Source organism: Erigeron canadensis, chromosome 9, assembly GCF_010389155.1.
Source record: "Erigeron canadensis isolate Cc75 chromosome 9, C_canadensis_v1, whole genome shotgun sequence".
Taxonomy (NCBI): Eukaryota; Viridiplantae; Streptophyta; class Magnoliopsida; order Asterales; family Asteraceae; genus Erigeron; species Erigeron canadensis.
The window spans coordinates 12,371,436-12,443,524 of NC_057769.1; the positions used below are offsets into that span (position 1 = coordinate 12,371,436).

At 31.5% G+C, this 72,089-nt stretch overlaps 2 protein-coding genes and 2 long non-coding RNA genes across 5 annotated transcripts; 3 read left to right on the forward strand and 1 right to left on the reverse strand.

Annotated features, from left to right (window-relative positions):
- Window positions 1–17,884: 17,884 nt before the first annotated feature.
- LOC122580983 lies at window positions 17,885–20,363 on the forward strand. Its single transcript, XR_006320936.1, has 2 exons — window positions 17,885–18,055; window positions 20,153–20,363. It is a non-coding gene; the product is annotated as an uncharacterized LOC122580983 (long non-coding RNA).
- A 7,062-nt stretch (window positions 20,364–27,425) lies between these two features.
- LOC122580975 (dammarenediol II synthase-like) lies at window positions 27,426–36,000 on the forward strand. The gene is made up of 16 exons (XM_043753120.1): window positions 27,426–27,699; window positions 31,570–31,758; window positions 31,858–31,947; window positions 32,123–32,317; window positions 32,572–32,656; window positions 32,793–32,959; window positions 33,169–33,357; window positions 33,470–33,703; window positions 33,776–33,898; window positions 33,975–34,073; window positions 34,224–34,330; window positions 34,424–34,567; window positions 35,160–35,337; window positions 35,484–35,564; window positions 35,647–35,730; window positions 35,896–36,000. The coding sequence occupies exons 1-16, from the start codon at window positions 27,496–27,498 to the stop codon at window positions 35,998–36,000; spliced, it is 2,274 nt and encodes a 757-aa protein (XP_043609055.1). The 5' UTR covers window positions 27,426–27,495.
- On the reverse strand, window positions 33,164–36,456 carry LOC122580984. Of its 2 annotated transcripts, none has more exons than XR_006320937.1 (3): window positions 36,309–36,456; window positions 36,175–36,235; window positions 33,164–33,684 (listed from the first exon to the last, which is right to left on the reverse strand). It is a non-coding gene; the product is annotated as an uncharacterized LOC122580984 (long non-coding RNA). The 2 variants fall into 2 exon arrangements; XR_006320938.1 differs by having other exon boundaries at window positions 36,151–36,235.
- Window positions 36,457–43,993: 7,537 nt separating this feature from the next.
- Window positions 43,994–53,161, forward strand: LOC122583232 (putative disease resistance protein At4g19050). The gene is made up of 4 exons (XM_043755657.1): window positions 43,994–44,014; window positions 44,762–44,809; window positions 47,522–51,734; window positions 52,414–53,161. The coding sequence occupies exons 2-3, from the start codon at window positions 44,783–44,785 to the stop codon at window positions 51,692–51,694; spliced, it is 4,200 nt and encodes a 1,399-aa protein (XP_043611592.1). The 5' UTR covers window positions 43,994–44,014; window positions 44,762–44,782; the 3' UTR covers window positions 51,695–51,734; window positions 52,414–53,161.
- The last annotated feature ends 18,928 nt before the right edge of the window (window positions 53,162–72,089 follow it).

The following is a 72,089-nucleotide window of genomic DNA, read 5'->3' on the forward strand; positions in this document are numbered from 1 at the left end:
ATTACACACACATACGTTCATCCGATTTCTGATTTTCTCTCCCTCCCCCCTTCTCTGATTTTCTCCCCCCATAAACACCAACCACCACCGCCCCAAATACCACCATCCACCGCCGCAATCCACCTTCTATATACGCTATCCCCCCATAAACACCATCCACCACCGTCCCAAAAACCACCATCAAACCACCATCCACTGCCGCCGGCTTATTTTTTTTCTTTTTCATCGTCGCCGCCCCACAAACCACCATCAAACCACCAGCTTTTTTTCTTATTCCCCGCTGCATCGCGTGGGTACAACGCTAGTATAACACAAACAAAAATATTTATGTTCGAAGTTGAAAGAAAAAGACTGCAAAAATCAAGCTAAGACACTTATTAGGGACGGATGGAGTACTAGACAATGGAGTGATTCCAACTTTATCACAGTCACATAGCGTTTACGATTCGGATTATGTCATGTCGTATCTTGTTTTGGTTTTCGTTACCATTGTCACCTCGTGTAGTTCCAACTTTGTCACGTCATGACTCGTTCTAGCATTCCGATTTTGCTATGTCATATATAGTTTTGGTTTTTCGTTTTTAGTTTCTTAGTTCATTTTTTTCCTTTATCAATGTCTTTTGGCTTTAATTATTTCTTTTTTTTTGCGCAATATATATATATATATAGTGATCAAATGAGAAGGTACCTTAATTTTTTTTAGCTTGTTTATTTGAACTTTTTTTCTTTTTTCACATTTTTCATTTTCTCTTTAATTAACTAATTCCATATAAAAATTTTTAAAAAATTTAAAACTATATTTTTTTCAAAGGGCGTAGCCCGTAAGCTATAGGCAAAGCCTCTCAGTTTATGGCGGGAGCCATGATGGCTAAGGCGAAGCCCGTTAGATAAATCAACCATCACAGATCACCCCCTATAACCTATCACCCACTATGACCTATCACTCTCACTAGCTACCCCTTATTAATATCCTTAAGGGCGAAACCCGCATCGTACCCTTACATGTATAACTTACTAAGTCGGGTTAAAAATTTTAAATTTTTTTTTTTTTATGGATTGAGTTAATTAAAAAAAGAATGAAAAAAGTGAAAAAATCAAAAAAAGAAACTAAAGAAAATAAAAAAACGAATTTTCTTTCCCTTCTCTCCTTAAGAACCTTCTCTCTGGATCTATACCATATATATATATAGTAAAAAGATAAAATGAGAACCAACAAATTGTCGAGAACCGCGAGAACTGATATCTAATTAATAAATGTAGGGATACTATGGTAATTTTATAAATACAATTAGATTAGTTATTAAATGAATGATAAAACCCCTTGAATTTCTCCTCCTGATACGCATGTACAAAAAGTTATCCTTTTGAATTTCATGGATTCGAGTAGTCAGTAGTCGACCATATTAACAACATGATTTACGTTTAAAATTAATTAACATATTAAATCTAAAATTAATTTTATTCGTATTACTTCTAACATGGCTAATAGATTATTATTATTTCTACAACAATTAAATATTTCTAAATATACTTGCGAATTTTGTTAAAAGAATAAATATCTATGCACATTATAAATTTATACGTACTTCACATATGTGTTATTTATATATGCACTTGTGAACTATGTTAAAAAAATATACATATTTAATAGTTAGTAGGGTCATTTACATGTGTACAACTCAAAACAGTTTTATTTACCGTTGTAAACCCTGCTAAAAGAAATACATATGTATACATACATGTGTACAAGAGCAATCACATGTTTACGACTCAAAATAATTTTATATACGCTTGTGAATTCTTTTAAAATAAATATGTACACATGTAAATAGAGTCATTTATATGTGTACCAGTAAAAAAAATTTGTATTTTATGTGTGAACATAATTTATTTTTTAAATATATATCTATATATGAATAAAACAAATGATAACAATTATCCGCACAAATTTTTTTCAGCTAAAATTTAGTTATAATGGCTAAAATTATACTTTTAATCAATTTACTCAAATAATTTATTGATTGAAAACGGTTGACAATTTCTAAATGTGAAGATCCATTATTCTCGTGCATGCCGTTTTTTTCATATCCATATTCCTATAATGCTCTTTCTTAGTTTTAATTTATTTGGAAAACAGTTTTTGTTCAAATTAATTACAAAATTCCACCAAATTATCTTAACCTTTGATCTTGTTAATCCAATGAACAAGAATAGTTCTCGACAAAATTTTAGTTCTCGTAATAGCCCAACTCTATATATATATATATATATATATATAAAAGAGAGGAAGGTTTATTTGAGAACTCACAAATAAAAAAGAACGCGAGAACAATTATGAACCACTCATTTTTTTATATTTTCTCTCTCTTTCATTAAATAAGAAAATTCACCCAAATCATTTAAAATGTTTTATCTCACAAACCGTAAATCGTTAGACGAAACAAAAAACATGGGTAATCTTAAAATTTCGTCCTCTTTCATTAGAGATCCAATTCAATATAATTCTAACGACTTTTTTAATTTTCGTTTGTTTTCCCATCGCGTTCATCCTACACATGTGTAGGTTCATTTTACACATGTGTAAGATCATTGTTTTCACATGTAAATTAGTAAATGAACATATGTACACAACAATGAAGGTTAAGGGCGGAGCCCATCAATCCATGGCAGAGCCATGGTAGCCAAGGACGGAGCCCGTCAGTCCATGGCGGAAGAATAGCAGCTAAGGGCGGAGCCCGTTAGGTAGATCACCCATCACTGGTCACCCCCTATGACCTATCACCCTCTATGACCTATCACCCTATGACCTATCACCCTCTATGACCTATCACCCCCAATAGCTTTGGTTTATGAATATCCTTAAGGGCGAAGCCCGTTCCGAATCATAATTTTTGTTCAAACTACACATGTGTAAGTTCAACCTACACATGTGTAAGTTCAACCTACACATGTGTAAGTTATGTGTAACTACCAAAAAGAAAATGAAAATTAAAAAGTCGTCAAAAGTATATCGAATTAGATCTCTAATGAAAGAGGACGAAATTTTAAGACTACCCATGCTTTTTGTTTTGTCTAACGATTTACGGTTTGTGAGTTAGAACATTTTGAATGATTTGGGTGAATTTTATTATTTAATTGAAGAGAGATAAAAAGGAAAAGAATGTGTGGTCCAAAATGGTTCTTGAGTTCTTTTTTTTTAGGAGTTCTCAAAATAACTCACCCCATATAAAAGATATCGCAAACTTTTAAACATGGTTCTGATCAACCTTTAAATAAATAGTGGCATTTGACGTGACACTGTATTGACTACGGCATGTCGCACACTCGCACTCTGTCATATCGTTCGGCTTTTGCCACGCACGTTGCATCATTTTTTAGTTTCTTTTAATCTTTGTTTTTTGCAAAAATGTGTAGCTACACAACATCAATAACAAAACCTAATCGCTATAATTAAAACAGAGCAACGCGCACACATAATCTAATCGCAACCTTTTGAGTTACACTATCTATGATAAAGTGGTTTTTAACTATGCAGTTCTAAAATCCACGCGAATAAACTAACCGTGATAACCACACTAAGAATCTTCTTTTGAATTTTGTAATTGTAAATATCATCTATACAAAATTTCAATGACCTACAAACAAATGGCTTTAAGAAAAGTGATATTTTTTTTTTCTAAAATAATGTTTTGTTAGGATGATATCATACCAATATTTTAAATTCTATTTTACGTGATAATTCGATTAGATTAGATCATTAGAATAACAATGAAACTAAACGTATCTTTCAATCTGGATATTGTTTATTGCCACATAATATTATAATGCGTATTGAACTAAACTAGGGAGCCGGCAGTCGCATTAAGACTCAAGTTGACATGTATTTGACCATTGTCTTTAAAGTTACGAAAAACTGTCGGAAACACGTTTTTTTTTTATCTTTGACCAAAAAATACGAATGCATTCTAAGACTACCTATAGCGGCAATGTCGCCGGCGTATGAATTAAGAGCTTTTGGCTTAGTATTGGAAGAAAGTTAACAAGTTTCTTCGTAAGTAAATTAAAAAGATTATAATTTAGAATACGAGATGGGTACCCGCGCAATATAGCGGCAGTAGCGGCAACAGGTGGTGTTAGTGGCGGAGCTACCTGGTTGCCACGGTTGGTCATGGCAACCCCATAATATCCGTACAACTCTATATTTCTAGTACTATTTTCATATATTTATTTAGTTTAAAGGTAATTGGCAAGCTCAGGCTGGTGTAATTTAATTTTGTAGTATAATTTTACGTTTGTTAATATCATAAAAACTAGTTGGCGACCCCAGACTGAAAATCCTGGCTCTCCCACTGACTGGTGCTAGTGGCGGCGGTGGTAATGATGTGGTTATTAATGATGTAAGTGGTAGTGTATTTATTTTATTGTTAAGAGATATATTTTTTGTAAATAACTTTATTAAGAATATTATAAAGATATTAGGTAAAAATATTTAAATTAATTAATAAAGAAGATAGATAGTTTGGATAAATATGAGTGTAAAATATTTTAGGAATATATTTGGTAGATTTAATGTGTGAGTTAGGAATATGTTGAAAAATAAAGATATTTTGAGTATTTTAAAGATAGAGAGTTAAAAAGAGGGGATGATAGTTTATTTATTAATATAGTATAGATATAGATATTTAGAAAATAAAAATAGTAAGTAAATTAGTTGTTGATACATTTAGACGTACAATAAATGTGAACAATTGCTAAATTTTCTTTTTTGGAACGTTCCAATTAATAAGGGTAAAATTACAAAAATCATACCTGAGGTTTGTTTAAATCTACATTGGTCATACCTACAATTTAAAAATTACGCGAGCCATACCCATCATTGTCAAAAATTTACACTGACGATATCTATCACTAACGACCGTCAATTTGGCCCTTAAGTCAAGTCACGTGTTGTGCATGTGAGGTATCAAAACTGTAATTTCGTGTATACTTCATGTATCATTTGTGTAATTCACCCTAATAAAAATTATTAAGATACTTATATTTCATTTATTAAAGTGGGTAGATATTCTATATTAAAATTCACACACACACACACACACACACACACACATATATATATATATATTAAAAAAAATCTATTTCAAAATAAAATTTAAAAAAATTATAAAAGGATATCATCATACGATACAAGTTTAGGCTTAGAAAATATAAAATTAGACTAACGATTAACCCTGAAACTTTAAATACAAAATACTACAAATTGCTAACTTTGAGATATATTCTAAAACCGTAACGAGTATTCGATATTGCTTTACCCCTCTAATCTGGGAGATATCAACAAACAATACAAAAAAATTATATTGCTTTTTAAAACTATATTTTTTTAAATAGGTTTTTATTAAAAAGAATAAATCATAAATTAATAATAATAATAATAATAATAATAATAATAATAATAATATAAAAGTGAAAATTTTAGTGGTTTTGATGGTTCTCATCCTTGTTATATTCACTATACATATATAACAAAATAATAATGACATGTTTAATAATAAATACATTCTTGTATCAACTATTTTTCTCGATACACTCTTCATTATAAAAATTATTGTTTCATAATAAATGTGATCATATCTACCCAACTTAATAAATGAATTATAAATAAAACTCTAAAATTCTTAATAATTATTTTTATAATAAATTACAAGGATAGCAACTGAAGTATGCATGAAATTACAGTTTTGATATCTCACATGCATGACACGTGACTTGACTTAACGGTCAAATAGACGACCGTCAGTGATAGGTATGGTTAGTGTAAATTTTTGACAACAGTGGGTATGACTCGTGTAATTTTTAAATTGTAGGTATGACCAATGTGGTTTCGAATAAACCTCAGGTATGATTTTTGTAATTTACCCAATAAATAATTATGTAACTAATATATTCATTTAATACATACTAAGTTACTATTCTAGACCCGTGTCTCATATACTGGGTTTAATGGCATTATCAATATTAGATGTTAATTTATGATAGTTTAAAATTAAATATACTATTTTGATTAATAAAAACTTGATCTATATATCAGTATTTTCTGTTTTTTTATTGAAACATTTTTAAAAATATGTCATCGAAGTTATTTGTTGTGTTATGCTTAGTGATATTTGAACATTAAAAAACCATAAGTGGTTAATATCATTTTATTATATGATAGAATATATATTAGATATATATTAGTTATTATTCTATTAGATATACATCAGTTATTATTTTATATTAACTATTATTCTATTAGATATATGTTAGCTATTATTTTATATTTATTATATTAAAGTTAAGGGGTTTAAAGTGTAAATTTTTGATGGAAAACAAAAAATATATTGTAAATTAAAGTCAAAATTGAAATAAAAGCCAATTTTAAAAAATCGAGAGTTATAATTGGTCGATAAGTTATTAGAGCTATTGTGTTTTAGTATAATAAAAAATGGAACCCGGCCTATTAACACACTAGATCATAAACAATCACTATGAAAAGAGAACAGTTCTTATTGTAAGCAGAAATTACCCTTTACAAGTATTTTACGTCAAACTTCTATGGAACATATTTCATCAAACATGTGGTATACACTATATATACATCGTACCTATATTCTTATATAAGTTCAAAAAAGTCCAACACCACATGAAAGCGAAAAGCAACCAAAATGTTGACATAATGTTCGTAAAACTATTTCAGTTAGACAATGCTACACCCAGCGAAAAGCAACCAAAATGTTGACATAATGTTCGTAAAACTATTTCAGTTAGACAATGCTACACCCAACTAATTTTCTAAGATCTAGCTTCAAAACAAACAACTTACTCTAATATTCAATTTCACTGCTTCACAAGCTACGTAAATAAATACATCATTGTTTTAGGAACTACCCTTGTATTAAGACATCTATAAATAAACAGCGTCAACTCCGTTATATCTTGAGACGTGGTCATTTGAACAACAAGTTTTGAATAAATTATTTAACTACATACTATTACTAATTACCAATATACAACATATTAACATAATGAACCAAATTGTGTTATTGGATCTGGACGGTTGTTTTTACCATGCTTTTGAAATAATGGGTCATGGGTTATAATCTTACGAAAGATAGTGTCTGCGCGTTGCGGCGGTAAGATGGTGGGGTAATAGGTCATAGGAGATGATAAGTCATAGAGTGTGATAGGCAAATGTTTTATCCGTATGGGCTCTGCCATCGGATTTAAAAATTTGTCAAAAGTATATTGAATGATATTTAATGAAAGAGAATGAAATTTTAAGACCACCCATATAATTTTTATAATTTATCGATATACGGTTTTTGAGATAAAAGATTTTGAATGAATTAGAGGAATAAAATGATTTATGTGGTAGAGAGAAAATAAATGAGTGGTTTTTTTGGTTAAAAAGGGTACAATTATACCCGGGTTAGTATATATAATTACCCAAAAACATTGAGGTTCAGGCGATATGTCTAGATATCATATCGACTATATACATGAACATGCAATAATAAGCAACAACCAAAAACCTAATGTGAGAAAGTGACATACCACCTTCACAACCAATCTAGACAGAAAACAAACATGTAAATCTATCTAGATATACACAAAACAAACTCAACTATGGAGGATCAGTAAGCAGAGGAGAAAGCTTCCATCGAACCAAAACTTCTTCAACTCTTGAGTTCTTCTTGAATCGAAACGTCATAAGCTTAAGCCGAATAGTAGACAAGAGCAATCCAACCAATTGAGCCTCCACTCGTTTTTTTTGTTGAAAGAGTCTAGAGTTCCTTTCTTGCCAAATGAAATAAACCGAAATAGCCAAGACCAGCTTAGAAATCACACTTTGGCAAGAGCTTTTCCTTGCAATAGGAACGAGATCTCTAAGTATATCATCCCAATCAATGAGTGGTTGAAATTTGAGGAGAGAAAAAAAAATAAGTGATTGAGATTCAAGGTTATTATAGGTATATTAGGTAGAGATGTTTAAATTAGTGAATAAGAAATAAGAGTATTTTGAGTAGTTCAAATCATCTTTTTTTAAAAGAACAAAAAAAGAGCAAAATACTTTATAAGATAGTATTAGATATTACATATATTTCTTTTGTATCATACTTCAAAGTCCAAACAACACTTCTGAGACCTGAGTGACTCCTAACTCTTGAAAATGAAATGAGGCAATAATAGGCTGTTTGGCCCAAATATTTTGGTTCCTTATGGACTTTTTTTAGTCCAACTTTTATTTTTCTGGGTTCCGGGTGTTTTGTCCTACTTGGTCCATGTTTTGATGTTGACACTATTTCAGTTTCTAAGGGCCGTTTGGTTATGAAAAACAATCTTTGTGTTTTTTTAAGAAAACATGAAAAACAAAAAATACGTTCTAATCATGGTTTCTTTAAAATGTTTTCCACAAAAACAAAAAAACAAAAAACAATGTTTTTTAATATATTTTCTAAGAAAAAAAAACAATGTTTTCAAATAAGCATTGTCTAACAACACAATTCCGCTGTTAAACAAACACACCCTTAATGTCTTGTACATGTTCATAAGATATTTAATGTACTCAATACATAAGAGCTGATAAAAAACTATGGAGTACGAAACCTTTTAACACAGGTTTAAAAACAGAACAAGAATCTATGATAATTTATTCGGTACATAAAAATTAAATCCTACCATCTATATTATAGAGATATGTCCCTCATTTAATCGAAAACGGGTAAGTGTTACTAAATATCGTAGATGTAATAAGTATTCAATCTACTAGTAAAAGAAAATTTTAATATAAAAGCACAGGTTTTAGGTAAAATAAAACAATTATTAAAGTAAAACAAATAAAACAATAGGTTTCTTTTCGGTGAAAATCACCGTGTATCATGAAAATCAGTGTACATCAATTGCTTCGTGAATCTTTGTGCATCAATTTAACCATGATCTAAGAGTCATAATTTTTTATTATTTGTTTTATTTTAAAGTAAGTGATAAGTCAAGGATAATTTTGCTAAAATATCATATTAATCGGATGAGATTTGATTAATTCCTACCTAACCTATACTCATATCTTTATCTATACTCTTTATTAAAAAGAATAGCATTCTCTTTCTTAAATATTGAAAGTTATACATGTCAAAATTATACTTATACTCTTCTTATTCCCTACCGTTTGTACATACACAACCTACCCCTTGAACACACACAACTTAACCCTTGTTAGTTAATGCATAGCATTGCGATTTATTCATGCTCCATTTAAGGAAAAATAGGTGTACATCGGATATTTTGTGATGTCGATTATATCTGTCGCAATATACGAGTACCATGCTAATCTTTTATGATGTTTATCCACTTTGTAGTATTAGTCGAGCATGCATATAAGAAAACAATATATAATACAGAGCTTTTGCATTTAAAAAACTATAAAACTGATGATAGTAATATTTTTATATTTAAAAGTAATTCAAGTAATAAATAATAATATTTATATTTAAATAATAGATAACTATCTTAATAAAATAAAAAATGACACCTAAACCAAAATCCTAAGTGGCAAATAAATATAATTGCCACATAATCAATTTCACATCCTCTCTTAATTATAGAGAGATAAGATGATGCGATTATGTTATTGGTGAATCTTCTATATCTATAACTAAAAAAGAATATGAATAATCTTATGTGTCATATTTATCTAGATGACATATAAGATTTTTGCTTAGTTAAGTTATAATTTTTCTAAAATATTTTGTATTTTTTTTTTTTTTTGCATGACATGTAAATTAATAAATATTAAAGTAAGTTTTGTATTTATTTATTTGTAATGTTTTAATCTATTTAATATGTATATGTATCCAGTATCTATAGTTATTATTTTCATAATTTAATATCTTTATACTTAATGTAGATAATTTAATGTTAATGTGGCTTAAGTATCTGAGTGTCAACTAAGTTAATACTTATCGTCTTTTTTTCTTTTTAGTATTTTGTGATATTATATAAAGAAAATACTTAAGGTCCGTTTCTTTTTTCCAAGTCATTAAGTTCTTAGTGTATTAAGTGACTGAATGCATAAAGAATGTCTGTATGTATTAAGTAAAATAAAGGTAATTGACGATTATTTTTGCTTATTAAGTAAAAAAAGGAAACATAAAATTTGACTGAATGATTAAATTCTTAACTATTAAGTTCATTAAGTAAAAAAGAAACAGAGCTTTAGTCATATATGTTATTCAAGGATTATACAATGAATAAAAAAACTTACAATTTTTAAACTTAGCCGCGTATTTATTTAAGTTATTATCTAGTAATAATAATAATTACATATTGATTATATCAAAAATAAAATAAAAACTAGCATTGAATTAAATATAATATATTAATTTTTTTTTTTCGTCCTTTGAATTTAGGAAGATCGCAGTTTACCTTTTAGTTATTAAACAAAGACAATAAGTCCATTGATTAATTAGTATTAAAACATATTCATTTATGATATAACTGAACTTAATATTAGTTTCATTTTGATGGTTGTCTATGATTAGGGATGACAATGGGTCGGGTATGGGTCGGGTTTAGATGATCCTGGACCCGATTAAAAATAATCGGCCCAGACCCGGACTCAAACCCTACGGGTCCCCGTTTAATTACTAACCGTCGGGTAGCGGGGAAACCCATGGGCAATCACGTATCCATTATTAATATTATTGTTTTCAAAATCAAGATTGGTCTTAACATTTGGAATAATGGAAAAAGCTGCTGACTTTGGAGCAAATATTATATGTGCATTATGATTTATGAATTACAGTAACATCGGCATCAAGTCATCAACAAAATTTAAAGGTAACTTTATATGTAATTTTGAGAAGCTGAAGTGTTAAACTTAATATTTTGTTGATTTAGTTGTGTATTTGGAAAACCGATAAGAAAATGCTTAAGATGTAAACATACTACTATTATATAACTAATATATATATACATATGAGTCGGGTATACGGGTTCGGGGCGGTTTTCGGGTATACGGGTTGGGTGTGCGGGTTTCATTAAAAACCGTCCCCGGACCCGAACCCGGTAAAAATATTAAAACGATCCCCATACCTGGCCCTAGACCCGCATACCTGGACCCGAACTCGGACCAAAAATGTCGGGTTTCGGATTTCTCCATCGGTATATGATCATACACTAGGACTAATATACTAGGACAGAAAACGACGAGTCCGTCTATAACTAGAAGTAAAAAGTGATTCACTTGTAACCGAGTGAACCAGAACCATAATAATTAGAATGAATAGAACATGAAGCTTAACTATGTCAGACGCAATCATTAGACTTAGAAACGAGCACTGTGGTCATCAGAGAGAATTATTATCTGGTCATGGCTTAAGAGCCGGGTAACTAAAAGATGAAATAGTAACACAAACTTTACGTCAATACTGCTTAAACAATGAATCTAACGAGAATTTGTTTATAGGTTAGTGTGAGTCTAGCGACAACACTAGTAATTAGGCAAAGAGAATCTAACGATAATTAGAGCTGTGATTAAGTTTCCAACAGATTAGCAAATAGGTAGAATAGTATTTGGTTCTACCATGAGATCGGAGATGTCAAACACGTATTTTAATTTAATTATTGTTATTAGGTTTTCCAAAGTTTTACGTTTTTTCTTCAGAAACGGCATGCCCTAGTAATATCAGATACTTACTTTAAAGTATTAGTTATTTAAGAGTTAGTGACAAACCCCCAAACAACTAGAATTACACACATTATTAGATTAGATAGTGCAAGCGTCCCTACAAACGATCTTGTAGCTTACCATTAGACTATACTACACTGACTGGGTTCTCTGCTCGTTAGTGAGTGTTTTCTAGATAGTTACTTGTACAACATATAAATTTAAAAGCGAAAGAAATAACACCATCACTTGATCGCATGTAGTATAGTAAAATTGGTACATCCGAGGTCGGTCACAATGACTAAGTAAAGCAATTGTTAAAACAAAGTAGTTCAAGTAAACGGGGGTTTTGTGACCGAATTGTCACTAAAGATTAATCCCTAAAGATTAATCAAAAAGAATCTGGTATGACCGGGGCAGGGTTTGTCGGAAGACGAAAGTAAAAATGATTTTATGACAATAATATAAAAAGGTGCACCTACTTGGACTAGCTTACATGTCAAAAATATGGTCTAAATATCACTTGCATTGTTGAACGACTTAAAAGGTAGTCAAGATAAACTCTCGTTATACTTGAAACTTTAATTGCTCAAAATATAGTTATCGATCTCACGAATAATTTCTACTCCAAACAATTAAGCAATAAGAACCTAAGTTGATTTTATGATTTAATCATAAAAAGCTTTCTCTCGAACTGCTTATTCGCCTAATCAGATATCTCTATCATAGAGGTTTGCACACTTAAAATGAATTTAATTGTTTAAACCTTTATCGCTAGTTTCTCTCAAACTCCAACGACTTTAGATTAATTAAAGACCAATTAACGGTTTTATAAACCAATTGACAATGACATAGATTTCTCTCGAAATTCTAATTACAATTATCAATCAATAAATATAATAGATAAAAACAATTTATAAACTCAAATAAATACGGGTCTTCGATTAAACATAGAAATCTCGTTCAAAAATTGCAAGTAATATCAAACCACCATATGACATGTTTACTATCCAAGTAGGTGCTGAGAGATTTAGCCTCTCATATTAAAATAAGAACAAATCAAATAAAGAAAATTCATCGTTACCGATTACAATAAATGAAAGCGAATAACGGAAATCGTCCAATCATGTTCTTGATCTTCAAAGAGGATTAAACTGAAGAAAATATGCTTCAAGGCTATAAAAAACGGCTGGGAAGTAAAAGATAGGGTTTTACGAATGAATATGCAAGCTATATATAGTTTCCTAAAAAGTCTTCAAAATTCGGCCCTAGTTCGCAACTAGCACGTTGCGTCACAACTGGCCTTGACTTGAAGCTGCATCCGTCGCGTCGCAATTAGACAAGTTGCGACACAACTTAACTCTCTGTTTTTTAGTTGTGGCGCAATCTTTTGTTGCGACGCAATGGACTCTTGTCATCTTTGACTTTCGTTGACCAGGCCATAAATGCAGCCTCGTGACTCGTAAAGCTTCCGTAATCACTTGTTTTGCCTCAAAAATGTCGTTTCCTCCAGGATTATGCTCAAGTATTTGTTAATAACCTGAAACACTACCAAATACCATAAACGCAACAAATGTATATGAAAACGACTCAAAAACCACTTAAAAACAACTAAATACATCGTGAGAAATGAGTATAAAATAAGGCATATCAGTTTACATTTGGGTATATTGTTGCTATAATGTTGTAGTCTTATTTTTAACAGATTTGTATGAAAACAATTATTAACCATGCAACACATGAGTTTAATCTAGTATATATATGTATATATATATATATATAGGATAGAAATCAAATGAGAAGGTACTTTAAGGAGGGAAGGGAGAGAAGGTTCGTTTTTGATTTTTTTTAGCTTGTTTTTATGAACTTTTTTTCTTTCTCTCACTTTTTTCATTCTCTCTTTAATTAACTAAATCCATATAAAAATTATAAATAAAAAGAAATTTATTTTTTTCCAAAGGGCGTAGCCCGTAAGCTATAGGCGAAGCCTTAGTCTATGGCAGAGCCATGATGGCTAAGGGCGAAGCCCGTTAGGTAGATCACCCATCACTGATCACCCCTATGACCTATCACCCTTTATGACCTATCACTCCCACCAGCTACCCCTTATTAATATCCTTAGGGGCAAAGCCCGTACTGTACTTTTACATGTATAGCTCACTAACTCGGTAGGGGTGAGCAAAAACCAAACCGGAAAACCAAAAACCAAAAAAAACTGACAAAACCGAACCGAGAAAACGGAAAACCGAATAAAATCCATTGGTTTGAGTTTTGTTTTTCAAAAACCGAACGGATCGGTTCGGGTTTCGGTTTCACATGCCAAAAAACCGAACCGAACCGAACCCATTATATTTTAATTTATTTTATACTTATATCATATTCATTTATATTTATTACTTATAATTTGTAAATATGTTAATATATTTAATTTTTTTTTTCTTTTTAGTGTACAAATCTATATAAGTTATATGTTTTAGATGAAAACGTACAACAAAATCAATTCGTTTTATAAAAGTTATATCAATTTTAACACCTACAAAGTATAACTAGTTAATAAAAAGCATATCTATATTTTAGTTTCTACATCATAGTTTTTTTTGTTAACAGTTAAGAATTAAATATATAACATCATAAACAAAAAAGTAAAAAAAAATCTTTTATAAAAAAACCGAACAAAAACCGATCCAAACCAAACCGAAAAACCGAAAAAACCGAACCGAATAAAAACCGAATCCAACGGTTTTGATTTTCTAAAAACCGAATTGATCGGTTCGGAGATCGGTTTTAGCCAAAAACCGATCCAAACCGACTCATGCTCACCCCTATAACTCGGGTTGGAAATTTATTTTTTTTCATAATTTTTTTATGGATTGAGCTAATTAAAAAAAAGATGGAAAAAAAAGCAAGCTAAAAAAAACAGACCTTATCTCACTTCTCTCCTTAAGAACTTTCTCTCTAGATCTCTACCATATATATATATATATTCGATATTGTAAATTTTTAACGAATCTTTGTATGATATTTTCAAATTTATATATAATACAATAGGACCCTATCAAATAAAAATTATAAATTTGATAGTTTTTACCCCATGTAGATGCGATCCATGCCGGTTCGGCTTCTGACAATGTCTTAAAGGGTTTGCTTCTTAAATGTTATATGAGTATAACATTGTTAAGCTTAAGAATCTCTCACCACATTTGTATGTATCATGAATCGAACCGGAGACCCTCCAAGAGAAAACCACTAATAGTCCCAACTCTCAACTCAATGGATGATACTAACTAAAGACACCTCTATGTCAATGGTGAGATTTCTTTGCAATAGAAACACTGAACTGGAGACGACCAGTTGCAGTGAATGTATACCAAGTTCTTGGTTAGATTACTTAAAGGTGAAAATAAGTAAATGACAATGCAATAAGTAAATACAATAAAGTAAATATGGTGAGAACAAGTTGTAATTTTCAAATATATTTTATTTATTGATGTTAAATAAAATACAAGGTTGTTGCGGAACCAAGATAATACATAAATGTAAAAATCCTAACAACCTATGAAATACAATTGATCTAAACTTGGAAATTCTCTTTCACAATCGAAACACTTAAAGTTGTGAAGTGTTCCCTTTTACGATTGAGAGAATATTGCACAAGTACACCAAGAATATTGCAAAAGTCTGAATATGCAAAGTTATATTCATGTTGTGCAAAGACCTCTATTTATAGTAAAAGTTGGCATTAGGATTCCAACTTTGTCGTATAGATATGGTTGACAGCATTTAAGGATACTAGATGAGTTCCTTTGAAATGCTTGATAAGGTAAGTCAACATGTTACTTTATCCAACCTGCTTTATGCACTTTTGTACTTTAATCATTGACAAATGATATTGTCTGTATAAAGCTGCATAAAGCAAACAGGTCTTCTTCGTAAACAGTGTAAAGGCTTTAAACTGATTCTCTCCAGTTTCTATCTGAGTAGAATGCCAACTGGACTTCGCTGCCATTGTCATTCTCTATCTTCCACTTGTTGTCTTCGACTTCAATTGGAATGTCTTCAGTTCTGATCAGATCTCAACTGGAAGAAGTCTTCAGTTGCATTAACTCTACGCTGCAAACTGGACTTCAAAATATTTCTGGACAAATCTTCTTGTCTCCAGATGTAACCGGAGACTGGCCAGTTTAAACCAAAACTGGACTTAACAACCACATTGTAAAAAATCTCTGATCACTTGGTTAACACCCCACTGGCCTGATAGTTGAATCTTCATATGACTTATTTTTTACATGATTTTTAAAAATGAGTGATGATCTCGATAGATGAATTGATTGTTATCTTAATGATATTACATTTTTTTTAAAATAAGACATATTATATTTATGTTATATAATTATGTATATTATTGAATATTCAAACATATTTTTAGGTTGAATGGTTATTTAAGACTACAGTTCAATCGTATCTTTGGTAAAAACTATATTTCTACAGTCAACGTATGCGTGCTTCGAGCGCTGAATACTGCCTAATTAGATGTCATCGTGGTGTCTTGAATGCTCACTACAAACTCGTTATTCAAAAAAAAAAAAAAACTGAAATTCTATATCAAGATTTCTAGTTATATAATGAGTATATGTTACTTGATCCATCAAAAATGAACATGTGGGTTTACAGTTATCACGTGTGTTAACACGATCTTTTATTCAGTTTAATTCACAAGAAATGCTAAATACTCAAACTAATTACAAACAAAACTTTACAAATTGATTTGTCATTAATAAAATGAAGAGTGAGAATGAAGAAAGAGAAAAAAGTATTCCATATAATTGGTCCACATAATTTGAAATATGTGTTTATAAAAATTTGTTTGTTGATATAGCATATTACCAACTAATAATCATTTAATATGTTACTCAATTTTAAATTTAAAATGTGACTTAAAGGTTTTTCGTGGATTAACAGGAGACATAGCTCAGTTTTCTTTAATAGGTAAAGAGAAGAGATTTGTATCTAAATACATATATACATCAAAATTCGGTTCAGATCGGTTAACAACTGGTTTTAGAAATTGAAAACCGTAATTGAAACTTTCTACTTTAGATTATCGGTTTGAATTCTACGATTTTGGTATTTCTATGTTTTGAACTTTTTGGTTTCGGATCAAGCGGTTTTGTCAGGTTTTTTTGGTTTTACGGTTTCTTTTGTAGCCTTGTCTTTATATAAATGTATTAAATGATATTTATAAACATATTTTTTAAAAATTGGTATCCTAGTACTTATGATCAGTGGCAGATCTAAGAAAATTTGTCATTAGGTATGCATTTTTCAATAATTTTTTTTCTTTCTTATATGTACAAATTGTCGACACGGGTATATCGGTTGGGATTTAGTAGTGTTTGAATAAATCGAACAACCACAAACAAGACCTTGTTCATTTTCGTTCGTTTAACATACTATAGTTTACGAACAAAGAACCAAACATGTAACCATGTTCATGTTCTTTCACGTCTTTATAAACTAAACCAAACAAACATAAACGCCACATATGAATAACAATTTAACTAATTTATAACTATGTCTTTTACGATGTAAATTAAAAATTACCAAATATTTAAATTTTAGAACAAATCTATAAATAGTTTTAAAAAGAAAGTCTAAATATCAAACGAATGAATGTAAATGACTAATAAAAGTTCATGAATATAAATAGCTAACAAAGGTGTAAAAAAAAATTTATACGAGAAATCAAGATAATAGAAATTGAACGATTTCTATTTATAAAACTATGATTACAAGAATACAAGATCATAAAGATAGATCTCAAGATATTTTACATAGGAAGGGGTTGGATGTAACATTCATGATTTTTTTTTCGACTTGTAATAAACACGATAAATGTTAATTGATTTCACAATTTAGTAAAGTTTTATCTAAATTGACCCGTTGACGTGACGTGTATTATACTAGTCGAGATTATATTGCGGTATTAAGTCGGTATATGACGTAATGTGACGTTTAATTTATTAGAAATGTTATCGGGTGATCCATGGGTCGACTCATGACCCATGAACCTCCAAACTTGACCCACCTTATCCCAAACCACCCAATCAAAGTCATCCACCCTTATCCTTTCACCTACTACCTTTCCTTTCTCTCACTACATTCAATCCAAGGCCTCCCTTCTCTCTCTTACTAAATTCTTGTTTCATTAAATGTGTTTCAAGATAATTTAATGCTAGAATAATCATCTTCATCATCATTCGATCATCATAACAAGAGCTTGAAGTTTAAAGTACAAGAAATCACCATTTTCAAGTCAAATTCGGATTTAAAGCTTGCTTGAAGTTTTTGGTAAGTTAAACTTGTCTCAACATCATCATTTTATATTTGTTAGCCTATTTCTAATCATATAAAAGTAACTTTGAGTCAAAAATCGAATCAAAACCCTTATGGGTCGTAATTAGGGTTTTATGAACAAAACGTGTCAAATTTCGGGTTTTCACTTAATCATTGACGTGGGTCAAGCCTCCATAGTAATTTATGTTTTGAAACTTGTTTCTAATCTGCCTAGACCAATCGGTGGCCAAGAATTTGGATTAAATCTCACAAACACTCAAATTAGGGTTTCAACTAAATAAAAATTGGGATAATGGCATACGAATGTAATCACCTATGACAAAATGGTTATGTAATGTAGTGACCTATTTAGGTGACTATGTAATGTATGCACTTATGTTTTCTTGGCTATACTATGTAAAATTACATAGTATAGCCAAGAAAATATAAGTGCATACATTACATAGCCACATGAGGTTACTACATTACATAACCATTTTGTCATACGTGGTTACATTTATATGCCATAAACCCATAAAACTTTAGCCAAGAACAAATTAAATTAGAAATTTATGTTTTGATTAAAAATTATGTTATGGGATACAACTGAGAACTTGCATACGAGCCTAACAAAGATTTAAAACGGAATTTGAAACCCTCCAAAGCAGATTTGTGTGTGTTTAATTAGGATTTGAAGGCTTTGACTCGCGTTGACTTTCTGGTCAAAGGGTGTTACCCAGTATGTTCGTCTTCATGTTGCCCAGGAAAAATTGATGTTTCTGCACCACCGTACCTTACGCCCATTGGGGCGTAGGTTACGCCTATCTTCAACTCTCAATTTCACCTTACGCCCCCCTTACGCCATTTCTTCTATGTTTACGCTGGATTTTCGTTCAAACCCCCGTACCCTACGCCCTTATGCTTTTCACTGTCGTATCCTACGCCATCTCCAACCGTACCTTACGCCGGGAACCACCATAGCTTACGGTGGTGCGGACTGCATCCTTTTCTGTTTTCTTTCCAGCCTCTGTTCTTTACCTCTAGGTCGATCACACTTTCCTGTTCGACTCACGAGTCATCTAGTAAGGGTTTGGACTTGTGCAAATGGTGATGAATTAAGAAATAATAAGAGAAGAGTCAGTGGGAATAGATCGAGGAGTCGGTCAAATACATATGCAGTTATAAAACAGAATATGAAAATGAATATGTATGTGTATAAATTATGTTCAGTCCCTTTTTCCTTTTATTCGATTTTCTAGCTGGGCCAACTCTCTCTTTTTTTGGGCCGATCCACTTGGTGGCTGATTGAGATCATAATGCTAGTTCAAATGCCGAAGTTAATATCCACAAGTCAATATGTATAGGATATAGTAGCACAATCTAGGATATTAATGTGTCTTTTCCAAATAATGATAAATGTAAAACTCTAATCTAATAAAAGTCAAATATATGTAAATATATGTAAGTGTATATAAGTAAACATGCTTGTTGATTCGCGTATTATTTAAACGTAATATTAGGTCGTGAACTTTGAAGATTTCGGGGCATTTTAAAGCTCGTCAAATACTTACAATTAATTTAAAACTTGATGATACAAGGCTAAGGTGAGTCTCGTAGCCCTTACGTTTATCTCATTTTGGGGTGGAAAGTGTACTCGTTATTAAACGGTTGTCGATTGATTCACTTGTTATGATATGGAACGAGACGTTGAATGCTTACTTGTTTAGCTTGTTCACGTGATTGTATTTGTTCGTGATTATGCATTGTCTATCATGTAAGTCGTGCCGGTTTATTACGCATTATTTATTATGTAAGTCGTGTCAGAAACGTATGTTACGCATTGTCTATCATGTAAGTCGTGTCGGTTTATTACGCATTATTTATTATGTAAGTCGTGTCTGGAAACGTATTTTACGCATTGTTTATCATGTAAGTCGTGCCGGTTATCGCTATTATTAAACTTAAACGTTGACTTGTGCTGATTTGTGTGAACGTGATTATGTATCCTAATCCTCGTCTATAATTTACGGTTGATATCCTGACACTTGATTTAATTACTTAAACCTACGAACTCACCAACTTTATGTTGACACGTTTTAGTACACTTTTCAGGTGAACAAGTTAATGGAAGACGTGTGGGGTGATTTATTGCTTGTTTGTGCTAGGATTAGACTTGGACTTCATGGATCCGTGATTCATAGTTCCTGATTATGGGTTATACTTAGGATCATTTACCATCTTTTGAACTATATTTTGTAAACGTTTGATGGCGTGCTCCTTATGCATTTTTATATGATTCCGGTACTTGAAATTGATTGGTTTATGGATTGTCCAATCCTTTATATGCATTCTAGATTGTCTCTACTTAATTTCCATGTCGTGTTGTGCTTAGTATGTGACCCTCATGATTCCGCCTTGTTGGGGTGTTAGATTGAAGGTCCAACAAGTAGTTGGTTAAAATTGCCTCCAACATGTCCGAATCAAAACTAACTTAAAAAAAAAGTTCCAAACATAAAAGAATGTCAAAAGTAACATTTACCAAAACTTGTACAAATAAATAACATAATATTAAATATAAAGGGTGCAAAATGGATCATCAACTTGATGTTGGCTGACTCCATTTCCCCCAAAGGCAATATAGACAAAAATCACAACGTCTTCTTCTTCCTTATACATACATATTAGATATATATATATACACCATATATATCTCTCTGTAAATTTGTATTGGACTTTTTTAATTGTAAAAATTTGATTCACTGAGCTCAAAATCAAGAACGATCTATTATATTGATGTAACTAATGTCTAAGATTTCAAAAAGGGTATACACTGGATTTTAAAAGGGTGTGCACTCTTGGTATTGTATATTATTTTGCTCACAAAAATTAATAAATTAACACTAGTGTTATTTTTGTGCATACCCTCACTTGTAAGTAAGTCCGCCGCTGCTTATGATCCATGATTACGTGAAACAATCCCACTCGAAGTTTATTTTTTGAAATCGTTCATAAGTTCAAAGTCGACGAGAAAGTCACTGTTTTTACTTACGTTTTTACTCAAGGCTTTTCTTAGATTTTAATAGATTTTATGGTCGGCTTTGATTGATTTTAGATTCATTATTAAGGATGATACGGCGTCAGCAAATTGAAAACGAGTATGATAGATGAAGTTAAATCATTACTTGTGTTATTATCTAGCAGTATGGGGTGGCCAATGTTATCTTATAAATCCACTATGTCGACCTTGTAGGTGAGTTTTTTCAAGGTTTCGGGTTCGAGTTTTGAGTTTCTCATATCAAGGTATTTTCTATTAGGAGGGGATGGTGATCCAACAATTCATTGGTTAAAATTGTCTCCAGCACGTCTGAATCGAAATTAACGTTACAAAAAAAAATATAGTCGTAGCAAACTAAAAGTCACCAGCTTTATATGTTGAAGAGGGTACGTACTTCCCATTACAACTTAATGGTTGAAGAGGGTACGTACTTCCTATTACAACTTAATGGTTGAGTACCAGCTTTATATGTTGAAAGTCTTGAGTTCAAGACATGAGAAACATATCAAGGAATTTCACAAATAAAGTTTTAACGTGAAGCAGGTTTGAGTTCTGCAGAGGGGGTAGAGTTTTATCCAAATCAAATGTCGTACCTTCGGGTGGTTTAGTTGGGGTTTCTCCTCCTACCAGGTATTGAAAGTGAGGGGACTCTCTAACGCGAACTCGGTTCAGACAACATAAGCTTGACCCCTGTTACGAACAAATAGTACACACATTTCTGAAAAAGAAAAGAAAAAAAAAAGAAAAAAATAAAATAAAAATGAAAAGGACCTTCTTTAAAAACCACTTTCATCACATCAAAATCCTTTATCATAACTAAACCTTCATATCTTATCAATCTCATCTATAAATAGTGTATAAAATTGCCCGTGACCGACAACAAGGAAAAAGAAGAAGAAACAAACAAAATTTGATGGTCACATTTAAATGTACAAATATATATAGCAAGATTTTTCTGTATAATATAGGAAACATGTATACTCAAATTTATTAGTATAAAAATCACATCGGTCTCTTTCTGTATTTTCTCCAACCGAAGGATTATAAGACGTTTGATTAAAAGTGACGAGGCCGGTTTTGATAGTGAGATCATTCAGGTCACTAGTTTTTTCGATCATTTCGATTACTTTTAATTAATAACGAATGAGGATCACTTACACTGTATTGTTAAGTTTTTTTAAGAAGGGGAGGAAAGGACTTAGAAGGAAAAAAATAATAAAGGTTAAGCTTTAAAATGATATGGAAAGGAAATGAAAGGAGAGGAGAAGTGGGAGAAGTGGTAGTTATTTTTGCTTTAAAAGTTTTCTTTTCTATTTTGAGGTGATTAGGAAGAAAAACTTCCTTTTACTCTCCTTTCCTTTCCATTCTTTAGTTAACTATTCATCCAAAACATCCCTATCTATAATACCTTATAAAGGAAACTGAGTTCCTTCCCTTTACTTAATTAAGAACCTGATAAGACAAAAATACCCTTAAATAATCTTCCTTGCTAAGCACCTTCTCATGTGAAATACCAACTATGTCCTTCAACTATTTTCATCTCTAAAAAAGTACTCTTACCGCCACTACCGGACCGTCTTCCCCACCATCACCACCGCATTGCGCGAATACCATGCTCGTTTACTATAGAAGAAAACGAACCATATGTAATTGAAAATAAAACCTTTCCACATGTGAAACTCGAATCTATGACATCCTTGTTAAAGTCACCGAATACTTATTCATTACAAAAAATTTTACTTTTAAAATTTTTATTAATTTTTCTCTTTTGTATTCACCAATCCAACTAAACTCAATTTGTACACTCTCAATAAACAACATATAATCAAAGTTTTTGTTTTTTCTTTGCTAATAAGTACTACAACTTTATGATTTAAAATCGTTTTAAATTAATTGATAAAAATTATGTAATTTAATTTAGTTAATATATCAAAAATAAAAAATTTCCTAATAAGTAAACTTTATGATTTAAAATTGTTTCAGATTAATTTATAAAAACTATGTATTTTAATTTAGTTAATATATCAAAAAAAAATAAAAAAATATGTGTTTTATATTTTTGTTTTTTTTTTTTCAAAAAGTTATGTATTTCATTTTAGATAATTACCAAAAAAAAAAAGTAACGTATAATTGACTTTGACAAATAACATATTTTGTCAAACTTTTTTACAACTTTAATTAGGTGATTATTATCATTTTTCCATAGAAATATATATTTTTCATGGTTTTTATTTTGAAGAATTCATCGTTAAGGTTTTATTATTGCACCAAAAGTAACCATATATATAAAAGATAAAAAGTTTTACCTAGCGCGTCAATGCTTGATATGTCATAACTCTTTATGCAACGTCAGCATAAATGCAAGCATTAAAGAAAATATTATTATGTGAAAAAATGATAACAACATTCCCCTGAAAATTATAAATTGGATAGTAACTTTTTTTGGTATAAAAAACGTTAACAACGTTCGTGTCAAGAACTGAATTTTATATTATTTTTTGGATAATTTTTTTTAATCAAATTAAGTTCAATCATACTATAAGTTAAATTTAAAATATAATAAAGTAATTAGAGATAAGTGTGTAAATTAAGAGTACTGTCATTACTTGACCAAAACCGAAACCAACTTAAAAAAACTTGAGTTAAGGTTGTATATTTTCAACTTGTCAACCCACCATCCAGCCAACCTAAACTTTTTTGGGGCGGGTTCGGGTTGGGATTTTTGACCTTCAGGTTGACCAGTGAACCCGATACTTTTGAAAACTAATATTTTTTAAATATATATATATATATATATATATATATTTGTGTGTGTGGATTTGGTATTGTAAAACAAGTATCAAAGTAAAACAAAGAAAACAAGATCTTAACGCTTAGATCGTGGTTAAATTGATGTACGAAGATTTACGAAGCAATTGATGCACGATAATTTTCATAATGTACGGTGATTTCAGTAAAAATAAACCCTACTGTTTTATTTGTTTTACTTTAACTTGTTTTACTTTATCTAATATATATATATATATATATATTAATATCTTAAAATAACTTCCTATACTCATTGATCATAAAAAACAAAGTTAACTCTTCTTTCTAAGTTTTTACAAATATAATGATCATCATTGTAGTTTCTATTACTATTTTTGTTAGTTTTCTGAATAATTTTACTCGCGCGTATAGGAAATATTACGTAAGTTTATTATTACTTAGTTTGTTATTAGCAATCTTGTTTTTAAAATAGTAAAACTAACTTGAGTCAAAACAACCCATTTGACCTGTTATACCGTCAAATAATATACTAATTGGGTCGACCCAAATTGACCTGAGTCAACTCAGGTTGAGTCAGGATTGAAATTTCTGACCTGAAACTTTTAGTGGGTTGAATTAAGATCAGAGATTTTCAACTTGTCAACCCGCTAATCCGAACGAGTGACCCGGGTCAACCTAATTGACAACTGTAAATGTTCGCAACCTTTGTTGGTGGATTCACCAAATTGGTTAGCATTTTTTTTTTAATATCTATGCCCAACCAATCAGGCGTATTATTTCCAATTAATATGAACGTTGTGACAACATGTACGTTATGGGTTAATTAAATCTTTCACTCGATCGATTACTATAAAATCAAAGATACTACATTTTATACATAAAATACAACTTTTTCCTATAGATCTTGTTGATGATAACTTTATTTTTATCATAAGAATTTAGGAGGCAAATATTTAATATGAAAAGTTTAATACTTGATGTAGGCTAAGGATAACTCTCAAGATGCGCAATAGGTATTAAAAACGTTTACGAAGACTATTTTATCAAACTCTAAAGTTGAAAGGTCGTAGTTAATAATTAATGGTTTAAAATATCAAACCAATTTTAAAAGTTCATATTTATTTCCAAGTCACCATAAATTTTGTTTCATTTCTAATTAAGTTTTACGACCAATGTTGGATCAATAATATATTTTCAAAAGTGATCAAGCACATCACAACCCACATGAATACATGATCATCTTGGATAATGGATAAGACTTAAACTTGCAATTTGTATTTTTAACTTTTAAGATGATCATATCGAATTGAATTTCGCCATCAAAGCCATGGTTTATTGAGATTGTTCTTACAAAAATAATATGATGTAATATATCATATCCACATACTAGACCTATAAAGAAGCGGGTTATGAAATCACAATTTGATACGTGATGAAATCTAGCTACTAGCATGATATATATATGTTTAGTGCATCTTTCAATTAATCAAGCTAGCTAACCAGTGTACGTGCAGCTAAAGCCATGAGGGTATTTGAGATTACTTTTCGAAGTGATTATCTGATTATTACTTTTGTAAAACACAAATAATCTAAAAAAATACTGTTTGTATAAAAAAAAGTGATTATTTGCTATGAAACATACTTTTTCAAAACGCATTTTTGAAAACGTATAAATTACTTTGGAAACACAAAATCTATTTTGTAATCGCAATAACAAACACCCCTATAATGCCGCCACTCTATATATGCTGTTAAAGTTCGATCTACACATGTAATCCAAACTAAAGCCCGCGTATACCTTGATATCACTACATAAGTGTTAGAGAAAAAAAAAATGCTCTTGTCGTTTAAGCTACTTGCATGATAATTTTTAATCATAAACTAATTAAATATGCATGTCTTAGAAGGTTAACGACTAGATCTATTTCTTTAATTTTTTCATCCAAAAGGTTTCAGATTTGATAAATTTTTGTAGATGATGTTTGAGCATTTGTATAATCACAAGAAACTAAACCAAATCGGGTGTGCTTATAAAATCGACTCATCATTGTTTGTGTAGTTCGTTTTATCGTTTATAAAGTTGATGTTTATAAATAAATATGTCTTCTTACAAATTGCCTTTTATTAAACTAACTGTTTTATTTCCAAAAATGTATTTCTATTTATTTTTGTAGCCTTATGGGTACGAATTAAATTTAGTTCAGACAGTACAAAAACAAACAATTTCAAATGATTTAGGTTCAAATGTAGCCAATGTGGGGTACGTTAGATAGGGCCAATAGAGGAGTTGTGTGATGACCACAGGTGACCATGACAACCCACGTACAATTTATATAAAATTCTATATTTTAGTACTATTTTTAAGTATTTAATCAGTTGGTAATTGACATTCCCAGACCAGAGTTTTGACTTTTGTGATTTAACTTTACACTTATTAGTATCATGAAAACTGTTTGGCAATCCCAAGAAAAAATCATGGCTCCGCTACTGGATAGGGCTGTTTAAAACTATTCGTGTTTGTATACGTAATATGTAAATCCGAAAATTCGATCCAATTTTATCCGAAAAGTTCCGAAATTTCAGATATCGATTTGGATTTAGATAAGGATTTTATTGAATATCTCTGATATTCTAAAATATCTGAAAAACCTATTTTTTTTATAAGAAAAAAATTCAATATTTTTTTTAATATCCAAAAGTATATGTAAGGTCCGGAAATAATTCATTTTTTTGTGTTCGGATGTTTCGGATACTGATCCGAATATTTTGGATATTTAAAATTTCGAATATAAATTCGAATAGTAAACTTCGGATTATTTGAACTTTGGGATATCCAAACTTCGGATACCCGTATCCTACTTTGAACCACTTTAATTTATGATTAGCCGGCTTGTTAAGAACCTTTTACTTTTTAGATAAATCAAGGTTCAATATATTTAAGTTAGTATTTGGTGTAATTTAGTAGTTAATATATTTGTTTTAAAAGAAATACTAGTAATAATTTAGATTCAAATGTTCAACATGGTTTGCTGGATCAAATATACTCGTATTAATTAACCTCTTAGTAAAAAAACAAACGACGTCTTGCTCAACATTTATATTTCCACGTACATGCATACATATCGTGAAATACACGTGTCAAATTTTTAAAGTTTTAGACATATCTTTAGACACAACAAGACATATCTTTAGACCCAACAATTAGGTTGTAATCATCTTATTAAACTATATGTCCTTTAGAATCTTTACACTTGAAACACAAATCTTACTCCGTATTTCTACATGCATGTTGTATTACTGTTGCTGCGCAGTAAAATCAAATAATGCACACGTACTACTATTCTACAGAAATTCCAGTCATCCTCATCTCGTACAACCATTCATCTAATTAATTTAATGTTAGTATTTCATAAATATTGCTTCTTTAAGTATTGGCTTTTGTTTAACTCTTTTTTGATCCTTGTATTCACTCCATATATATATATATGCTCTTAATAACATGTGTGCACTTTGCACATATACCATATGTTATGGACTTTCCTTATGTATGTTGGTCTATAATATAATAGGACTTTCCTTTGCGTAATCTTTGTTTGTTTGGTTTTTTTTTGCAGATCGAAGAAAATCAAGAATGTGGGAATTAAAGATATCAGAAGGGAATGGGCCCTACTTGTATAGCACAAACAACTTCGTTGGTAGACAACTTTGGGAATTTAATCCGAATGGGGGAACTTCAGATGAAAAAGCAGAAATTGAAAGAGTTCGCCAAAACTACAAAGTAAATAGAAAAAATGGAGGATTCCATGCATGCGGTGATCTCCTCGCGCATATGCAGGTATGTTGCCCTTATCTATATTTCTATAACATCTGCGGGGATCGCTTTTTTTTTTTTTTTTCTTTTCTTTTTTAAAGGAGGATAACCTAAATTCTTATTCTTTATTTACTAATTTAAACATCTCTACCTAATATACCCTTAAATCTAAACTACTCATTTTCTTTTCCCTCTCCTCAAATCATTTTATTACTCTAATTCATTCAAAATCTTTTATCTCAAAAACCGTATACAATAAATTATAAAAATTGTATGGATGTTTTTAAAATTTCATGCTCTTTCATTAGAGCGGTCATTCAATATACTTTCAACGAATTTTTAAATCTGAGAGCGGAGTCGTATGGCTAAGGCATTTGTCTATCACATTCTATGACTTATCACCTCCTATGACTTATCACCCGCAACATCTCACCGCTGCAACGCGCGAGTACTTTCTCTCGTATATAATAAATGTTTTTTTGGTGTAATCATGTTTTCAATTGCGGTGTTTATCACTAACTTCATCAGTTGATTTCATGTCAGCATTTCTTTATTGACACACTGATATAATAATATTGTGAATAGTTATCATTGATCACTTCCTTCATCATATCACCTTAACCTCTAACTAATATTTTATACACACATATCTACTAACATAAACAAAGAAGAAAAAAAAATCAAACGCATGACATCACCTCATCACAAACTCATTGAGAGAAAAAATAAAAACTAGGCACCAAGTGATGAGTTGGTCGGGTTAATGCAATGGCATCCTTTGAAGGCGCACCAATAAAGAAACTGATAAACAAATGATCGGCCGGTTGAACCTATTGACACTGCTTTTCTTACACGTTTGGTTGGGAGAAATTCAGAGAACTGAAATGAAGTAGAGAGAAATGAAATTGATTGAGATTTTTATTAAATTCATTTGTTTGGTAATAACAAAGAAATTAATCTGAGAAATAAACATAAATCATTTTTTGTGTTTGTAAGAAAATCAGAGAAATATAAATTTTTTTTTTTCAATTATTTAGTAAATATAATAATAAATTCAAAAATATTAGTTAATGATTATAAAAAACTTTTGATTGGTAATGAAATTTAATTGACTTTATGCTTCAGCACTGAGGATGAGCAAAAGACCTGAAACCCGCGACCGAACCAGAATCGACCCACCCGAAGCTCTAACGGGCCGAGTTACGGGTCACGTTTTTAGCGCATTTACGGGTCACGGGTTGGACGGGTCGGGTCGGGTCGGGCCGGGTGAAGTCAAAAACCGAAAAATTGTGAAGGAAACATGTGACTCGCCTGAGCCTGAACCGACCCAAACCTTTACCGGCCGGGTCACGGTTCTTTTTTTCATGCTCTCGCGGTTCACGGGTCATCCCGGTTTGGGCCGGGTTTCGACCCGTGCAGTTCAAACCATTCTATGATGCGTACTGTGCATCGTCCTTGGAAATTTTCAATAAACGCAGATATAATGAGTAAAGACATAAATAGTAATTGAATATAAATTTTTAATAAATGCATAAATCACAACTAAGTATAATTTAATTTTTAAGATTAGAAATTGGGGGAAAGTATATACATTATATAATATCTTTTTATGGTTGATTTTTTTTTCTTTTTAAAAAAGTTTAATGATTAAAAAACATATACCTTATTGTTAAGGATTTCTAAAAATATTCTTAGTTTCAATTATTGGAGATGGTCTAATAACTACTAAATCGTTTATTCGATCTATTTTAAAATGAATGTTTTGATAATTTTTAACCATAACTTTACTTATTGTGGGAAATGAATGTCTTAAAATAAATGTTTTGAACATAAATAAATTATTATACAACTACCTAATAGAGTAAGATTTTGTGAATTTATTGATATATACTAGATATGTTGACATGATACAAAAATTAGAACATCCCATTATTGTTCATTTGCTCTGTCATAGCACGGATCTTTGTGCTCCCACCGTGGTACACTACTCTACTAGATTTTAGACTCGTGTTCGACACTGGACACGGAGTTTACGATATTATCAATATTAAATCTTCATACATTAGTTTATAAAAGCTTATAATTTTGAAGATATCCGATTTTAAGTGTTACTTTGCAAGATGTAATACAAATAACCACATGTTCGTCACTGTCATTATTAGCTGAAACATATATTGATAGAATAGTTTGTCGTAGTTATTTCACAAGGCACATGCTACAATATTTTCTCTATTATAATTTTTTGAAACCAGTTGTACTCATAATGTGATATTATTATGAAAAAATATTAAGAATTAAAATATAAACATACTTGTGATCATGTACATGACATTCAAGTATATGTGTTTGATCATGATGCGACTCATACCATGAATATTTTTATTTTCAATCACTATTCTATGATAATTAGATAACAATTAGGATTGTTTTCATATTCATTGATAACGATTAGGACTCTTGATTTGAGTGACAATTGTAACTTTAAAAAAATAAATATAAATACTTTTTGTATTTTTTTTTAAATTAAAAAAAAAAATTCTCAAGTTGATGGCTAAAAATAAATATAAATTAAATTTTTAGGGTTAAAAAGTGAAAATTATTGATGGAAAACAAAAAGTGTAAATTAATGAGACTTTTTTTACAAATTAATATAAATACTAACATAATAATATATTTGGATAATGAGTATTATGATTTTTAATTTATGGTTAATCTAAATGATGACATAAGCGAGAGTCAATTTGATGAAATTAAACGATTGGATTGGTTAATAAATAATTAGTTCAACTCTTTAATAGTATATATTAAGATAAGATTAAGATTAAGATTAAGATGTTTTAATTATTTGTCGAATAATATATTTTAAATAACATCTCACAATTATGATGATTATTATATTTTGTTAAAAAATTGAAGAAATAACATTATTTGTAATATGTACTCGTAATATTTAGGCTGTAAAAGAAGAAGAAATAACATTATTTGTAATATGTACTCGTAATATGTACTCGTATTATTTGTTTATATTCGCTTGTTTAACTTATCAAATGATTCACAAACACGTAAACAAAATATTTGTGTTCATGTTCGTTTATTAATAAAATTGGCTTCTTGTTGGTTTTCTTCATGAACATAAATTCACGAACATAAACAAAAGAACACAAACGAATTAACACTAATGAAAGAAACATATGATTAAAAGGATTAGACTTCGTTGGTGGAGTTTTTTTTAATGGTCTCGGTTTTCCGTGTTTGTACAATGGATTAGGTTAAAGGATTTGGAGGTGTTTGATGGGTTGGACGGCGATTCCCTGCTGGTAAGGTGTGAGAACCTTTTGTACGCCGGTTTAGATGTATTTTAGATCTCTTAGGGTTTTGCCCGTGGATCTTGTATGTGTTTTAGGGTTTTGGCCGTAGTAGGCATCATGATAATGATTAGGGTTTTTCCCATGATGATCATGATGATGATCATTTAGGGTTTTTGGTATTTAGGGTTTTCCCCCGTGATAAAGATCATGTCCTCTCTCCTTTTTTCCTCCTCCTTTTATAGTGCAAATATGACTTGGAAGGGAAGAAATAGGATCAGAACGAATCTCTTATTGCTGATGGAGATTTCCTCTAATTTAGGAAGTGATATGATAGCCTTTATTCGTGCTTATCTTCTTTTCCCCAGGCTATGTGATATCCTGGTGATCTTTTTAGCCTACCTAGGGTGAGGCTTTATCCTGGGTGACGGTGGGTATACCATCATTCCGTAAATGGCAGGACTGTTTAGAACTCTTTCGCATTCCTAGTAGTTTAATACGAGTAGAAAATACGACTATATATTGATTGAGAAGAAAATACTTTTTGCAAATTGTTGAAGCTAAAAAGACTGTTATTTGTGTATTGAAGCTAATAAAAGAGAGTGGAATCGATGTTACAAGCATAGCTCCAAGAAGACTAACGCAAGATGAAGAAGTAAACTTTGAAGCCATAACGACCGCAGTTAAGAAAGCGGTCAGACTGCATTGTGCAATCCAAGCGCACGACGGCCACTGGCCTGCTGAAAATGCCGGCCCTATGTTTTTCACTCCCCCACTTGTAAGCATTAAGATTAGAACAGAACTAAACTGCTATGTCCGGCCTAGTAGTTACTTACATTCTATCGAACATCTTAAGATAAATTTTGTTATGTTGCAGTTGATTGCTTTATACATTAGTGGTACCATCAACACTGTCTTGAGTGGCGAACACAGGTTTGAGATGATACGCTATTTCTACAATCATCAAGTACGTAATCAAATCGCATTAACATTATGCTACAAGTATAACTATAGACATATATAGTTTCCAAAAAAGATCTCGAGTTGTCACTTGTTTCTTTGTGTACTTTTAGTGTGTTCTTCAATTCAAACAGAAGTAAACGAAACCACATATTAAGTAGTAAAAGTGTCTTTGAATGCAGAATGAAGATGGGGGATGGGGATTTTATATTGATGGTGAAAGTACGATGATGGGATCCGTAATGAATTACATAGCCTTACGCATACTAGGAGAGGGAGAAACTGATGGTGATGGTGCAATAACTATAGCGCGTAAGTGGATACTTGATCATGGAGGCGCAACTTCTATTCCCTCTTGGGGAAAAGTTTATCTTTCGGTAACAATCATCTCCATATATACTGTGATATGTATATATAGCCAATTTATGAGTATATTGTATCCTATAATCCATACAATTTTAGTAGAACAGAAAAAAGAAGAAGGATAACTCTGTTATTATACAGCTAGTCATGCTCTTTGCCAATGGATTATGCTTTGTGAAATATGCATACTCTTGCAACCTCTGCGACCATTATATTTCTAAGATTATGTGGATTACTTTTATACTCTATACGGTACCGTCATTTATAGGTTCTTGGAGTCTATGAATGGGCGGGTTGCAACCCGTTGCCCCCAGAATTTTGGCTTTTCCCAACTGCATTTCCTTTTCATCCTGGTAATTGTAGTTTTTCATTATAGATTCACATAGTTTTATAATTAAAATTAATGCAGGAATGTATTTATTTACTTTTTTGGTTTTTTTAATAATACACAAATCAAGTCTTTCTTTGTTATTCTTATGGTTTATGAAGCTGAGATGTGGTGCTACTGTCGGACAACCTACATGCCAATGTCATATCTGTATAGGAGAAAAATCCAAGGACCAATCACACATCTTGTATTATCATTACGCAAAGAAATTCATAGCACCCCTTATGAGGAAATTGATTGGAATAAGCAACGGAATAATTGTTGCAAGGTAGGTATATATAGGCATTCTTATAGCCAACAAGAGAAACTTTTGCTGTGTACTGATTGATGCCACCCCTAAACAAAGACATGGTTTGCACTTAATTCGTCCATTGGATTTTATATCCTAACAACTCCAGCCACTTTCGTAGTTCTTTTAGAATGTAACTATAAGTGGCTCTTAGTTTGTGATAGATATATTAAATTTCTTGTTTGCAGGAGGACTTGTTCTACCCACATTCATTTCTTCAAAATGCACTGTGGCATAGTCTCCACTACGTTATGGAGCCCGTTCTTAAATACTGGCCATTTTCTACACTACGACAAAAATCTCTCAAAAGAGTTGTTGAACTTATGCGCTATGAATCTGAACAAACTAGATACATGACAATAGGATGCGTTGCAAAAGTAAACTTTCTGCCCAAGTTCTCAAAAATAAATTAACGTAAAATAAATAACATAAGATTGATTTTTTTTACCATGTAAAGACTATCCAAAATTTTTCTTCTGTTTTGCACAGAGTCTCCAAATGATGTGTTGGTGGGCAGAGAATCAAAATGGAGATGAGTTCAAATATCACCTTGCCAGACTACCCGATTACTTATGGATTGCAGAAGATGGAATGACGATGCAAAGTTTTGGTAGTCAACTGTGGGATTGTGCTCTCGCAACTCAAGCAATTATTGCAAGTCAAATGACCGAGGAATACGCTGATTGTCTTCAGAAAGCACACTCCTACATAATAGAATCACAGGTTGTTCCTTGTTAATATACAAAAACATCTAATACAATTTATGAATAATACAACTAATATTGATGTATGCAGGTCAAAGAAAATCCAGCAGGAGATTTTAGTAACATGTGTAGGCAGTTTACAAAAGGGTCATGGACCTTTTCAGATCAAGATCATGGGTGGACTGTCTCGGACTGCACAGCTGAAGCTCTAATGGTATATTTATATAGTAATGGTACTTTCAGTTTCTGTATGTTTATCAAAAGAATTTAACCTTCACATTTTTCTGCAGTGTCTACTCTTATTATCAAAAACGCCGAAAGCAACTACTGGAGAAAAAGATGATGTTTCCCGACTATATGACGCAGTGAATGTGCTTCTTTACATGCAAGTAAGAGAGTTTATGCAACTTCTTTGGATATTATTGCTATCTTTCTTTTTGAAACTTTATAATATACGAATGGGTTTAATTGTTCATCTTCTGCCAGAGCATAACCACAGAATAGAAACATTTATTCTCTTTTCTCATCTCTGCATTCAGAGTCCAGTAAGTGGAGGATTTTCTGTTTGGGAGCCACCAATTCCAAAACCATTTCTACAGCTTTTGAATCCTTCAGAGGTGTTTGCAGATATTATAGTTGAGAAAGAGTAAATCTCCAACACATTTATGTTTTACTTTCAGTTTATTATTAGGAGTTAGATTCTGAAATCACGGTTATTATTTACCTTTGTGTGAGCTAGGCATGTGGAGACAACATCCTCAATCATTGTAGCTTTGGTAGAATTCAGACGTATCCACCCACGACATAGGGAGAATGAAATAGCACTTTCCATTTCAAAAGGAATACGATTTATAGAGGAAAGACAACGGGATGATGGTTCATGGTAAGCTTAAAATTAGTATGTACCATCACACTACGCCGAAGGTAGTGTGTGGGTCACATTCCATCACACAGTGTCACATCATTCCTTCTTCGGTGTCTTGCCTTAAGGCATATAAAGCAATTGCGTTAGGCTGCAAGATCAATCGGGCCAAATTTCTGTGTATATGTCTATAGTATTGTGCAACTCTGTGTAACGATTGACCAAGTAATTGCAATCATTTTTAAAGTAGATAATGAATTCCAGTTATAAATAGGAGGTATCAATTACTTGAGGTTAAAAAATATTTACTTGCCACAATAATTCTAGTATACTATTTAACACATGTTTTTATGATGTCCCGCTTATGTAAAGCCCTAATCAAACATTTTGCTTTAGGACTTCGATGCCTTGGGACGGATTTAAGCCCATCATACAGACACATAATTTCACACCCTCCATCACACCGGGCGCAAAAGCCCACACCGTATGATCTAACAGATTAATCTGCTATCCGTTTTGGAGATTGCTTGGTACTTGGTAGTATGAAGCAGTTATTAATTGCACATCCAGTCATTATCGTAATAACTTGACATTTTGGGTAAACTGCGTGTAGGTATGGCTATTGGGGAGTATGCTTTATATATGGAACATTCTTTGCCTTAAGGGGTTTAGGTTCAGCCGGAATGACATATGACAACAATGAAGCAGTTCGGAAAGGTGTGAAGTTCTTACTTTCAATACAGAACGAAGAAGGTGGGTGGGGAGAGAGCCACAAGTCTTGTCCTACCGAGGTATGCTTTTTATAGTTCCTAAAAGGTCAAATCAGATAATCAAATGTTCTATCATAACCTCTAAGCAGAATGCAAAATAACCAACTACTAATACTAGAATAGTGCAACTATTGAAGTTATCTCCTGTTTCTGATGAGATCATTTAGATATACACACCGTTGGATGGAAAACGAACAAATTATATGCAGACATCATGGGCTATGCTTGGTCTTATGTTTGGTGGACAGGTTGGTTCCATGACTTTTTCTCAAGGTTTTCATCAAAGCCCAAAATTTGCTGATCTTTTATCTTTTATCACTTATTAACTAGGCGGAAAGAGACCCATCGCCTTTACATAAAGCAGCAAAGTTGTTGATTAACGCTCAGACGGCTAAAGGAGATTTTCCTCAGCAGGTAAACCTTAAGAATTACTCGAGTCAAACTGTTAAAACACATACATATAGTCTTCAAAGAAAATAACAGAATCATGCGGAATCTACAACATCTAATGCTGACATATGTCATAAACTTGATGTTTTGCGTAAATCTTCTACTTTATGACGTCAAACATCTAAACAGGAAATTGGGGGAGTTTATATGAAGAATTGTCTGCTGTTATATGCACTACACAGGAACATTTTTCCACTCTGGGCGCTTGCAGAATATCGTAAACGTCTTTGGTAGCCTACGTAAAGTCAGTCACTCAAGCATAACTTACGATTCTCTCGGTTGATTTGTCGTATGAATTACCATTCTAACTTGGCAATAATATATATGCAACTGCCAGAATTGAAACAGATACTTCTAGTATTATTTAAACTAATTTCCCTTTACCTATTTTCTATACGAAAACGGTACCTGCGCATTGCGGCGGGGTCAGGCGGATCCATGTTAAACAAAGGGTATTCACTTGCATACCCTATAAAAAAAATTACCAGTGTAAAAATCTAGCTTTTTTGGAAATTTTAAAAAAGTAATACACTAGTGCATACCTTGTAAAATGTGTGTATACTATACCCTCTGTTTGAGAACCAATTCAATGACAAGAGGAAACAGATGAACTGGCAGAAGGGGAAGAGTCTTGGAGAAAAGATAGATAGAGAAGTGAAGAAGAAATAGACGTTTGAGAAGAAATAGATGTCTTGGACTTTGGGTATTTTTTATGTGTTTTTTAGTCTGGTCCCTTATATAACATGATAAAAGAAATATTGATTATAGATTTATAGTAATTTACTTCAACATCGAAGAAGTTACGTCGGCTATGCTTGGCACAAGTTTTTCAAAAGTTTTTTATAAGCTTTAGCTTTTTATTTAAATTAAAAACTTTTAAAATATTAAGAGCTTTGTTTGGATGCAACTAGCTTTAGCTATTATTTGAAAGAAAAAACTCCAAATTGAAACGCTAATTGAAGTAGCATTTCAGAAGCTTTAGCTTTTTGACGAAACTTTTAAAGTTGCAGCTACAGCTACCATACCAAACACTTTTAAAAAATAAAAGCTACAGCTTATAGCTCCAATTAAAAAGCTACAACTTACAGCTTGAATTAAAAGCTACAACTACAAGCTATAACTAACAACTATACATACCCATTGTATAGTCTTGTTTTTTGTTTTTATTAAATATTTCTATTGTTTTGTTTTATTTCAATATTTTAAATAGTTTGGTTAAAAATATTTTGTATAGTGTTGTTTTAACCCATCTTTGGTTTAACCTATATTTTCATAGTCTATTTTTGACTGAAATTTTTTGTATAGTTTTGTTTTAAGTTATTTTTTCATAGTACCATATCCTTAATCGCAAAAAATTTAAAATCAAGGTTTAATTAATCAAATTATAACCTCTAAATCTTCTATCTATTTGTAAATTGTTTTCTCTTTAATTGTATTTAGAACACGAAAGGGTTAGACTTTTGTTAGTCATTTACGAGTATATTCAAATTAACAATTTGAACATTTTTTTAAAACCAGTTTTAAACTTTTTTTTTTTATAATTTGTATATACTGTAATGTTTTGAAATTTTTGTTCATGTGTTTATGTGTTCTTTGTTTGTTTGCTTTGGTTTGTAAACACAAATGAATAACATGATCACAGTTGCGTCTTTGGTTATTTGTTCATGAACCATTCGTTAAACTAAACGAATAAACATGAAAAAACTCTAATTTGTGTTGGTTCGATATTCATTCAAGCCTTACTAAAAACCCAACAAAAATACCCAAGTAGAAATCATACAACATTTCAAAAAAAAATTCTCCCGGAAAATGCATACCTAATGACGGATTCCTAGATCCGCCACTGGCGGGGTGGTGATGTAATGGCGGCGGCGGTGGCAGTGATGGGGTGATCTACCTGACAGGCTCTGCCCATAGCCGTACGGGCTTTGCCCTCGGATTTAAAAATTCGTCGAAAGTATATTAAATAACCACTCTAATGAAAAAGCATGAATACGGTTTTTGAGATAAAATTTTTTAAATGAATTAGAATAATAAAATAATTTATGGAGAAGAGAGAAAAAAATGATTGGTTGAAATTTGAGGAGAGGGAAATGGTATTATAGTTATTTTACGTAAATATTGAATAGATAAAAGAGGCATTTTGGGTAAGTAAATGTTGAAACTTAAAATCAATATTGAAATTTTAAGTTTAATGTTGAAAATCAAACATGAATTTGCTTTATAATATAATATAGATAGATATGTTAGAAACTTAGAATCATACAATTACTAGCAAAAATTTAGAAGTACTAATTATACTATTATACAAAGCATTTTGTTTTGTTAGTGGCTCGAATCTAGCAGTTACAAACATCCAAACGGATAGTATGTTCGAGGTAGCAATCCGAAGGCACCCCTGGAGACCAAGGGTGCGATGTCACGTCCTTTACTATTCAACACCAAGACATTTTAAGATTTACCGTCCATGTTTTCAAACACCTTGCAAACAATCCGCCTACAGGAGGACATTGTTGCCCACCACTAGAAACTGTATGCATAGAATGTATGAGAAAAAAAAAAGATTTAGTGTCGAACAAGTCTCGTTTGTAAAAACTTGTCCAAAATTTAAGATTTCATGATATGGACCATCTATAAGTTACTGAGACAAACATATAACTGGTGGCGAATGTAACTCGGCCCACCAGGTAGAATGTGACCGGGAGGGAGTGAGGGACACTAGTTCACCACTTATAGTATTCTTATCATCGGTAGTTTAGAGGGTTATCAACCCGGAAATGGGCAGGTTACCGATTCAATAACACCCAATTTTTTTTTTGCTTTGGCCTGTTTTCATAGACCGGGCAGATTTTCACTTGAACCTGGGTGACCCGTGAATCGAATTCAAACTAGTGTTTTTCTTTTTTCTTCGGAAAAATAAGGAAATAGCCATAATTATTTTACCAACTTTTGGTGTAGTTAATTATTACTCGTATTTAACTATTTATAATATTTGGATTTGATTATATAGTTTGTGTTTTTGTGTAATAATTTTGAATCTTGTGTTTAATTTTAAAGCTTACATTCTTGTTACTTGTTAGACTAGTATCTAGTATTATTGTTCTTTAGTGAAATGAATTGTATGACATTTAAGGTTAAAAAAGCAAATTTGCCATTTAAAATGTATGTGAACCGTGAAAAATAAATTTGCCACTCATTTTATTAGGGTTTTGTTAAAAGAATTCCTAAAGGTTTTTGTTAAGGTGCATTAATTAGTTGTACACTTACAATAAAATTTAGGAAGTGAGCTTTTAATATGAAAATTTACAATCTTTTTATGCACGTTAAATGAAACTCTAAGGACTTTGTTTAACATTTTTCTTTTTATTATAACGGCAAATTTGCCACTCAAAATACATATAAAAAGCAAATTTGTCACTCTTTTTTATTACAAAAATTTATCTAACAATCTTTCCGACAGATACTTAGGTGCAATTTTGTTCTTACATGAGATTTGTATTTGTCAAAATAATCATATTCGTTTCATAGTTTTTGGCCTTTGGTCATCTAGCAATCTATTTCGTAGATAAAGTTATAGAGAGAATATCTAAGGATTAGTTTTTGGATTACTTTTTTTATAGGTACCGGTCTAGAGACAACTCTAAATGCAAACCGGTATACTTGAATCCTGACCCGAACAACCCATATATATATATATATATATATTATGTTATCTAATAGTATCACTATTTCCAATGGATATTAAGAAGTATGAAACTTTAATTGGGCTCAATCGTACAACTCAAAGAAAATCATATAAATATTTGTAGTGCGTAAATTTCAAAAGTTGATCTCCCATTACTCTATAAGGAAATGTTTTACCCGAAAGCTAGTAGGCAAATAGCAACCCGTCAGGGCCAAGTTTGGTGCGAGGATTTTTATTTTATCAAGTCTAGGTCCGAGATCTCCTAAAGCCGACCGACATCCGACTTGTTGCTATACTTAATAATATGTCATGTTGGACACTAAATTTTTAGTCAACAACATAATTATTAACTTGATAGGAAAAAATGATAAAATTACACCTTAGTATCAATTGAAGTGGCAAATTTGCCCTCTACATGAATTTTGAGGGGTAAATTTGCCTTATAAAAAATTAATTGATTGTCTTATTACAACACATTTTGTTAAATTCAGATCACAGTGTGTTTTGACAAGTTTTTAGTTTTCATAAAAATTTTAGTTTTGAAATAAACATTTCACTTAGGATATATTTGCAACCACTTATATAAATTATCTTATACAAATAAAAGAAATTGAACAACATAGACTGGAACCGAGCCAATGACTTGACCGAGTCAACCAAGAACATGATTTTTAAAACTTAAAACAATTATTCAAAGGATTGATTGCACTCAAGTATCCAATTTCTAATTACAATTCCATCAAATTAATCTGGAAATTCAAGTTTAGTAAGTCTTCTAATCAAGTTATAATGGAAACGTACTACTATGCCCTACTTCGTCCCTAAACCTAGAACAGAGTTGGCTACATCCTAGTATATCAAGTTACTTTAATCATTACATATATAATGTTATACTTTCACTCGACAATGAAGCCGGTTCTACTAGTAGGATTCTCGGTTTTTACCCACGTGACCAAGTTCGAATCTGGTTCATGTTGGGTATTTCCTCAAGCACCTACCTCAACCGGCCTTCTAGTAAAATGGTCATAATTTTTATTTGTCTCATTTTCAAAGTAACTTAGCCATCACTATATAGTATTCCTTAAAAGTGTCAATTATAGCTATCCTCGGGCGCAGAGCCTCCCACTGTCACTGTGGACCGAGACTACTGACCTACGGCTCAAAGATCTTGAAAAAGAATGAGTGTCATCATCTTAGCATTAGATACAGGCGTCGGTGTCGGTGCGTGAGTGGCACCGTAACCACTTGATAAGCTAAAAAATGGCTTGAGCTCTATCTGTGGCAGATTCATATGAGAATTGCAATACTTATAGTTTTGACATAGTAAAAGAACAACTTCAAATTATATATATACTAAAAACCTATGTAAATGTATAAATATTTTATGCGTGGAATGTACAAGCTTTTAAAGCACATACTAATTTTAACCAAATTTCATTTTAACCCCTTACATTTAAACTAAATTTCGTTTTAACCCCCTAAAATTTTTATTTTTAAACTTTTACCCCACATCAAAGTTTTTGCTTTCATTTTCGTGACACTAAACTTTTAAATTCTTATGTTTTCATCAAACAACTTTCACACAGTTACGGTTTTACTTTTAAACATTTGGTTTTTGATTACTTTCATTTGTCTTTTTATACATATAGCGAGTTCATTATACAATAACTTTTATCATCGTTACGTCTTACGTTCATGTTACATTTAAAACATTAATATTAGCTATTGTTCATGTTTTTATACATCTTAATATTCTCTACATTTTTTTATTGTATTGTTATATGTTTAGTTGTTTTTTTAATTAAAGTTTTCATCTTTTAACTTGTATCTCATATCAAAAATTTTGTTTTCATTTTTATTGACACTAAACTTTTGGGTTCTCAGGTTTTCATCATACAATTTGTACACAATTATGGTTTTACTTGTAAAGATTTAGTTTTTTATTATTTCCTTCCGTATTTATACATACATATATATATATATATATAACTTTTTAATATATAACAATTTTCATCATGCTAATGTCTTACATTCATAAAACATTTAAAGCATTAATATAGTTATTATTTGTGTTCTTATACGACTTATTATTCCTTTACAATTATCTTAATGTTATTGCTAGATAGTTGTGATTTTAAAGTTTGGGTTCGAATATTTGACATAAATTTGCCAAAACTTTAATGTATACCCTCTGCTTCCTCAGGGCCCTCACTTTCTCACACAACTCACTCAGACGCTCGCCAAAAACGTACCCCACTCGCCAAAAACGTACCCTGCGGCAACGTACGAGGTCAACAACTAGTGGAGTCCTAATCCTAAACGCTAAATTTCTAATTTATACATAGGATGGGCTGGACTGAAAGCGCCAGAGTTGGAGGGCATAAGAAACCGGGCTATCAAAAGGCTGTTACTTGTCAATGTTATTGGGCTTGGGCCAAGTGGTTATAGTCTCCACTTTCCGCTCTATACTCTGCCAATGTTAAAATGGTGTCACACTAGTCACCTTACATGGTTCGTGTCATTTAACATTATTCCTTGTTATCAATCAATTCTTTATAGGGATAACTGCAGAAAATATAAATGAACTTTACTCAATTTTATGAAATTAGAAATATTCTTTGAAGGTTTTATTTTTTAGAAAGCATCTTTTATGAACTTTGGATGAATTCACAGAATTAGCAATGTTATTAATTTAATTAATTAATTAACAACAACAACAACAACAACAACAATAATAATGGGGAATTGCATATATCCCCATATATGCTATCAAAATTACAAAGATTCCAACTAAAAACTTAAATAACAAATATACCTAATCTTATTAATTAGACAATTATACCCTTCTCTTTTTAGACGACAACTTATATTGTGCGCTCTCTGACTTTAGTATAGAATAAGTCATTATTTTCAATGTCACATACTGCTCTAAATCACTAATCTGCTGCCATTTATTTTATACTTAACTTTTTATATAATAAAGATTCATTCTTTGGTGTACGCATGATTTTTATGTTATTATGAAGATATTCTTTTTTATTTATGAGATGATTAACTTCATATAAATGTATCAAATCTATTACATAAAATATTAATATGTGATGTATTTTATTTAGCTTATCATTGAACCTTAATATTACTTGATATATGTTAGTTATTAAGAAATAGAAGTTGATTGTGCACCGAACCGCGTTGGCCTAATATGGTTCGAAGGTTATAAAAAGAGGGTTTCGCGTTTATGTTTTATTGGCGATTCCCCGAAGGTAGGACAATGTCTCTTTACGCCAAGAAAGTGTTTTAATGCTTGCATATTTGGAGATATATGTAATAATAATAATAATAATAATAATAATAATAATAATAATAATAACAACAACAACAACAAATATACTCATTATAATAATGATACTTAAGTTAAATTTTAAGTAAATTTTAATGTAATTTTATATGGATACCTGAAAACACCTGAATATCAATGACAATGACTCGCAAGCTTCATCAATCTGAAAACTGAGTGAGACGATCCAAATTTCAGTTGAACAAATGAAGTAAAGATAAATGCAAGAAAACTAAATGCTTGAAATATATAATGCTAAATTGAGTATCAATTATTAATTTATCTATTAGATTTATTTTGAAAATAGAAAGTAATTATTCACTGTATTATTATTATTACTATTTATAAAAGTGCTTTTATTATTATTATTAATAAATAAAATAATAACATTGCTAATTTTGTGAATTTATCCAAAGTTCATTTTTAATTCTATGAATTAAAAATGAAACTGACATATTAGCAGGTTACCAGGTCAAATGTTACTTTTTCTGCTAATAAACAAAAGATGCTTTTTAAAAAGTAAAGTTTTTAAAGAATATTATTAATTTCGTTAAATCGAGTAAAATTCATTTATATTTTTTACAGTTATCTCTTCTTTATACAAGTCACAACTAATTATATAGTTCTTTTGGAAAAGTGTGAAATTTTAATTATTTGCGAATACGGAGATGTTTATCATACATTATTTTTTATCCGATGCGTACTAAAGAGCCCATTCGACTAGCAGAGTCTCATAATTAAACTTCTCGATAAAGAAAAACTCTTAATTAAGATTTAGATTCAAAATTTTGAGTTGCCACTAACTTCACACTTATGAGCGTATATGGTGATGTTCAATATAGGAAGGGATTCCCTCAATTAAGCAATATTGATCATTGATTTAAAATCAAAGATTAAGATTAAAAATCATCTTTTAATCTTAATTTTTAATCTTAAATCAAAAGTTAAGATTATCCAACTTGACTTGAAAAAATCCCCTCTCGTTTAATATACCTTACTATACATCACAAGTTATCCTATATATACTCTCCACAAAGTAAAAGTATTTTTTTTCTTTTCCTAGTAATAAGCAAAGTAGTTATTCTTGAACACTTTACTTACACTCTTCACAAAAATATACGAATGCACGTCATATCGAAGTCATAATTTGGCCCTATAAATAATACTCTCCATACTTCGTTCTAATTGTGCACCAAAACTGAAACCATAATCCGTTAAATTCACAGGTATTTCCTTCCATCAAATTTTATTATGATACTAACATTTCGTGTTTATAATCTAAATTATATCACATCTTATTATATTTCATTCGCATTGCCCTTAATTCTTAAAGAAGTGTTTATTACTTAAATGTCGAGAAAAAATAACAAATTTATAAGAGTTTCTTAATTAGAGAATGTAAAAATTTTTTGAATTAACAAACATATGTAAGTTCAAGTATAAAAAAGAAGTAATTGTTTTCCGAACAATAATATTTAATTTCCCCACTGGTAAATTTTAGATAATTTGTTATCGTTTTAAAAAGAAGTTTAGATATTATGTTAGATTTTCAAGTGGTCTAGTAAGGAAAAATTTTATTTTTCCACAAAGAGAGGTCTCAAGTCTAAATGCGGGATTGAATGCATGAATATAGTACCTTCTTTTTTTAATAAAATATCCGTTTTAGGATGGTGGTATTGAGGAAGAGACGTGTATTGCATTTTCAAACTTCAAAAAATCAATCAATATCATTAACATAATTGATTGTAAGTATGTATTAGTTGTGAATTTGTGATCCGTGTATTTTAATTATTTAAATTAGATATTAATCCCTGATACGAAATATTTTTTTGATTAATTTCGGACGCCAAATTAAGATTCACTTTAACTGTTTTTGAAATTGTAAAATTGTAAAATATTTGCCATTAGCAATTTATCTACATAATGTAACATGCATAAATTTAAGGTTCTCTGATAGTTTTGTCATTATGCAGCTTTGTACATTGGAGATTCAAATGGCTGACACGCAAGATTCGTCCCAGGTTTTTTTCCTACCAAGTTCTTATATATCTTAGATTCCTAGTAAGGAAATGATATAACTTTTTAAATATCTTAGTTATGTTTTAGATTTTTAAAATCTAATTTTTTCAACTTTAACCTTAGATAATTTTGTTTGTGTTAAATGATAATAATTGATGGAAATTATATGAATTAGTCATGTTTTAGAAGTGTTTTCATTGATATAATTTGCATCAAGTTTTATATAATAAAAAATATATTTAAAATCAAAGTTTATAAGTAAAGATTTTAGAAAATTCAAAACATGACAACTTTTTTATTAAAGATAGAAAGTATAACTTAAGAAGTAATTTTTGTGATGTGCCGTAAAGTTAAAATGCCATTTTCACATGTCTTTTAATAATGCTATCATCTATAATATTCATTTGGAAAATGATTGATTTTAATAAAATTCTTTTTATAAATCCATTTAAATCCATTTATAAATCCACTTAATAGTTAAGAACTTAATGCATTCACTTAAACTTTATGTTTCTTTTTGAACTTAATAAAAAAAATAACCGTCAATTACCTATTTTTTACTTAATACATACAAACATTATTTATACATTCAACTTTTTAATATTCAGCACTTAATGTTTAAAATAAACGAGCAATTAAAAGTATCTTCTTTTAATTTTATCACATGTCATGATTTTATAACTAAAAGAAGAAAAAATATTGAAAAGACATATCATCACTTTTGCATTGAGCTTATATTATAAGTTTACGGTAACTATATACTTATTAAAATAAACCTTATCTAATGTTTCTATTAAAAAGTTTATAAAATATGTTAAAATTCAGAATAAAATAAATTTTACTAAAAAGGTTGAACCAACTATTTATTTTTATATTATTATACCTTTTTTCCGTCTTTAACCAAAAAATTCTTTTATTGCTATTCTTTTATTGCTAGAAATTATCTTTAGATATAAAGATAGCTTTAGATATATCTTTGAAAATATTTTATAACAAACACATCAATATTTCTAAATGCGAAAAAAAAAACTTTTACTCAAAATAGCTACAAATACATCATTTTATTTTAAACACGTTAAAGAAAACAATTCTCCAAAATTAGTTTATTATATAAAGTCTTGGAAATTAACAAAGGAAGTTCTATTATTTTATAACAAACACATCATCTTATTACTTTTTGTCGTTTGAAAAGGAAGTTCTATTATTTTTAATCAACCTAATTTTAATTTGAGAATAAAGATTTAAAGTATTTATAATTCATCTATCTATTATATAACTAGAAGAGGACTTTAAGATACACTTGACATCATCAAGTTTTCTTAGAGAAAATATTTTCCTCCTCTTTCTCCTAATTCATTTTTTCCTTTAATTTCTATTTTTAACCTTTTAAAAATAAACACAATCATTAAAATATTTATATAATCTAAAACTAACTCTATAACAATTTTTAACAATAAAACTATTTTATTTTTATCATTTATTCATTCTATTTCATCCGTATAATATACTAATATTATCTTTGTATATATCTACTAAAACGAAATTAATTTTTTGTTTTTTTTAAAATATGATTTTATTATCAATTTTTGATGATTATTTAATATGTATGTATTTTAATTCCCTTAGATCATTATTTTATAAAAATTTATAAATCTTTAAAAGTTTATGGTTTTAATTCTGTAAGTTTTTTTTTTTACTATTATAATATTTTGATTGTAATGTAGTTTTTATTTTTTCTGATAATCATTGAACTATATAAGTTTGAAAGTAACTTTTTTTATACAAAATCGTATAAGGTTTTATCATAATATAATTCTTTTTAAATTGGATTTGGTTATGTTGTATATATAAAACTTATATTTTAATTATCTATGTGATATTGGTTTAATATTTGTATTTCAATCAAAACTGTACTTTATAGTTGATTTTCTTATGTATAAATGGTGTTTGATGAAATGCAAATTATTACTTAGTATTGTATTATTTATTTAATCAAGCATCATATCACAATTTATTAAAAAATTTCAAAAAGTATTAAAACGATATCTATAAAGAAAAATTTATAAAACTTTTTGTTTATTGGACGGGGCCGAAAACTCGTTTACATTAATATAACTGTTTTGCTAATGATAGCTTTTGAGCTATTAGTAACTCAGTATAAACTATTTACATGCATAAAAGTACTACTTTTTACACATTTAAAGGCCTCTACTGACGGATTTCCAACCGAAATTTTCCATCGTAATATCCTAATTTTGTAGTAATGTAACCATTTCTTTTGAAAAGTGTTTATTTAAAATTATTACTGATTTACAACAAATTATTCAAAGAAGAAAATGAAGTTTAAGATAAAACAATTAATTACAATTGTATAAATATATTTATTTTATAATAGAAATGAATTTTTTTTTAACGGCCAACGAATAATTTCATTAATAATAGCCAAGATGCTAGAATAAATCCTAGTACAAGCAATGTAAAAGAATTTTACACATAAGCTCCACGGAGAAAATTAATCACAAACAAAAGGAAGAAACTTGAAAGTAAATCTTATTTTCCCACACCAGTAGAAACAAAGATAAGTATTTTTAACATGTCATTAAAAATTGTGTTAATTGGGCTGGTGATCAGTTATTCTACCTTGTCACCTTTAGTCTTAACTATTTTTTGTAGTTGAAAATGCCTAAGCATGTTTTCATCAATTACAATTGTAGAGTTCTAGTACCATTATGCAAAAAGACAAAGGTTCGATGAATATATATGAAACCCTAATAATGGAAGACAAAAGTTCGAATCCTGTAATGAATATATATGGCTCTTCGGGGGTTGGTAAAACAAGTCTTGCAAAAAAACTAAGTGAACGTGCTATGAGGGAGGATGCGTTTAGTTTCACATTGTGGGTGTTTATCTACATAGAGTATACGAAAGAGTCTCTTTCTAGAAGCATTGCACGACAGTTGTTCTTACTTCCTTCAACTGACGAGGAGTGGGAGGATGAGGATAGCAAGAATGAGGATGAGGGAAATGGCAAGGTACAGAAGGATGAGGATACCAGCAATGCACGGAAGAAAGAGAACACAGAAGAAATTGTTGAAAAGATTAAAGAAAAACTGAAAGGAACAAGAGTACTATTAATCCTAGATGGTGATAAAGGAAATGTAGTCAAGTTTTGGTCTATATGGGAAGAAATGTTGCCTAATGTAAACCTCAAAAAGGTTTTTATCTCTAGATTAAAGAGGAGTGGTAAAGATTTCACTGAGAAAAATACATTTGAGGTTAAAGCTTTACCTAATGCAGAGGCATCTAACTCTGTATTAATAGAAAAACTCGATCCACGATTGAAAAATTTAGATGCAATCAAAGATAAAGGTAGAAAATTTATTGAGAAAGTTGAAGTGTATGTGCCGGGTAGGATTACAATGCTAGCAAAAGCTTTAAATTATTTCGATGGAGTCCCATCAGGAGTTTCTATATTGGAAAAGGAGTTAGAAGAAGCATCTAAAAAGTACAATGTAAGCAGGCTATTATGCTTGATGCACAATGCGTTACCGCGTGGTGTTTTGAAAGAATTATGGTGGCGTGGTCACCATTTCTTTCGCGATTCTGGAAGTGTTCATTACAGTGAGCTAATAACTTACTGGATCTTGGAAGGATATCTTGGCTCTGATACCATGACAAAGTTATACAAAAAGGGTCATGGTATTTTGATGATGCTAATGGATTGTGGTGTGCTTAAAGGGCAAGAAGGTGGTTATGTTTTTATGGATAACTCACTTATAAACATTGATGATTTGTATCAATATCAACATGTTCACCAAACTGCAAGTCTTGGTTTGGCGACATTTTTTGTTTCTGATGTAGACTCTTTTGGGAGAGTTACACATAAAGATGGAATGCTGAAAACACCACGGACTCGAAAGAAACAATCATTGAAGGAAAGTGTTCAGAATCTTCAAGAGTCATCAAAGGAAAGTGATCCGGATCATCCACAATCATCAAAAGAAAGTGGTCCGGATCATCCACAGCCCCCATCGAATGACAGTGGTCAGAATCTCACCACTTTATTGTTGGATGGGATTCATTTTACTGAACAAGAAATGCTTGATTTCCTTAAACCCGAGAAAAAACTTCAAGTTCTTGCTTTATTCAATACAACCATCAAATCTTTGCCCGAATCCTTGAAGGAAATGGCGGGGCTTCGAGTACTTGTGCTTAGAGGCTGTGAGTTTTTGCAAGACCTTAAATTCTCAGTTCATCTTGACATGCATAATTTAAATGCTCTTGAAATCTCGTCTGCTCGATCTATGAGATATCTTAAATCGGGTTTCTTTAAAAATATGTTAAATCTCAAAAGTCTTCATCTCTCTGGACTCCAAATCACCAAGTTACCTCAAGCCATTTACAATCTTGAAAAACTACAATGGCTGATAATCAAGGATTGTCCGCGCCTGAAAAAGCTAGAGAGTATTTCAAAACTTGTCAACCTTTTGGTTGTTGATCTCTCTGGCAATCTTCTATTGGATTCTGTTGATAAAAACTTTTTGAAATTTAACAAACTTCAAATCCTCAATCTTTCTCAAACACTTGTTTCAACCACACCATTGCTCAGAAACATTGGACATCTTACTCATTTATTGTGTCGCGAATGTAAAGGCTTAGGAAGATTACGAGGGTTAACTTCATTAACCAGTCTTCAAACAATTGATCTCACCGATTCTAAAGAATTCGATGAATTTCATGATTCTTCGTTACAAAGCCTAAGCTCCCTTCAAACGCTTAATTTATCAGGGACTTTCATTGATCGGCTCCCTTCTAACATTTCCAAACCATGCCTTCTTTATCTAAAGAATTGCCTTCAGTTAAAACGACTTTCTTGTCTCCAATCCCTCGAAAAGCTTGAGGAACTTGATCTTTCGGGTTCAAAGAATCTCTTCGAGATTGAAGATAAATTCTTTGACCATACGAAAAGTTTGCGAATACTCAACCTTTCAGAAACTAAGATCGAACGCCTACCATCCCTTTCCAATCTTTCAAATCTTCGTGAATTGTTTCTATCATGCTGCAAGTCTTTAAAACACTTACCATCACTCGAATCCTCTATAAAACTAGAGATTATTGATGTTTCAAAGTGTTGTGCTTTAGAAAAGATAGAAAACAAATCTTTCGGTTCCATGACTCGCCTTCAAAAGCTAGATTTTTCAGGAACACAGATTACATCCTTCCCAGACCTTCCAAATCCATGCCAATATCTCCATCATCTCTTACTCAAAGGCTGCACCAAATTGGAGGGACTTCAATTAAATGCCTCATTTCCAAAACTAAGAGAACTAGATCTTTCGGGTATCACTTCACTTAAAAACGCTGAGTTCGTGACAGACATAACTACCCTTCAAATTCTTGACATTTCTAATACTTCTCTTGAAAAGTTACCATCCATTGCAAAACTCACTAACCTTACTTATCTTTCACTTTCCGATTGCCCGTTCAAAGAAACCGAGCTTCATTTGAATGGTTCTCATAGCAAGCTTGAAGTTTTGGATATTTCACGAACATCAATCAATCAATTACCAAAAAACATGAATTTCGAAAAGCTTCAAAAGCTCTTGCTTAAAGATTGCTCAATGGTGGACAACTTTCGAGATGTCAAGCTTTATGACCCGAAAACATATGATATCTCAGGTTTTGGTCATCTTAACTACCTTGAGTTTCCAAATATCAAAGTCGAGAGCAAATCCGAACACCCATGGAAAATCTGCTTGTTGTCTGACAATGATAAGCCCCGAGTATTTGTTAATGGAGATCATTTTCTTGAACATTTGGAGAATGATAGTTGGCCAGTTGGACCCAACCATTTATGTGCAATTCCGGGGAAGATGGAAGGTGAAACCGAGGTTCAACGACATGAACTTGTCTTTGCAGATGTCTATCTCGAAACTTCTAGTTTTCTTAACTACAAAGAAAGCAAGTCGTTGCAGATTCGTGGATTCGACCATTTCCAAAATAGCACCGAGGCAATCATCAAGGAAGTAGACTTGTTCTTCCTACTTGATTATAAGCTCAAGGATTCTCCTTTTGATCATACCTCAATATTCAGTAACTTAAAAGGTTGTTGGATCGAAAGATGTCATGAAATGGTAAATATTTTCCACAATAAGGAAGCGAAGAACGACAATCTTGATTCTGGCATTCCCTTGGAGAATCTAGGAATTGTTAATAATCGTCATTTAGTAAACATTTTTGAAGGCAAACAACCATTTGGGAGGTTCAATGTTCTTAAAAGCTTGTATTTGGATACTTGTCCAAATATTACAACTGTATTTCCCTCATCATGGTTGCCAAACAATCTTGAAACTCTTCAAATAAAAAACTGTGACAAACTTGTGTCAATATTTGATCCTGAGGTTACACTTCCAAAATTAGAAACATTGATTCTTTGGGAACTACCAGAATGCGAGAACGTTGGTATCTTACCTTTACCAGTATCTTTACAAACACTTAAAGTCTGTGAATGCCCGAAACTGGTGATAGAAACTGATTTCCATATTCCTAGAGGTCTCAAGACGTTGTGGATCTCGGGGGCGGCTACATTAGAGAACTTGCATACCGTAAACGATGAATCAGTTGATCTCGAAACTCTAAAGCTAGAACATTGCCTGAAGCTTGAATATATTGTCTCTAAAAGTTCGATACTAGCAAAATGTAAGATGATGGAGATCAAGTCATGTAAGAAGCTAGGAGTTCTATCTCAAGATCTCGACTATTCAATGCCTAACTTTGGGAAAATACTTCTTGTTGACCTACCAATGTTGAAAAGCTTAAGGATTAATTCGTCAATACAAGTTGAACATTATGAATGCCCAAATTTGGAGATACAGAGGATCGACTAGATCGAACTGACTCGATGTACATCATGACTTAATTAAATAGGTATTTCACTAATTCATTTTAAGCATTTTCATCATCATCATTTGAGTGACATCTATGATTTTTATTCTCTATATATGTTCTTCATAAAATGGGTTTAGTATCTGGGGATGTAAGTAACTTTTACATTTTTCCTATTGTGTAAATGTAACTTTCATTTGGTTCATTGTATGTAATCAACCCGCCAAATTGAACGATTAATGTAAAAGTGTATACGTGGCACACCATATGAGCTGCCACGTAGAAGTTTTTGATTGGTTAACCTTAAAATTTTACATTAATCGTGCAACTTTAGCGGGTTAGTTGCATACAATGAACTAAATGAAAGTTATATTCACACAATAGAAAAAATGTAAAAGTTATTTACACTTCCAGATACTAGACCCTCATAAAATTGATGCCACATTCACTCTCCAACTCACAATGGACTGATTATAAACCTGTCATGTTTGATGTTCTTCGTGTATGATTTTTGTTATAACGCTCAGCTTACATATTCATGGTAGGCTTTTAAGTTTATGTCGAGGACGCAAGTCAACTAAAACACGGGATACTGATTGGAGACACACAATAGCTCATTGATGAGCGATAATTATATAGACTTTTATCGCACTAGTTTTGGCCATTTTATACTCATTTGAGTGAACTTATGATACTTAATGACATGTATATGTGATTTCAGGTTCATTTCTCGTAGCATAAAGGAAGACGTTAAGAAATGGTGAAAAAGTACTTAAAAGGAAGATAAATGATGGTTAGTTGAAGATTCAGGTTGATATTCAAGACTTAAGATGAAGAAACTTGTGTCGACATGAAGCCTATGACCATGGGTTAGTATTTTGGGCATAACTTCTTCATCTGTACTCCGTTTCTGATGAGTAAGCTGTCCACGAAAAGTCGAGAGAAAGATCTATAACTTTCATGTTGATGTCCATAGCCAGCGTCGCTCACAAGCAGCCAGCGCCGCTGGGACTTCACCCAACGCCGCTCCTAAAGTCGGTCAGATCTAGAACTTTACGAAAACCTATAAATACCACCCTAAACCCTAAAATTCGATAATCACTTCCTCCAAACGACTTGAGGGCCGTTTGTAGGGTATTTTCACCAGATCTAAACCTTCGTAACACCTCCATATCATCCGGAAGATCAAACGACTTGAGGGCCGTTTCTAGGGTATTTTCACCAGATCTAAACCTTCGTAACACCTCCATATCATCTGGAAGATCAAGCATCGATTCTCTACAACATAATCATCAATAAATTCTCTCTTTCATTGTCGGTATATTATGAATTCATATATTATTGATTGTCATTGTTCTTTTAATATGTGTAACTAGTTATTTAATCATCTACTAAGATGAGTTGATATGATTATGTGATGGTTGCATTTATTATTGTTATTACATTTAACGTTGTGTCGTGATCTTAGTATGTTTGATCTTTGTTCTTTGTTATTGAATTGTTGGTTATGTTTGCATGCTTTTTAATGGTATTATTGGTGTGTCTTTATGATCTTGATTGTCTAAGGTTTAGATAGTTGGCTTTATGTCATGGACTGGTAAAGAATAATTCAATAATAATAGAATTAAACGTATTAACGGATTGGCAATTCGGTAGACATAATTGTTATTTAAAAAGTTAAACAAGCTAATTGGTTAGGCAACTATAGGTGGACAGGGTGGTACTCACACTTGTAGCTAATCGGTTAGGGAATTTGAATAGGAGACACGGATTTGTTAGCGGATAGGGTGGTACCCACGTGACCGAGTCTAGTGACTTATTTAGATCACAACTATTGTATCGAATAGTGCAACCTGAACATGTTATGGATCTAATTCAAAGTAGATGATATTCTTAATTTTATTGTTTTAAATTTAAATCTTTTTGTTGTTTCTTCCGAAACAACCTGCCTTGGTAATACCAGATTCCACTGTCTTTTATTATTATTATTAGTTTAAGCAACGTGACAACTCGGGCACAAAATCCCAAACAAATCTTAGAATTACCTAGTCTTGCTTAGTTCCTAAACATAGTCTTTGCGAACGAACCTGTTCTTACCTAATAGCTATATTACAAACGAAAGGATCCATTGTCCGTAAGTGTGTGTTTAGTTTGGTATTTCCCTAATTTTATAAATTTAAAACTTGACTGCTTTTAATTTTACACAAACGACACATCAAGTTTTTGGCACCGCTACCAGGGACTATTTATCTAGGAACTTTGTGAGATTTTGTGATTCGACCCTTTTTCGTGTTTACTCACGAGAAAGGTACTATTCTGTTTTTCTTTATTTTCTGTCTAGTTTAATATACTATAAGTTTTATTTTCATTATTATAAAAGGAAAAAATCCATATAAATGTAATCTATTTACATAAAATTCATAATAAAGGGAACCTATTTTGGTTTCGTCTATTAAAAAGATTTCATTTCAAAAAAAATTTCAATAAAGGTAATCTCGTTAGTTAACCATTAAATGCTACATCACCATGCCACGTCATTAAAAAAGCTTACATGGGAATCCAGTCACATAATGAAAATACATATATATATTCAAGTTTATATATATATATATTATATATATATATATCATTTCATTCATTTGAACCCAATCATCATCAGTCTAACAAACCATATTTAAATATTAAATCTTCCTCCGTCAAAATCCTACTAGCACTTGGTCATCGCCATCATGACAACGCCCCCAACCTGATTTATATATCAGAGTTTCCAATTTATATCACAAGACATATAGATCTATACATGACCGTTGCCGTAATCTGCTCATAGCTGCCAAAATCTGTTGCTGCTGTCATTGGAATCTTATTCTATTTCTGTTGTCGGAATCTGCTAGTTTTTGGAGAGCTGAGGTGGATTAGATCATAACTTAGGAGTTTTCTTATTTCAATTGATGAGATGTGTCAACGAAATGATTTTGTACATCCAACTAGTAAATTACTACTATTATTTTCACCACCGGAAGATCTCTAATACCCAAAAATCTTGAAATAAAAAACAATAGATTTGTAAGAAACTTGAATTCTTCCCACCAAGATTTTATGAAATCAAATGGTGCATTGGTATGCAAAATAAGGGATAGCGATGGCAAAGATACCGACGATAGCGAGATTTGAGAGATCCTAATCTACTATGAATTTGTTCTTGTTTGCTTCCATTCCTCCCCTTAGATTTTAGAGATATTAATCTCTTGTTTGAGAACGTGCTTCCATTCTTATAGGTTTATAATATTAACACAAAGCTTTAAATCTGGTATAAATATGAGTATACTCTTTTGGTTAATGTTAAACTAAAATAGGTGTTTATTTACATACTGGGATTATGCAGCAAAAGATAAGAGATTGAAATTGGCAAGGAAATTTAGGGGAGAAAATTGGCTGGTTAGGTTGAATGTGTTAAAGACGATGATATATATATAAATAAATAAATGAAATGAATTATTGTAAATCCACGTCAACATATATACGTATTTCCATTATCTGAGTGGATGTCCATGAAAGCTTGTTCAATGACGTGACATGGTGATGTGGCATTTAACAGTTGACTAATGATGAAAACTAACGAGATTACCTATATTAAAAAGTTTTTTGAAATGAAATCCTTTTAATAGATGAAAACTAAATATATTTCCTTTAATAAGAATTTTATGTAAATAGATTACGTTTTTATGGATTTTTCCCATTATAAAAAAGTAAAAAAAAAATTAAAAAATTTAAAAAATACAAAAATATTTTTCTTTTATTTGCCTACATTAATTTTAATTTTTGTTTTTCCTTTTTCTTTCTTTTTTGTTTTTATCAATAAACTGTTGCTTTTCACGGGTATATCTAGTGTTTGTTTTACAGGCTCAGTACTACCTATGGAAACTATATGGGATGAAGATGGATTGGAGGACACACTCAACATTGTTTCGGATGAAGAGATAGTAACTACTCCGACCAAGCAAACCAAGATTGTGTCGACTATGAAGAGAGTGTTATCGAATAAAAAAGAAAGCTCAGAATCTGATGTAGACAAAAGGAGCGCTGCTCCCACCACTAGGGAGCGTCGCTGGTGGCTTCTAAACAACAACCAGCTCCACCGGGACCTACAGTCAGCGCTGCTGGCAGCCCCGCTTGAGGAACAGTCTCGTTCTAAGTTTGTTTTGACCCTAAAATGACTTCCAATCAGATTTAGATCATTTTTCTACAACAAACGGAGCGTGAAACAGGTAAGCATTCTTTCAAGAGGATCATGGCATGAAAGAAGGAGCCGGATAAAGGGCATGCAACTCTAATGATAGTTGAAGTTGAGGAAACGGGACAACATCATGTGCAATCCAAGCTGGGTTATCCATGGAGCTCTTTTACTGTAACTCATTAATATTCAAGTGATAGATGCATTGAGTTAGACAATATTAGGGCTAGTAGTTATTTCATGCACTAATTTTTGTTTTTGGACAAAGCCCCGGATCCTTTAGCTCCCAACCCTTTCGAATTCACGAACATGAGCTTTCTCTCACTTGCTTGAAAATAGAGTGTCATAACGGTATTTTTAATTTTTTGTATGTTCGCATGAGAGGGTAAATTTTTAAGAGGAGCTTTGTAAAGAAAACAAATGATTTTTAAAAGGTGAAATACATTGGTTGGATAATGGTTAAGATAACATTTGCATACTATTTACCTTATTCGCGTAAACCGCCCGACACTCTAAGTGTGGGGCGTTTAAGACCCCACAATGGTAAATTTGGGGAATTAGTCTGGCTGAAGACTCGGTAAATTTAGCGCTTCATGGGAGGCAACCTATGTATGTGTTTTACTTTTCATGCATTGGGTTATTTTGTTTAATAATAATATTGCTTTGTGTTCTTTTTCGGTTGAACAAGGAGTAATCGTGTTTTTCATTTTCGTTTTGTCTTTTCTAATTTGATATTTAGATTTAGATGTGCAGACAACAGGTAAATCATGAGCTTTATAGATTGTAGATGCACGTTTCGTGCATAGATTATTTTCCGTCGCAATGCAATTTCAAGGGCTTATCGTTATGAAAAGATGGCGTCAACAAGGTCGTGATGACGTCATCACGAAGTGACAGTTCGTGTGAAGGAGTTCAAAGCCCACGAACAAGATTGAAGTCCAGCCCATGTAGCAGCCTATAAATCAAGAATTTGGTTACAGTTCTAGGTTAATGGTTTGAGTCTAGATAGAAACTATTCAATGTGCACGGGGTAGAGACCTATACCCCGTGCCAATCAGATATATACTCTATTTGGTGTAATTATCATATGATTAATGATATAATATGAGTTTTGCATTTGTTATTGTCTCTTATTCTTTGTTAATTCGTGATTATATATTCATATTTATTCAAGAAATCTCCAAGACAATTACAATTGGATTCCGCACTTTTGTAGTCGTATTGATCGTGATTTAAACGGTCCTAACCGCACTTTCATATATCATTGCAAGTGGTGAGGAGGATAATATCAAGGAACAAGGTTACACGAGCTCAAAGAGGTGTAGTGATGGTTTGGAAAAGCATTGGGCCGAGAAACAACAATCAAGACGGAGGAAAATTGGTTCATAGAGAGTATGGCGTTGTCTTGGTACTTTGGCCATAACCTTTTCATCCGATGTCCATTTTTGACGAGTGACCAGGCCACAGAACCGGGAAAGAGAGAGCTAAAACTTTGATTTTGAGCTTTAGGACCCACCAGCGCCGTTGGGCCCACTGAAGCGCCGCTCACAGCAGCAGGTGCATGTCCAACGCTGCTCAGCCTTCCGCCAGCGCCGCTTAGAGGTCCAGTGGCAGTTCGAACTTCATTTTAAAACTTGTAAACACATTCCTAACCCCTCTTAATCACCCAACACTTATCAAGAGCCGCTCAATACTTTGTTAGCACATCCGGATCACCAAAAAACCAAAAAAATCAGAAAAACCGAAAAATCCAAAAAAAATTAAAAAATCAGAAAATACCAAAAAGAGGAGAAGGTGGAGAAGTATCAATGGATCGCCATCAAATGGAGTCGAATCAAGCTTTGAAGATTATTACTCGCAGTCGTTTCACACATGCCGTCTTCAACAACTTCATGCAATTAAACCCGGGAAGTTTCGTTATTCCTTATCTTTTCATTTATGATTTTCTTATTTCTCCTTTTGTTTTTAATGTCTAGTACAATGAGGGCATTGTACAATTTAAGTATGGGGGGATGGAATAGGAAAAACTCGGTGTTTTGTTGTATGAATTTTCAAAATTTTCTACTAATTTAATGCCAAAATTTTCAAATTTTTAACTTTTCTTGTGTCAAAAACTTTTTGAGAATAAAAGCTTTGCAAGTAGACAATAGATGACGATAACTAAGCAATATTATCTTTGGTAGATGAACGGTTAGTTAGGACTGTTATTTTAACTATAGATTTGTGGTTGTTCATTTTTCCAAATGAGGTCTCTGATAATGTCTATTGCATGAATAATGTAGTAATCTGAAAAAAGGCGATCAGTGGATTAATTAAAAAGAGTTTAAAGAACTAATAACGAGTAAAATCTATACACATCAAGCTATGTCGCTTTGCGCGTGGGGAACTACCGACCTGTCACCGCTGTCTTGATGTAAGGTATAAACTCTAACCGTTAGTTGAGTTATGTTGCTCTGCGTGTAGGGAACCACCGACATGTCACCGATGTCTCAACTATTAGAGATGATAATATCGTATAACTGCTTTAGTGTTTAGCTAGTGAGTATGACTTTAGTGTGAGAGTATGTCTAAGTAGTGACTCATAAGTACACAAACGATAAGATATAAATGCCTTGCCAGTAGCTAGTAGATCTGATTGCTATACAAACTTTAATTAAGTGCTTAAGTAGTCAGCAGAAAGGAGTAAGATTGAGGTATAGGACATGTGGAGTTATAAAACGGTTTTAGAGGTATTAACACGAATATAAGGTTAACTTTTAGTTTTGATTGACTGATTATCTTTACCTCTAGCTATAGCTTACTGATTTTGTCTTAAAGCTTTCTCAAAAACAAATTGCAAGCCTTTGAATGTTTTGAAAAGTAGAAAAGTTTTGTCACTTAAGTTGTCCGCTCATCATTTTAATGTGTTTATTCTTCTTTTGGACAATTTACTTGAGGACAAGAAAAAGCTTAAGTGTGGGGTATTTGATGAGCGATAATTATATAGATTTTTATCGCACTAGTTTTGGCCATTTTATAGTCATTTGAGTGAACTTACGATACTTAATGACATGTATATGTGATTTCAGGTTCATTACTCGTGGCACGAAGGAAGACATCAAGAAATGGTGATAAAGGACTTAAAGAAAGATAAATGATGGTTAGATGAAGATTCAGGTCGACATGAAGCCTATGGCCATTTGTTAGTATTTTGTGCATAACTTTTTCATCCGGACTTTGTTTCTGACGAGTAAACTGTCCATGGAAAAGTCGAGAGAAAGATCTACAACTTTCATGTTGATCTCCAGAGCCACCGCCTCTCACAGCCCAGCCAGCGCCGCTCCCAAAGTCGGTCAGATCTAGAACTTTTTGAAAACCTATAAATACCCCCCTAAACCCTAGAATTCGACAATCACTTCCTCCAGGCGACTTGAGGTCCGTTCCTAGGGTATTTTTACCAGATATAAACCCTCGTAACACCTCCATATCATCCAGAAGATGAAACATCGATTCTCTACAACATAATCATCAATCAATTCTTTCTTTCATTGTCGGTACATTATGCATTCATATATTATTGATTGTGATTGTTCTTTTAATATGTGTAGCTAGATATTAAATCATCTACTAAGATGAGTTGACATGATTATGTGATGGTTGCATTTATTATTGTTATTACACTTAACGTTGTTTCGTGATCTTAGTATGTTTGATCTTTGCTCTTTATTATTGAATTGTTGGTTATGTTTGCATGCTTTTAATGGTATTATTGGTGTGTCTTCATGATCTTGATTGTCTAAGGTTTAGATAGTTGGCTTTATGTCATGGACTAGTAAAAAATAATGCAATAATAATAGGATTAAACGTATTAACAGATTGGTAATTCGGTTGACATAATTGTTATTTAAAAAGTTAAACAAGCTAATTGGTTAGGCAACTATAGGTGGACAGGGTGGTACTCACACTTGTAGCTAATCGGTTAGGGGATTTGAGTAGGAGACACATATTTGTTAGCGGATAGGGTGGTACCCACGTGACTGAGTCTAGTGACTTATTTAGATCCCAACTATTGTATCGAATAGTGCAAACTGAACATGTTATGGATCTGATTCGAAGTAGATGATATTCTTAATTTTATTGTTTTAAGTTAAAATCTTTTTGTTGTTTCTTCTGAAACAGCCTACCCCGGTAATACCGGATTCCATTGTCTTTTATTATTATTATTATTATTATTATTATTATTAGTTTATGCAACGTGACAACTCGGTCACAAAACCCCAAACAAATCTTAGAATTACTTAGTCTTGCTTAGTTCTTAAACATAGTCCATGCGAATGAACCTGGTCTTACCTAATAGCTATATTACAAACGAATGGATCCACTGTCCATAAGTGTTTGTTTAGTTTAGTATTTCCTTGATTTTATAAATTTAAAACTTGACTGCTTTTAATTATACACACGACACATTACTCATGTTTCTTTAGTCAATTTAATAATATTTGAATGTATGTTTTAATATACGTTTGAACATATATTTCTTAGGACACAAAAAAAAGGCTCAACTGAATGATCCTGACAAAATCGACTTTGGATTTGCTCCAACTCGTAAACTAAGTTGGATTAGTATATTATGCATTTATAGTAGCTTGTAGTTGTATTATTTGTATCTAATTAATGTACTTTGTTAAGTCAACACTATTGTATAAGCATCATTAAGGTATTCAAAGAGAGAACAAAAAAGATGTTGTATTAGAAGAACTCTCATACAATTGTTTTGCCTAGCTAGGTCCTTTTATTTAGAGGAAATCTGATGAATGGTAGTACTTAGTATAGGTAGAATGCATAAAGGGTAAGGAAGTTATGTCACTCACCGGCTCTGTCCTCCGAACCTTTGGTAAGCATATGAACCAAATCGTTTATGTTTTTAAGCTCCCCCACAAACATCCAAATGACTTGATTCTTGTTGCAAGCGAAAACCGTCCATGTTCACCCTCTCTTTGGATCCTTTTTCAAAGGGACATTTATAACTGCCTTCGGTGCTTCAACTTCTTTGCTTTTTTTTTTTTTTTTTGTTTTCCTGCAAAGTTGGTCCAAAATTGACAAATCTGTAACCAATTTTAATCATATTCAGGTAACACTAATTCCAATCCAACTTACAAAAAGACCTACGTATTTATGAATTTGAATCCAAAAATTACCAACCCATTTTGATCAATAATACCCAAATTACCAACCCAGCATACACAAGACGCTCCAGTTCTAGTAATAGCCCAAATGTGTAAGATTGAAAAGGCTCCCATAGTATGTTATTAAAGTCTAACGAACATGGTACCCGCACAATGCGGCGGCGGTAACGGCAATGACGGTATAGTGGGGTTGGTGACGCGTGGAGATGACATCGACAATTGGTGTCGAGTAGTGTAAGTTGATGTTAAGATAATAAAACTATTTTATAAGATAAGGACTTGGAATGTAAATTAGAAAGATAAGGGTTTAGGATGTAAATTAATTCATTAAGGGCAAATTTGGTAATTTATAAAAACCCTTCCATGGTAGGGTGTTTATTAAGGACATTTTGGTAATTTCGCATGTGACATTTTGGTAACACTTTCCATTTTGAGGGGGGTGTATAATCTTTAATAAGGAGTATAGATAAAGCTAACTAAAAATTAATTCAAGCAGATAAATTATTACATGGTGTAACAAACTTTTGGACAATGTGTTATCAGTCAATCCAGCCCGACCCATTACCTATATTAAAGCCGGCAATTTTGACACGAAACCTGTTAACACGACACGACACGACACAACATGTTCTTAACATGTTTCATGTTTGGGCTTAACAAGTTTCGTAACCTAACAGGTCCAAACATCTTAAGACACGAATTTTTTCGTGTCTTTAACAGGTCCGGACCTGTTATACCTGTTAAACTGTTAAGTTACACATATATATACCATACTAGTGCTTAGACCCCGTGCGATGCACGGACAACCTAAATAATTTTTGTTTAAACTTTATTCTAAGATTGTATCAATGAATAAATATAATTGAGTTGGACATAATAAAAATATTCTTATGAGTTGATTAATTTAAAGAAGAAGAATGCTAGATATACCTTGGGATTTATTAATCATACACGAGGGCTTAAAACGCGTACATTGCACGCCGGAGAGAAATTATAAAATTGATTGCCCATAGTAGACGCATATAAGAAGGATTATATTAGTTACCTGGATGTTATAAGTATTATGAATTTTCCCCCACTTTGATATATAGACCCACGTGGATGCGCTATAACCTTAAATAATTTCTTTAACACCGGTTCAAGCATGCATGTAGCGAAGTAAATGTACTCCTATTGCAACTAATGACCATTTTAAAACAAAACTAATGACCTAAAATGCATAAAAAAAGTCTTATTTAGCACTAAAATAAACCAAATATACCTCATAATTTTCATCACAAATTTGACAGACTGTTCTTTGTATAAGATTTGAAATTTGTTGATCATTCATTTTAACTCCAATAGCACCAGTTGCATCTACAATCCTAACTTGCACATTAAACCTACAAAAAAAAAACAGATATACAATTTTACCACACAACTTAATGATTATAGAGTTTTAATATGAAATATAAATATATACCTAGGATTGATGATAACTCCTTCCTTGTTATATGAACAACAAATCCACATTTTGTTGTCCCTTAAAGCATCAATAATGTCGAATGCATCCATGTAGAGACCAGTCAACTGAACTTCTTGAGAACAGTTCACACATTCCATTGAATACCATAACTGGTCGGTTGGAATAAAACCGATTGTTGCAACAACAACCACTTTATCAAACTGTCAAAATGAAAATGTTTATACATTAGAATGTTAAAAAGCTAGTTATAAATTCGAAAGAAAGTTATGTTAAAAAGTAATCTAATCAAAAAAAGAAAAATTCACAAACAATGAATACTTACATGTTCGTCCATCAGGATCATCTCAATACTACCTATGTTATTAACATCTCCATATAGAGGTTGTTTCCATAGCCGCATATTCTAACCGTTATCGTACATGGCTTATTATTTGGACGCAAATTTCTAATTGAAATATGGTTTAGTGAAGCCATGCTAAAATTGATCTGTTATGTGTTTACGTTTTGAAATGCCTTAAAACTGAATGGAAGTGGCCTTATATAGATATAGACATGCAAGGAAGTAACCGCCACAAGCAATACACGAACGGTTACATATTCAAATTTTCGAAAATTTGAACTTCTTGAAAGCATAACTAATCCGTTTTAAAAAATTTGAACTTCTTATAAAAATAACTAATCCGTAGACCTTCCAAGGAGCAATATTGTAATGATCTTTGGGCTTTCTTGCATTTTTAAGCATGCCACATAGGCAATAACTAACAAATTTTGAAGTGAGATTTATATAATGTAGAGATTAGATATATAAAACCCTAAATACTTATCCTTCCCGAATACGCCTCCCACTCCCATTCTCCCTTCACGGCTTCTCCAATACACATTAACCCTTTCTTTTTTTCATTCATTCCTTTCAAGATCCAACCTTCTAGTCTATGAATCATCAATCCACCATCATCGATCTTTTAATATTTCATAACTTTTACTTCATCCATATAATCTCCATCCATGTAATTCTTTAATATTGAACAAGGATTAATTCTTTAGTATTTCGTAATGTTATTGTATATATTTCTTATCGGTACATGTAATCAATATATGTAATTCGTAGACGTCATATATATATATATATATATATATTTATTTGAATGGTTTTTATATCATATTTTACCTCAACAACATGTAATTTATGCTTCCAGTGTGTTCTTGTGGTCTTGTGGTTGTTCTTCCAATTCAAATCCTCCTTTTTAGTGAACTATATACATATATAAAGACATAAGCTTATATAGAATTAGTGTCAACAGGTGCTTAACAGGTCTTTTAACAGTTGTACCTGTTAATTTTTGTGTCGTGTTCGTGTCTAGAAAAAATGACATGAGTTCTTAACGGGTCGTGTTCGTGTTTGACCTTAACAGACGCGTGGCTTAACAGGTTCGTGTCTTAACATGTTTCGTGTGACCTGATATTTCAGCCTTATCATCTTACCAAAATAAACATGATCATCAATTGAAAAAAAAAATACAACATAAGATATTACCTTGAATTCGATTTCCTCTATGTAATGGTTTGGTTGATTGGAGTAAACAAATTCGGATTGTAAAACGTATACCCCTAATCAAGCGCTAAAAGGAGGAACAGAGATTGCGTGTGTCTTTTGCAGTGTATGTGTATGGTGTTGACGATAAACAAAAAACTTATGGGAATTAAAACTTAAAAAATATATTAATGTCTTAGCTACAATACCTGCTATGGATTTGAAATGTATAATAACTCTTTCTCAACTCTTATTCGTTGCTACAGACGTCATCTATACCTTAGTTCCACATTTCACGACAAACTTTTGTCCAACAACATCTATTTTTGACTTTTTCATTATTATTATATATACTAAAAAGCATGAATCGGTTTGCATGCGTTACACAATTTCAACACTTTTAGTCCCTGTCGTTAAATTCGGCTGTTAATTTTTTCCTGCAATTATAGTCCCTGTCGTTAAATTTGTTACAACAATGGTCCCTATTAGTTAACTCTAACCTTTTAACTTTAGGTTTCTTAATATTTGCCACATAACTTTAACCTTTTAACTTTTGTCACATAACTTTAATTTCTTTTACTTTTAGCACAAAAGTTTGCTTTTATTTAGTTTTTAAACATATGTTTTTCTAGCTTTTGCCACGAAAGTTTCATTTTTTTACTTTTTATGACGGAAACTTTTAACTTTATTTCACTTAAATTTAATTTCTTTTATTTTTGGCATGAAAGCTTTGTTTTATTTAGTTTTAAACTTTTATTTTTCTAATTTCTTCCACGAAAATTCATTCTTTTTACTTTTTATCACAGAAACTTTTAAACTTTTACTTTTTGTCACATAACTTTTATTTCTTGCACGAAAATTTTGTGTTATTTACTTTTTATACATTTGTTTTTCTAACTTTTGTCACGAAAGTTCCATTCTCTTTACTTTTTATCACATAAATTTACGAAGTTTTCGTCATTTTACTTTTTTGCCACATCACTTTTATTTTTTCTACTTTTCACACAAAGTTTTGTTCTATTTACTTTTTATACTTTTATTTTTTCAACTTCAGCCACCAACGTTTCATTTTTCTTTACTTTTTATCACATAACTTTTTACTTTTTAACTTTTGCCACAAAAATTCCATTTTATATAATTTTTCACATGTTTACATGTCACGTAATGTCTCCCGGAGCAACGCCCGGGGACAAAAAACTAGTTTCTTCTATAATATGCTATTATTTTTAGTTAATAGAACATAAGAATAAAACATTACACTTTTATAAAAAAAATATTAATAAAATAAAACATTACATTCTTAAAGAAAAGGGGAATGATATTGCTACAATAACATTTACCCATCTACAACAATAACTGCATTATACAGTTGTACACTGTTGTTGATGCACGTTGATGTGACAACAGCAACTTAGATTTGATATGTCGTTTAGATTAAGACATTATGTTGTTTTATGTCGTATCTATATATGTAATTGATAGATTATGAACTTTATGTTTTGGTAATGATCGATTACATGTTTTGGTGTTATATATATGTGTTATGTATGATGTTTGTTGTGTGATATACAAGTACAAACATAATATGTGTTAGGATTCCTTGAATGATGAAACACTAAGGAATATAACTAAGTCTTACATCTAACGAAGATAAGGTATATCTTCGTTAGAGGCAAACGAAGATAAACTTCGTTTGGTACAAATGAAGATTAACTTCGTTACATGGGCTGGGCAGCTAAGTTCGTAAGAACAAAGCCCAGCAAGCCCAGTTCGACCTGAAACATATATATACGAATGAATACCCTAAAATAGATTATCACATTCGACAGATACGTACTCCAGACATCTAAGTTCGTTCTATAGCTTATAGAAACGAATATAGCATCATACGGCTGATTACTTACTTGATAATTAGCGATATACCCGTTTACTAATCAAACTAGTTATCTCGTGAGGATTCCGCACTCACGACATAATCATAGACGATCTCGAGAGCGATCTGTAGCTATCGAGGGACTCACAAGTGGTATCAGAGCCAATCGATTTCTTATCGAAGGTTCGAGATCGTTTTGTTTGATTCTTTTCTCTGAAAATCAACCTCCCGATACCCTTACTGTCGCTAATTTCGTTTTCTCAAACGAATTTAGCAAACGAACTTAACCTCATCTTCGTTTCGAGTTCTTCCAACGTTTTTAGCTTTATTTTCGTTAAGTTCCTTCAAACAAATTTCAAGTTATCTTCGTTTACTCTCACCTTACGGATTTAGCCTTATCTTCGTCTCTTCCTTCAAACGAAGATAATTCTATCTTCGTTTCCTTCCTGCAAACGAAGTTAATCCTATCTTCGTTTCTCTCATTCAAACGAATTTAAAATCTATCTTCGTTCAGTGAAGAAATTTACAAAATGGCTTCCTCGTCAACCAACACTGGTGTTGCTCAATACCTGAATTCTCTTGTCTATCATGATCATCTCGTTGGACGTACTAATTCTCCACCGAAGTTAGTTTCATTGGCTGACTTCTGGGCTTGGAGAGGTCGATTTGAAGATTATATTCAACGAGAAGATTTGAACATGTGGATTATGATCACTGAAGGATATGAATGGCCAACTCTTACTGTAAACGGTGTTACAACTAATTACAAGGTAGGAGAGTTAAAAGGCGAAGAAAAATCCTTGTATGCTGTTGAAGTTAAGGCTCTCTCTACTCTTAGGATGTGCATTCCTCAAGAATTAGTGCACCTTTTTCCTAAGCAGGAGTACAAGACTTCAAAGCAATTGTTCGATGCTATTGAAGCTTACTGTGAAGGTGATCCATTATTGAAGCAAAATAGAGTTAAGATGCTTAAGAAACAATTTGATTGCTTTAATGCTACCAAGAACGAACTTGTTGAGGATCTTATCTTAAGATTTCAACATCTTCTTGCTGAGTTAGCCTATTTTGATCTTAAGTATACTCCTACTGAGATAGTGGATAAATTCTTGGATGGTTTGCCGAAAGCTTATAAAGAATTTCGTCATGGATTGCAAGAAAGAGCTGATTATGCATCTCTTCGTATAGATGGTGTTATATCCACATTAAGAAACAGAGAAATGAAGGATAAGGCAAAGGATCTCCAAGACAACTTCACACAAGATCCATCTCTTTATCATGCCACTATGAAAAATCCTACAGCTGATATTAATGCATTCCTCTTCGACGTAACCAATCACGCTGGGATGTGCCATACGTGCAAAGGGGGTCGTTCTGGTTCTGGTGCTGGTCCTTCTGTTGCTCCTCGTGATTCAGGTTTCTAATTTTGTCTATGATAAAGATTTTTAGATAGAATGTATAATTGATTGTGTGTAATAAGTTATGACATTTTATGTAATGAAAATGTAATTTATCTTATTTCAATACAAGTACATTTCATCTTTATTATAATTATCATGATTATTCTTTCTATTTTGGTGTTCATTTTGTGTAAATTTAAATAGATGATCCAGATTATACAGATTTATTCTTTGATGGTGATGAGCTCGAGGAAGGCGAATTTGTCCCTGAACCAAATCTAGATATATTCAAGAAGCCTTATGGGTTTGATGAAGTATGGGACTCAATTCCTGAAGATCCGTTGATTGAAGAGAATAGAGTGCTGGATCAGAAGAGATCAGATGTTAGAGAAAGAATGCTTCAAGTCCCATTCAACAGCCTAACTCAAGTTTTACATTTTGTTGTGTATGCTAAGAATGGTGATGTATCGATTCCATCTGACTATGAGGTTAATGTGACAAGGCCATTCAATTCAAATGATTTTCCAGTTCCTCTCAGAGATGATGATTCATTACATATTATTGATCGACGTGTTCCCGAGAAAAGAGTGAATGATTGGATAGTACATAGGGAAACGTGGAAACCGAATCTGTATTGGACTCATATCTCGGATAAAGATGCTGCAAAGTACAAGACAATCATCTGGATTGGTTTTATGATGATGAATTGAAGCTGTTTGTGCTTAAAAGACCAGAAGGTTGTCAGTACTTAGCATGGTGTGAGAGACATTTCAGAAGTTTATGTGAAGGAGATTTACATGAGCTTGGAAATAATTGGATTATCAATCCAAGCGATGATGGCTTAGCTGATGTTGTTGGTAAGAATCTCAGAAAAGATTTCTGGTTAAGGAAGAACATGAAAGATTCTGATAAACCACAGTTTAAGATCGAGCCAAGATCGAAGAAAAGAGTGGTTAAGCCAGATAAAACAGTTGAGTTTGTTCAACATGATATTAAGTGCATGATCAAGGTCCCTGCCAAGAAATGGGCACAAGATGTCTTGGACAAGATGGATAATTGGGAAATTGATCGAAATTCTGGTGAAGCCAAGATGTATGCAGACTCAAAGAAGAAGATTTTGTTGAGAAGAGTTTATGATCCGATGCAGCTGGTGAACTTCTCAAGAAATGATCTGAGAAAGTTATACGATACAGAGTGTTCGTTCTTGCCATTTTGGAAGCATGAAGAAAGTAGATATCGTAAGATACTTCAACTCTGCTTACATGAAGATATTCATGCAAATAGCAAAAGCTTGTTGTTTGATGAATGATCAGATTTTGAAGACTAAGAAATCGAAGGTGCTGCTGTCAAGGGGGAGTTTGTTGATGCACGTTGATGTGACAACAGCAACTTAGATTTGATATGTCGTTTAGATTAAGACATTATGTTGTTTTATGTCGTATCTATATATGTAATTGATAGATTATGAACTTTATGTTTTGGTAATGATCGATTACATGTTTTGGTGTTATATATATGTGTTATGTATGATGTTTGTTGTGTGATATACAAGTACAAACATAATATGTGTTAGGATTCCTTGAATGATGAAACACTAAGGAATATAACTAAGTCTTACATCTAACGAAGATAAGGTATATCTTCGTTAGAGGCAAACGAAGATAAACTTCGTTTGGTACAAACGAAGATTAACTTCGTTACATGGGCTGGGCAGCTAAGTTCGTAAGAACAAAGCCCAGCAAGCCCAGTTCGACCTGAAACATATATATACGAATGAATACCCTAAAATAGATTATCACATTCGACGAATACGTACTCCAGACATCTAAGTTCGTTCTATAGCTTATAGAAACGAATATAGCATCATACGGCTGATTATTTACTTGATAATTAGCGATATACCCGTTTACTAATCAAACTAGTTATCTCGTGAGGATTCCGCACTCACGACATAATCATAGACGATCTCGAGAGCGATCTGTAGCTATCGAGGGACTCACAACTGTACAATGAAAATTATACATTTGTTGTAGATAGCTAATTTATGTTGTAATAATATCACTCCCTGAATTACAATTTTAAAGATATACGATTCCAAGTGTTATACTTTACAAGTTGTAATACAATAATTACATGAAAAATATTGATGGATTTGTTTGCCATAGTCACTCCACAAGGCAAATGTTACAATATATTTTATATTGTAAAATTTTTTGAAACCAGTTATACTCATAATGTGATATTAAACATACTTATGAAAATTTAGAAAAAAATCGAAAGTTGTTATTGGTCGATAAACAAATTAATTAAATGATGAAATATCATAAAAAAAATATTCTCAAGTTGATGGGACTAAATATTATAAAAAGTATAAATTAAGTATTTAGGGCTAAAAAATATAAATTATTGATAGAAAACAAAAAAGTGTAAATTTGTGAGACTTTTGCTAGAAATATAATAATGATAATTAGGATTATGATGACATAAGAGAGAATCAATTTGACGAAATTGAACGATGTAATTGGTCAATAAGTCATTAGTTCAACTGTTTTAGGCTGTGTCTAATACACAGGGCTTACGATATTATCAATATTAGATGTTTTTTATTATAACTTATAACATAATATACTATTTTGAGTAATAAAAATTGATTGATATATCAACATTTTAAGCTTTATATTAAAATATTTTTTTCAAATATATTCATCGAATTTGTTCTTAAAATGTTAATATATTTACATCAAATTTTATTTATTTTTAACTAATTAATTTTATGTTTATATGATACAACATACTATTGGATATATATTAGTTATTATTCAATTGGATATATATTAGTTATTATTTTATTGGATATATATTAACTATTATTTTATTAGATATATATTAACAATTATTATTTATTTAATATATTAAAATTATTGGGTAAAAAGTGTAAATTTGTGATGAAAAACAAAAAAGTGTAAATTAAAGTCAAAATTGAAAACAATGGTTAACTTTAAAAAATCAAGAGTTGTGATTGGTCGATAAGTTATTAGAGCAACTGTGTTTTAATATAATAAAAGATATTGATGGAAAAACATTACACTTAATTAAAATAAAAAATTACTTTAATGGTCAAATTTAAGAGTTTATATCCATAAATGTACATCTATCATAAAAATTATTACGATAATCAAGATTTCCTTATCACCATTTTAGTAAAAAATTTTATTTCTAGCTAATAAAATGATATCAAGTGTTTTTTGTCGGCTCCATATTATGTATTAGTCGTCTTCTCTTACCTCAAATTAATCATTCTCTAAACTTACACTTGCTTATGGTTTCGATCATTCTCTAATTTTGCAAGCTTTTTGTGTTGAAAATAACCTTTTGAAGGAACATTATTTTTGTAAGCATATTAAATATATGTCACATGTTTATCACCTTGTATGTGTCTTTGTTTTGGTCATTACTTTTGTGCGTATAATAAATATGACATTTTTGGTTAATTACATAATGTTTACCTTCATATATGTGTTTTAGTACATTTCTCAAAAATTTCTTCCATTGAAAAAGTGTCCCAATGGGTTATATGATACGGCGTGCTTTTAGTCACAATGCACTTGAGAGAACACCACTAATTGGTTATGATCATACATGCTTAATAGATATTCATGAAAACTATGAGCAAGTATAATTGTGGTTTCATAGCAAGTATCATTTGATCGGCTAGTGTTGTTTCTTACTAAGAGGATTAGGTGGTAGGAAACTCTTGACTATTGTTGGAATTTTTTTGATATTTGCCCATATTTAGACATTGACTCTCAAATTTGACCATTGTGATAATTTTCCTTAAAATAATGTTACGTTATTGAAAAAACATTACATTCACTTTTGACAGTAGTTTGTTGGGGGTTCCAAATGTGTTAGACTAGAGTCTTTATCATGTAATTCCGCGTCCAAACGTCGTTGAGTTACAAGTCTTCGATTCCGCAAACATTGTCGGAGATTAACCAGTCAGATAGTCTTTTTTAAAGTGTACACACTCCCTAACTTGTTGACCTTCTGGAGGACCTACCAATTTCGTCAATACAAGTTGACCATTATGAATGCCCGAATTTGAAAATAATGAATATCGACTAGATCTAACTGATCATTAGCTCGACGTACATCATCTATTAATTAATTAAGCTAGTAGGTATTTCGCTACTCCATTATTTTAGCATTTTAATTTCATCATTATCATTTTAGTGTCATCTTTTATATTCATTATATATATATATATATATATACTAGATCTTTTACCCGCACGATGTGCGGATGTTATTTACTAAAATTTTTATACAAACATTTTTAGTTACAAACGTTTTAGTTATTATTGTATTTTTAATATCTTAGTTTTTTTTCTAAGAACATGGAAAGAAATAAAACAAAAGACAAAATTTTTGATACATCAAGCAATCTAATAACATTATATGAGTTTAAAAAATCTGTAGTTACATACAAAGCAAGCAACAATTTGATTGAAGAAGTAATGTCCTAGTTTTATTTATGAATGATGATTGATAACAAAAACTTGTTAGAAAAAAAAGTATTATTTTAAACTAATTAGTAAACACTATAAGTTTTAACGCATGAGCATAAAATCCTCAACATATAGATTTAAAATAAAATAAAATAAAACATGTAGAAATACACACACCTTGATAAATTGTATGAAACTGAATACATGTTAAATATGTCAAACAAATAC

What these genes read in the sequence shown, in the direction of transcription:
- LOC122580975 (XM_043753120.1), top strand. Translation starts at nt 27,496, where the DNA reads ATGTGGGAATTAAAGATATCAGAAGGGAATGGGCCCTACTTGTATAGC. An exon ending in TGCATTTCCTTTTCATCCTG is followed by an intron (nt 32,657 to 32,792) that starts GTAATTGTAGTT and finishes TGGTTTATGAAG; the next exon opens with CTGAGATGTGGTGCTACTGT. An exon ending in AAGGAGATTTTCCTCAGCAG is followed by an intron (nt 35,731 to 35,895) that starts GTAAACCTTAAG and finishes ACATCTAAACAG; the next exon opens with GAAATTGGGGGAGTTTATAT.
- LOC122583232 (XM_043755657.1), top strand. Translation starts at nt 44,783, where the DNA reads ATGGCTGACACGCAAGATTCGTCCCAG. An exon ending in ACACGCAAGATTCGTCCCAG is followed by an intron (nt 44,810 to 47,521) that starts GTTTTTTTCCTA and finishes TTACAATTGTAG; the next exon opens with AGTTCTAGTACCATTATGCA.